The 72,089-nt window shown below is 34.4% G+C and overlaps 1 protein-coding gene and 1 long non-coding RNA gene across 2 annotated transcripts; both read left to right on the forward strand.

Moving 5' to 3' along the window:
• Positions 1–18,636: 18,636 nt before the first annotated feature.
• On the forward strand, positions 18,637–21,930 carry LOC113750600 (ETHYLENE INSENSITIVE 3-like 3 protein). The gene is made up of 4 exons (XM_027294562.1): positions 18,637–18,720; positions 18,849–18,910; positions 19,382–21,373; positions 21,466–21,930. Exons 1-3 carry the CDS (start codon positions 18,700–18,702, stop codon positions 21,339–21,341), a joined length of 2,043 nt encoding a protein of 680 aa, XP_027150363.1. The 5' UTR covers positions 18,637–18,699; the 3' UTR covers positions 21,342–21,373; positions 21,466–21,930.
• A 931-nt stretch (positions 21,931–22,861) lies between these two features.
• LOC113750606 lies at positions 22,862–24,362 on the forward strand. The gene is made up of 2 exons (XR_003464660.1): positions 22,862–23,538; positions 23,956–24,362. It is a non-coding gene; the product is annotated as an uncharacterized LOC113750606 (long non-coding RNA).
• Positions 24,363–72,089: the final 47,727 nt, after the last annotated feature.

The following is a 72,089-nucleotide window of genomic DNA, read 5'->3' on the forward strand; positions in this document are numbered from 1 at the left end:
ATTTAATTGCATTTTAATCCACAAACTTATCTTTTATTCCATTTTGACCCCTAACTTTTTTAAAATTATAAATTTGACCCCAAAAACTTTTCAATTTTCGCAATTAGGTCATTGATAGCTTTGATTCCTTCAGTATAATTTGTCTATCTCCTTTAATTGTTAATTATGCTTCATTTAAATGCATTTAATGAGTAAATTTTAGGAATTTTATGCTCATTCGTATTTCTTTGCAACAAATAAAGTGAATTTGCTATATTATTTACATTTTCTTTTAAATTGTTAATTAAATTAGTGTCTTGACTATTTTGTTGATTTTGGAGTATAAATAGAGAAAATTTCACCTCATTTAACCACTACTTCAAGGGAGGTATATTCTATTATTATTTTAAGTTTTTTTAAGTGCTCCTATGTGTTTTTTTATATGTGATTGCATGTTTTGAGTGCTTTTCTTTTTATTTATTTTTTATTATTCATTTTAAGTCTTCATTTATTTTATTTATTTATTTCATTTAATTTTTGATGATTATTTGAAAGGCATTCAAATGTCAAATTGTAATAGATAGATGCCTAAGAAATATATTTAGTTAGGCCATGTAATAGATAGATTTTATTTTTGCCAAAAATATAATTAGTTAGATAAATGTAATAGATAGGTTTATTATTTCCCAAAAATTCCCCTTCTAAATTGTAGTTAGGACTCTCAATGTAATAGTTTGGTCTTTATGTACGTTTATTTACTTGTGTAGTTGCATGTTTGTGTGCTTATGTGTTTATTCACTTTTTTTAGGATTTTTGAATCTAAATATGATGCTTATGAGTTACATGCTCTATGTGTTTTATATATTTACTTACTTTAATTATGTTTTATATGATTTATTTATTTATAATAAATGCATGACGTCACCGCACTAGTCCAACGTTAGTTGTGGCCTTTCTTCCCGTTTTCTCACTAGTCCAACGCTAGTGAGAACTTATAGATATCAGTTAGTCAAATGCTATACCCTTAGGGCCGCCTATGCGCTAGAAAGGCCACAATTTAGGGTCTTTTTTTCACCTTGCATGATCTTTCCTCTATATGTTATCTCCCTTATCCCAATGTATGCAAAACATGACATTTAGACTTGCATTCCATTTATGAAATTAAAAGTAGGTTAGTCCATTTGCTTAACTAGGTTAGGAAAGTTGCCCTTCGAATAAGGGAAATGAACGAGTATAATTTTTTAGCCTTAACACACCATCATCCCCTCTATAAAAAGGAAAATTGAGTCACGAATGTTAGTCCCCCACATCCATTATGTTGCATTCCCCTCTTTTATGTTACGCATGTTTATATATTATAATTTCTTTTGCATCTTTCGTGATCTCTTCAAAAAATCATTTTTGGACATCACAATTAATGTGATTTGCACCAATTATACTTTAAAGAGACATTTCGACCCTTCCGATATCCTTTAGATCTAGAAATGCATCCATATGGAAGCATCCAAATGTGATAAATTTTATAGGTTAGACTAAAAAAAATTTTGACTAAATCTTGCAACTAGTTTTGACTATATTGAAAGGGTGTTTTAGATCAAATTTTTGCCTTTCCTTTCTTCAAACGTGGCTCCCAAACTCTTTTCTCTCGTTTTTTAAAACCTCGAGTCATCTAAAAAAGGATTTAGTTATTTTTTATTTAAAATAAATTTTTATGTTACTTGGTATGCCTAAATTCGATACTAAGTGGCGACTTTTATTTTTTTTAAAAAAAACTCTTTTTAGACTAAATTTTGGGTCCAAACCGTCTCATTTTCTAAATCCCATTTTAGACCATTTTTCTTTATTTTCTAAAATCAAAAATTCATTTTTTTTAACTCCTAAATCTTATTTTCAAAAAATGGGCATAATAGCTGGCAACTCCATTGGAGGCCCTTAGTAAGTCCAAACACTTGGTTTAGTAGATATTTTTCTTTTTCTAACCTTTTTACATATCACATTAGGATATTTTAGGTTGCATTTTTCTTTTGCTTCTTCTTTTTTTCCTTTTTTTAGAATTTTTTGCATTTCACACACGTAATTGTTCCTCGTTATTCATGTATGCGATGAATGATTTATTTATTTACTTTCGTTTATTTGCTTATGTACTTATATCGCACTTTGCATCTTGATGGGAAAAATAGTTATCCTAGAGACTCCATATGTATTTAATGGTATTTAATTCCTCTTCTCGAAGGAAACACTTCATACGTGTATGCATTACTTTTATCTTATTTTTATTTTTTTGTGGGCACCATCCCACATTTCCTTATAGGATTAGGATTGATTTCCTTGGATATGCAGATGGTGTGCCTTGCGCCCATAATAGTACCAAGGGGATCACTCGAACCGCCAACTGAAGGCTTGGGATTGATGACCCTACGCCTTTTGGTCTGAAGGTTTGGGAACCTGAAACCTTGTTGAATCTAGATGCATTAGTGAGTCCAACCTGATGCATCCATGTTAGAAATCGTCTAGGATAGAGTCAACTTTACCCTATTAGGAACACTAGACACAAGAGAAGGGATTTTACCTCTCTTTCTTTACTTTGTATTTCTGTATTATTTTATTGTTTCAGTATGTTATGTGTTATTTATCAAATAAACTAACCATTGTTTTATTCTCTTATCTTGCGTTCACAAACTTTAGAAATAAGAGTCTTGGCATGGTACTCATTTAGGACAGACCCTCTTTTGTAAATAGTACATTTAAATTTTAGTTATTACATTAATACTATGTATATATTGCATGTTATTTTAGACTTACCCTGACATTTAAATGGGGCACCTTAAGGTCATATTCCAATTATCGTATTGCATATTTATTCGTTTTAATAAACTGTTATCATGCATCAACTATAGAGGAAATGCTGCATAGGGAATTCCATGTTAGGGATAAACTACCTTTTGTCATGAATATATAATCCATATAGACTTGCACGTTTATATTTTTTGTATCATCCAAAGGGGTAGTGCACAAGATAAGGTAGGATCCGATCCCTTCTATGATAATGGCATTGAAAATGATAGAGCAATTTTTGCACATTAGAACAGATAAATAGATTTAATATAACACTAACCATGGGTATGCAAATGTGTTATCTAACAAATTCTTATGAGACAAAGACAAAAAAAAAAACTATTTACATACCGTAACCAGTTTGATACAGTATGGATTTAGACTAGCTAAGCTTTGGCGAGCAAATTCCACATCCCTCATCCAACCAAATTTATCCCCTGAGAAAAGAAAACGTAAATTTATGCCTCTTATTTAAAAAATTGAAATCATTTGTTACTGCTATAAAAGAGTATCCAATTTTTTTCGCTCTTCCTTGATTTGATCCCATAATTTTTCACCTTTTCCTTAGTAACATTATAGTAATCATAATCATAATAATACTATTGCTAATTCTACTAATAATAATTATAACAACTAGTGATCAAATGCACACTCAGTGTGCAATGAATAAACTAATGAATCTAGAATCTTGAGATGAAAAAACTTAGCAAATCAACCACTCAAATTAATGTAATATCTAAAGAAGAAAAATGAAAAAAATGAAAAAACAAAGAGAGAAGAAAAGCATACCTTATCGTTGGCAATGGAAATCTACAATCAACCACAAGATTATTGTATTCAACAATAAAAGCATGAAAATTTTATAGAAAGAGAAGTTTTTATTGAAATGAAGGATATGAAGGAGAAAGAATATTATGCCTGTGTGCTATGTGGTCTATGTGATTCTATGTATTTATTTGCTTTAATTTGTGTTTGATATGTTTTATTATAAATGATGAATGCGTGACATTACCACACTAGTCTAACGCTAGTTGTGGCCTCTCCCTCCATTTTCTTACTAGTCCAACGCTAGTGAGAATTTATAAAAATGGTCTAGTCCAATACTAGACCTGTAGGCTCCGTCCACCTGTTAGATTTATCCATTGTGTGTCAATCACTGCATTTTCATGCATTTTTTCTATTTTAGATAGTTTTCTCATTTGTGTGATATTTTCTCTTATATTATTTCCTTAGTTCTATATGCATGAGCCATTACACGTAGAATTGCATTTCACTTAGGAATTAGGACATTAGTTAGTTCATTTGCTTGTTTAGACCAGAAGAGTCACCCTTTGAATATAAAAAATTGGTGATTATAGCTCTTTAGATTCAACATCCAATTAACCCCTCTTATAAGAAGAAAAATTGTATCACAAGTTTTGTCCCCCATACCTGTTATGTTGCATTCCACTCTCTTTAGTCATATATACTTATATATACATTATAAATTTTATTTCTTTTTGAGTCACATTTTTTTATACTCGTGATTCCTTCAAAGGGTTATTCTTGGGCCTTGCAATTAGTGCAATTGGTACTAATTAGACCTTGAACGAACATTTTGTCCCACTCGACATCTTCTTTAAGTTTAGTTTTGCACCCATATAGAAACGTCCAAATGCAATAAGTTTAAGGTTCAACTTAGGAAAATTTTAACTAAATCTCGCAACTAATTTGGGATAGGTTAAAAGGGTGCCTTAGGTTCGAATTGATCAAATCTTTGCTTTCTCTTTCTTCAACTATGACTCCCAAACCTTTTTGTGCTATTTTCAAAGATCTGGAGTCGTCGAAAAAGGGTTTTGTTTTATTTTATTTTGTATTTTATTTTATTTTCATTTTTCTAAAACTTTCTTTGGATGACTTAGTACACCTAAATTCAATACTAAGTGGTGACTCTCATTTTATTAAAAATCCTTTTTAGACTAAATTTTGGACCTAAACTATCACATTTTTTAAAGTCCCATTTTATACCCTTTTTCACTTATTTTCTAAAATGAAAAACACATTTTTGTAAATACCTTTTCATTGCAAAAAATTAGGCATGGCAATATATATGCTAAACTTATGGCTATTTTAGGATATTGGTGTACAACTTATTTCCTTACTTTGTTTTTTTCGTTTTAACTCTAAATTTGTTTGTGGCTACTGGCATCATGTTGGTTCTACGTACTTAATCAAACACATGTAACTTGATCAAATACACTATTTTAACACAAAATCTAGCATAAGAAACACATGAATCAAATTTTGAGGGTTGTAGAAGTTCATCATACCCTTGGCACCTTATTTTGCACATTTGACTATAATTCTTGAACCCTACCATAAAAACATAACAAACACATCAAAACACACTTGTTAAACATAAAATCACATCAAATTAACATAAGTTTAAACAAACATTGGATTGCCTTCCAACAAACGTTTCTTTACAGTCATTAGCTTGATTATTTCACCTCATTTTTCAAGGAGATTTTGTTAATGAATAATCCACCATTTTATGTCGTGGTGGATCCACGAAAGGTGCCTTGATAGCAAAAGCCATATAGTCAAATGGTATAAGAAATGGAAGAAACTTACATATTCCAAGTGTTTCATAGATATTATCTTGTAGTAACACCACTTGAGAATACTCTAAAGGAGTGTCCAGATAACTTTCTAGGGTGATAAGTTCTTTAGAATCTACTCCTTCAAAACACTTCTTAAGAGAGGTTAAATATGAATCATTGACGCTCATCTCTTGAGGTTCCAAATTAGTTCCCAAAACACAATCATATAAAATGGACATTTCCTCATTGAAACACAAATGAGATTCAACATTTTCACCAAAATAGAATCCACTTTCACATACAACATTCCCACCATTCATAATAGGGTCAACTTGCATATTGCTACAAGATAATTTCACACAAAGCATGCAATTGGTCTTGAATTTTATCAAAGTGAGAAGTTAATTCATCTAATTTATCATCAACCTTATCGAAACGGTTAGAAATTGCATTAGCTAACCTTTCAATTGCTAATTTCCAAGACAAAGATGCATTAGCTAACCTTTCAATTGCTAATTTCCAAGACAAAGATGCATTAGCTAACCTTTCAATGGCTAACTCCCAAGATGGTTTTGATTCAAGTTGGACATACTCAGGTTTATAATCAAAAAAATATGGAGAATCATTAAATGCATATTGATTATCCCAACCATAAGTATAAGAATTACCTCAATTAGGACCATTTTGACCAAAACAAGGATTGTAATGCCCCAATCCATCATAATAATGCACATTTTGTGCATGCCTACATGTATGGATAGTATGATAATCTCCACACAAGTCACAAATCACATGATAAGAATTGAAAATATTAACATTCCTCTTTTATTCAAGTATATTTGTAATAATATCCAATTGAACTTTTAATTTTATATAATCAATTTTAGCCTCTAAACACCTTAAGCCATCTTAGAAAGACATACCTTCGGACATCCTTTGGTTACCTTCATTGTTGTAGTTTTGAAAATTGTAGTCTATTGTCAAACTTCCTTCTCTCAAGTTTTTATCCTTTATGGTTTTCTATCCTCCTTAGAACCTAAAAATGCTTTCAAACATTCTTAAAAGCAAGGTTAATCATGAAGAACAATTTAAAAGACACAAATAAAAAACAAGACACTAAATACAAAATAAATGACTCAACAAGGCACTAATACAACAAACAAAACACTTGACACAACAATTACAAGAAAAGCAAGTAAAAATTCCAACATTAATAAAATTATTCTTAGCACTGATATTGAATCAAATCTTTCCTGGCAATGGCGCCAAAAAATTGACGAGATTCTACCATAACAAAAATTTTAATAAAATCTAAATACCTCATTTTCTACAAGTATACAGATCATTTATCAAGTACAGAAAAATTAGGTGTTAATCTCACAGAGAAGATTGTCAATTACCGTTGGTTTTCAAATTCCTTTATTATTTAAACTATCACAAATGCAAGAAGTTAAATCTACACTACGAACACAAAATAAAAGTAACAAAAATAGCAATAGAAAACTCCAAGAGTTATGAAATTCCTCACTACTTTTACAAATGAAATTATCGGTTAATTGAATGTTATTATCGTGGCTGTTGCCCACCATTTTTTAAAAAATAAAATTTATTTTTTTGTTTAGGAAAAATAAATTTTTTGATTAATTTTGAGTGAATTGAAAAAATGAGTTTTTGAAAAATAAAAGAAAAAAGAGCGTCTAAAATGGGATTTAAAATATGCGACGATTTTGACCCAAAACAATAGTCTAAAAGGGTTTTTTAAAAAAAATAGGAGTCACCACTTGGTATTGAGTTAAGGTGTACCAAATCACCCAAAAATATGTTTTTGAATAAAAAAAGAAATAAAACTCTTTCTAGACGACTCCAAGTCTTCGAAAAATAAAAGAAAAGTTTGAAAGTTACAGTTGAAGAAAGGGAAAGCAAAGATTTGATCTAAAGCACCCTTTCAATCTAACCAAAATTAGATGCGAGATTTAGTCAAAAATTTTCTTAATCTAACCTATAAAATTTATCACATTTAGATGTTTCTATATAGATACAAATCTAGATCTAATGAATATCGCGAGGGTCGAAATATCTCTTCAGATTTTAATTGGTGCGAATTACATTAATTGTGATGCCCAAAAATGATTTTTAGAAGAGGTCATGAATATGCAAAACATGAGGTTCAAAAAGAAATTATAATAGATAGATAAATATCTATGATCTAAAGAAGGGGGATGCAACATAACGGATACGAGAGATTAAAATTCGTGACATAATTTTTCCTTTTATAGAGGGGATATGAGCATGCTAAAACTAAGAAACCATACTCGTTCATTTTTTATATTTGAAAGGTGATTCTCCTAATCTAGTCAAGCAAATGAACTAACTTATTTCTAATTTTCTAAATGGAATGTAAGTCTAAATATCATGTTTCGTGCACATAGGGGTAAGGGAAATAATATATAGAGGAAATATCATGCAAGATGAGAAAAGGTCCTAAAATAAAAAACATGTATGAAATGCGATGAATGTCACGCAAAGAATGTGAATCTAATGCGAAAACGGTTTAAAGGGTCTAGCATTGGATTAACTCATTTCTACAAGTCTTCACTAGCGTTGGACTAGTGAGAAATCGGGGAGAAATGCCACAACTAACATTGGACTAATGTGGTAATGTCATACATTTATTATAACTAAATAAATCATATAAAGCATAATTAAAACAAATAAACATATAGAGCACATAATACATAAGCATAATTTTTAGATGCAAAACCCTAGTAAAAGCGAATAAACACATAAGCACACAAGCAAAAAACGTACATAAACACCTAATTATTATATTTGGGGCACTAACTACAATCTAAGGGGATGGGGAGATTAAAAAGAATAATAACCTAACTATTATATTTATCTAACTAATTACATTTTGACAAAATTAAAACCTATTTATTACACAGTCTAGCTAAATACATATCTTGAATATCTATCTAGTACAACTTGGCATTTAAATGCCTCTCAAATAATCATCAAAATTTAATAAAATAAATGAAACTTAAAATGAACAAAAATGAGTAATTAAAGAAAAAGCACTCAAACACATGCAATTACACATAAAATGAACATAGGAGCACATAAGAGGATTTAAAATGATAAAAGAAGATACCTCCCTTGAAATAGTGGTTGAATGAGGCTGGATTTGTCCTATTTGCACTCCAAAATCAGCAAAATGGTCAAAACACCAATTTATTAACAAATAAATTATAAAGAAGTGGAAATAACCATGAAATTTGCCAATTAAAACATTTAAATGAAGTATAATTAACAATTAAAGAAGATAAACAACTTATTTTATAGAAATCAAGGCTGTTAGGGATCTAATTGCAAAAATTGAGAAAGTTTTTGAGGTCATATGAGAATTATTACAAAAATTATGGGTCCAAAATTAAAAAAATAAAGTTTAGGGACCAAATTACAATTAAATTAGAGACTAATTAAAAGAAATCTAAAATTTTCAGGGCCATAATAAAATTATTTCAAAGTACAGGGACTGCAATACAATTTTGTCATCAGATTTCTTAAGGAATTAGGCCATTGGACCATTTACTTCTTCTTCGGCCCAAAATCATCTTAGCCCAACCAAAATCCAAAGGAAAAAGAGCGGGTCAGTCCATCATTTTTACCAATTAAGCCCAACTAAAATGCATGGGTTTTATCCCTTCAAATCCCTGTCAAACCCAACAAAATAAACCAAAACCCATTTGCAAACCCAACCAAACTAACCCTAAACCCAAAACATAAACTTTCTTACGAAATCCAACAAGATATTAAATTAACTAAAAATATTAAAGTCTAATTATACCCTAAATCACAGAAATAACTTACTGAAAAACATGCTTAAAACATGCAAAAGAAAATTAAAGCTTAAAAGGGTGAAATTGATTCGTTTGTAGAAGTTTTTGGGCTACAATGGGATTATTTTGGAGTTAGGGGGTTAAACTGCAAATTTTCTAGAATGTCATGCAAAGCTTTCGAAGTCATCTTCTGCAACTTTTCTGGGTTCATCAAAACACAACAAAATGACCCAAATATCTGCTAAGATTTCAAACACAAATCTACAAGACAATGGCCTAGGATGCAATGTAAACAAAACAATAAAAAAAAAAAGACACAAATTCCATGGCTCACATTCCATGACAAAAAGAAAGGTGATAACTTTTGTTCATAAGTTCCCAACAAGAAATCCAAAAACACAGCTTTGATTATAAGCTACAAGACTTTCAAAAACAACAAAGACAAACACTCACGGTGGATAACTTTCTAATCAACCTCTAAGCCTTGTCATTTTTAGTCAAACAAGTACATCAGACCCAGCAAACATCATAGAACCAGCATCATAATCTCGTGAAGCCATAATCTAAAAAGGTTCCTTTTTGATGAATTTAATTTTTGCATGTGAACTGGAATGAGAAAGGAAAAAGATTAAAAGTTACCTTTGATGTTTGATGATACCGGAAAAACACGGGAAATCCGAGGAGAGTGGGATTCAAAGCTGAAATCTGAAAGCTAAGATCTTTGCTGCAGAAATTTTAAGGGTGACGAAGGCAGCAAGTTCAAGCCCAAATTTGGAGATTCTGTAGCAGTTTTTTCCAAAAAGTTTTAACACAAAACTTCCTCCCCAACCAACGTAGTTTCTGCAGAAAACAAAATCTTCCCACGAGAAGCCCTAGGGAGATCAGAATCAAATGGGGAATGTGACTGAACCACCAACCCTGGCTCACGTTTTTGACAAAATTTTTCTGTACTTTTTCTCTCTCTTTTCTCTCTCTGTTTTCTCTCCTTTTCTCTCTTTTTTTTCTCTTTTCTCTTGTTCCACTGCCTCCATCCTCTTCTCTCCCTAATGGCTGCATTTTCTAGCCTTTTACAGGAAACCCCCCCCCCCCCCTCCAAAAAAACCTACGATCAATGGTGCAGAGGAGTTGAGTTTTTTTTTCAGGAGTTTTGAGCCATTAGATGGCCTCTATTCTAGATTTTTCTTGATGATTTGGATTAAGGCCAGGTGGCAAAAGGTTTGGGAAAAAGAAAAGCCAGAAAATTGATTGGAAATGGGGCGAAATTTTGCAGCTGTAATTTCTGGCACTATGGTCTCGTCCATGGCCATGTACGAAGAAGGTGATGAATAGCGCGCGTGCTCTTCTCTTTTTTTTTCTTCTTTTCTTTTTAGCTTTTTCCTACAAAAATAAAAATAAAAATAAAATTGATTGTTTAAATAATGATATAAACAAAAACATAATAAAAATTTACAAAATTTTTTGGAAAAAATTTTGTAAATTTTTATTATGTTTTTGTTTATATCATTATTTAAACAATCAATTTTATTTGTCTACATTGTCTAGTTATGGCGTAATTTACTAATGTATGTGAAACTTACTTTCGTAGTGAATCAATTATACTTGTAGCTAAGTCATACCTATTCTTGTGGATATGAAATTAACTATAATCTCATTTCTTCTGTGAAATTACATGGAACAAGCCATTAAAGCCACAAAGGTGCATCTCTACTCTAGTGAGTGTACTCCCTAGATTTAGTACTTCTTTGAACTAGTGTCAAATTCCAATTCTCATTGCAAATTTAACGCCTTAAGATTGTCACAATTAATGGTCAATTAATCATGATTAGAAAATCAAAAGTGATAAATAACTTGGTCAAAATAATATCATCAAATAACCAATTAAACATCACTAATCAGATGTAAAAAGTTCATCCATAACTTTAGATATAAACTTTAGCAAAACATGAAGAGAATGAAAAAAAATATCATACTTGCATTATAGTTATACATGAACTCAAATACAAAAGAAAAAGTGTAAGAGAGAAGTCACCTTGTCACATGAGTTTCAAACTCTCCGTCTTGCTCCTCAATTCTTGGTCCAAATCTACCTATAGGTGCAAGATGAATAAACTACACTAACTATATTATACTAATGAAGTAAGAAAAACTAGTGAAAACTATATATTTTTGGACGGAATATGTACCCTTAAGGTCACATATTGTGGGTGTGTATTGCCTCCCCTGCAGGTTTGCACTTTTCTTATTAGTTTTCAACTTTGTTCTGTTTTTGCACCAAATTCAAATCATATTTTCTCTACAATGGAGGCTGAACTAGCTCTTGTACAAAACATAAAAGTTGCTTTCCTTTGAATTAGTTTTCAATTCATTAAGAATCATCTAATTTGGAGTTCTGCAGACCATGAAATGATCAAAATACCTTTGAATGGTCAATCCCCTATTTCAACTTTTGACAACAAAAATGGCTAACTGTATTTCGACTTTTTGACTTGAAAAACTCATGAACTGGATTTAGATATCTCATAAGAAATGTAGAGCTATGTCTTAGCTTCAAAATGGCTTAAGAATCACCTTAATCTAGTACTTTTAGCTCAAGATATAGTCAAAATACCAAAAGGTGTGAAAGCTATCAAACATTTCTTCTTTTATATTTGATTGCACTTCATCTTTTGAACATTTCGTACTTCATATTCTTTTTAAATCATTTCAAATCATCAACAATGGTCCAAATATCTTCTCAATTCACTTTATTTGATGATTGAATCATTAAAACCTACAAAAACATGAAACTTTCACCATTTGAACACATAGAAATGCAATGTTTTACACTTTGAACCACAAAATGTATAATTCACTAGAAACCTTTTTTTTTTTTTTTTTTTTAGTGTAAGCAGAAGGAATCGAACCCGAAACCTCTTGCTTACATTCCCTCCCCTCATACCACCCAACCCATCCCCCCCACCCCACTAGAAACCTAGTTAATTAGCTATAAAAATTAATAAAATACACCAAAATTAAATAATTAAACACATTTAAAACACTCAAAATACACACTTATCAACAAGATTCAAAAAAAAATTTAGATCTAACAACCAGATCTAAAATAAATTCAAATTTAACAACAAATAAGAAAAAAAAACAAAATTTCCACTAAGAACTCTAGGAGAAACAGAAAATTCTTACTAGAAACCCTTAAGTAAACAATAAGAAAAACTTAGAAGAGACTTTATTAAAAAAAAAAAAAGTAAAATGAAATCTATGGGGAGTAGAGGTCTCCTTCCCAAAGAGGAAGATTCTCTAAAAATAGGAGAAGTACAGAGAAGTTGGAGGAAAGTTGAGATATATAAGAGTTCCTAATTTCTGCATTGATTAAGTAACGATTAAGTATATAATTAAATAATCACAAAATTATGATAATCTTTGCCTTGTGTATTTTAGATGTCCGTGTTATCTACGAAGACATATGATTATTGCTCAAGTGTTCCCATGTAGTTAGAAACTTCCTTACGCGATTATTGGTTCAATACAAAATGAGTCATCACAATTATAGTTCTATATTTCATAAATTTCATTCTACAGAAAAAAAATATTTCATAATTTTATTCCAGCAAAAAATGAGCAACAGTGTTACAAAATATACTTTATGAGAGACTCCAAATGAAATTTTAATCACACAAAAATAAAAAAGAAAATTAGAATGAACTCAAATAATTAATCACAAAAACTGAATACTGAATATGTAATCTTAGCTTTTTTGAAAATATAAACCGTAAATATTTTTTACACTAGAAGTGTTTAATATCTTCATGGCAATCAGTGTTTTTATTTGTAATGGTGTAAAAAGAAAGATTATTTTCCATACTTGTAGAATCACTGTCTCCGTGAGGTAAGGCATCACAGAGCTTCAGCAAAATTTCAATTCTTTGGTGCCCAAAGACAACAAAATAAAATGCAAAACATTATGAAAACAATAATAATAATAATAACAACAACAACAACAACAACGATAAATAATAACAACAACAACAATAAATTATAAATAATAATAATAATAATTTCATAATGAAATCATCTAACAATATCATAGAGTACCTAATAGATACTAATTACTATCACAGAGTACCAATTGCAAATCAAGCTTCTTAAATGGGGCTATTCCTTTTGGATTTGAAATACCAGAAAATAGTTTAATGACACAAAATTAAATTTGATCCTTATACATTTTTCCCCATGGTCAAATCAAGGATTCTTTCTAAACCTATTTGCCTCTTTCGAAAATAAGTCCAAATTAAATATGATCCTTATACATTTTTCTATTTTCGTTTAAGGACTTCATATATGCATAGGAATAGCAGAAAGGGGATAATTCCAAGGTCATCTTTTATGGAAACTAGTTGAAGTCCCTAAGCATTGGGTAGTAACATCCTATGTATTAATGACACAAAATTGTCATCAATCGATAAAAGAACTGATAAAAGTTAGAAATGCTTAGTAGAATTGATCAAATGACTTTTATCCAGTTGAACCCAACTGAACAAAAAGAAAAAAGAATTTTGTGCCTTCAAAATATTTATCGATTCATCTTTCATCTTTCCATATTTTTCCATTAATCTAATTATTTTGTACCCCAGTAAAATTTGGTGTATAAGAAAATTCTTATAATTGAATAAAAACAATAGACTTTATAGATAAAAACAAAGTTTTTATGCTCGCCAAAAAAAATAGTTACGTTTTTATTTTCCATCAATTTTTTTTTCAACTTTTGGTCTCAAAGATTTATTCTGGAACCTTTGGAACGTGGTCAATTTTGGTGTGGTAGAGAATATGCATGCATGCAGGCCATTGCATTCTTCCGGGACCCCAAATGCTTATTAGTGAGATACATTGAATCTAGACATTGGCATTTCCACTCGTACGCAAAAACACGAAAACGTTTGGGAAAGCCCAAAGTGGTGCCATCTGTTTCATAATTTATTAAGTCATCACGAGATGAACCAAACTGCCAAAAAGTTTCACATGCTAATTACTCTATGCCTTCTCGTTGGGTAATTGTTACTGGATGACTATTTAGGACACTTAAAATTATATTTAACTTATCATTATAATAATTATTATTTTACTTTATATTTATAATTTTTCTTATTTAATTTTACGTTTCCAAAATATTAACACCTAAACTATTGCCTTGTTTGGTAGACGAGTTTTTTGTCAAGTTTGTCTGTTACAAGTTTTTTAAAAACTTTAGTTACAATAATTTCAAAAAAATTTTCAAAGTTTTTAAACTATACATTTCAAAGTATTCAAAAAAAAATATACTTCAAAAATTTTTTTAAAAATTTCTACAGTAAGTTACAGTAGAGTTTTAGACAAACACGTAAAAAATTCACTTGCCAAACGGGCTTTATATAATTAAGCACTGTTAGACAGACCCTTCTTATCTGACCCAACATTTCTATTCACTACTTAGGATCTGAAATAACCTAACCATATTGTTGGTTTTGAAATGGGTTTGGTTACTTGGTTAATCAGTTTAATGCAGAACTTATCCAAATTTTAAATCAACTTGCATACTTCTTGAGGGAATTGCTTAAATGACTAATTCCAGTATTCCATTTTCACCACTCATATATTTATTGATTCTCTAATTGCGCCGTTGGTTTTAAATTTGGGTACTTTGAACATTAAAAGTTACAAATAATGCCATATTGCACCTAAAAACTTTTATAATAGGGGCACTTTCCACATGCCTTAGAATTATTGTTCCTACCTGCAATGCCACTCATATGTTTAATCTTCAAGGTAGGCATTAGCCTTTAAAGATTCCCCGAACAATGAGCTAATGCATATGCTTTAATCTACATTTATTACTAATATAAGTAATTATAGAAAGGAACAAGAACTATCCTCCAACCTCTATTAGAGTGGAAGAGATTTTTTTCTCTCTTTATTACATTAAATGACATACATATCAATTCCTTTCATGATTTTAGATTTTCTACAGGAATTTTCTATTGTTATCAGAATAGTGATATTCTGTTTAAGTAACAACATTTATGTAATACCTCTATATTCAATCAATAAGTTTGTACATCATAGTTTTATGCAATGTAGATGGATATTGTACAACATCCAAAATTATTTTGAAAAATACACAATATGAACAAATTATTACGGATTTACTCGAATTTGTGTAATAATTACCAAAAAAAGGGCACGTTGGATTTTGCTATTTTTCCCACCATCTAGATTTCATAGACAAATTTGGCATAAAACTGAGTCATTCTCGTTTAGGCAATTACCCAGCAAGGTTATTATTGCTTCAATTACAAGAGGTTTAGATGGTAAGTTTCACTCCTGTAATATGCATCTATAGCATAAAGGTCTTATCCACTTTCCCCATAGTCTCTAACTTTTTTCTGACTTTGGTTTTTGATAGGATGAACTAAAGTAGATACTCCATTATGGTTCTAAATATGCACAATTGAAGGTCCCCATTAATCTAAATTGTAGAAGTGGGATGAATGTAATTGTTCCATTAACTGCAATAATAGCAGTAACAATGCTAACTTCCAATACTAACTTGTTTTTGTGGTATTGTGGTAAAATAATGACACCAGTGCAAAATTTTAAATGAGGGGGAAGTGTGTACAAATTTTATTTTATTTTTCAAATTGTAACTCTTATTTTCCTTTTTAAGTTTTTTTAATCACGGATAATGTTCATTTCTGCAATAAAATTCCTAAATCTTACCTAATGTCTATATACTCCAAAAAAGAGAAAATTGTAGTTTTGATACCCAAAATTTGACACATGAGCAGTTTTAATCCCCAAACTTTGGACAAAAACGAATCTGGTATTTGAACTTTTAATATTTGAGCACATTTAGTACCTTTGACAATTTTTTTCCAAAATGCTATCGAAAAGAATCACGTGATAGTTGCATATCCGACAACCATTGCATAAAAAAAATGTCAAAGAAACACAAAATATCCTTCTGACACTATGTACCAAGAAAGATATTTTTAAAACTTTAATCACTTGTCCAACTCTGCTCATCTTATTCATTTTCTCCTTCTTTTGCTGTATTTCATCTTTACCTTAGTGTCAGAAAGATATTTTACGTTTTTGTGGCATTTTTTTATACAATATTTGTCGAACATATGATTGTCTCACGACTCTTTCAAGTAGCAATTTGGGAAAAAACCACTAAGGGGACTAAACATGCTCAAATATGAAAGTTTGGATACCATGTTTGTTTTTGGCCAAAGTTTGGGAATTGAAATTATTCATGTGTCAAAATTTGGGTATCATGTTTTTCTCCTCCAAAAAATATAGTAACGAAATTCACTTGATGATACAATAATGACAAATTTGCTGCATTCTTCAAAACACCGTTCATTTTAGTTGTCTCTTAAGCACCATGCTCATCCAACCAAGGCAAACCTTTCATATTGTGAGAACAGGCAATCATTAAGTTAATAATTTTGAACATCATTCAATGGATGCAGTGTCTACTTTTAGTGGATAATCCCATTCATTGGATATCACCACTATTTTTTTTTTAATTTTACCCTACTGCTAAATTATTAACCCCCCCCCCCCCCCCTCTTTTCTATTTTTACGTGCACTGCTTCAATGTACTGCAATTTACTCAGGTGGAGTTAGGTCTATCAATTAGGTTATGTGAATTGGATTTTGACATACTCAAACTCAGTTCGCATAAAGTATTATTCTTTTGAATCTAAATTCAGCTCCATTATGCTCATAATTTTATTACTCATGCTCAACTCACAAAAAAAGTCAAGTATTGGGTCTAATTTGAGTAGGTTCTAATGCATTCACAAAATCTGGTTAAATTATATAACCACCTAATCCATAAACGTTCTACAATATCTTAAAAAAAGTTTGAATTTCACAACAAAAAATAATATAGTTTAGCATAACATTCATAAACCAATCAACTAGACATTGAAAAAGAACAATTTATCATAAAATTAGCCATCTAACTTTCAATTATTTGCCTGGATTTAGATAAAAAATAATTCCCAAATGTGAGCTATGGTGTATATATTATTTGGGTTGAGTATTAAGTGGATTGAGTTTAGTGCAAATCAAACTCAACTCACATTTAAATCGGATAAAATATTTTATCTCATTTTTAGCTCAACACACATTGCATAAGCACAACCCGCTACATTTAGGGCCGATCAGGTTAAGCTCGGACCAACCCAACCTAATTGATAGGTCTAGTACAAACTTTCATCATACTTGGTTGCAAAAAAAAAAAAAAAGGCAAGAACATTTTCCCCACTCCTTCATGGCTCCATTCCCTTGTATGACTTGATGTCTCCTCGTATAAAAAAGAAGGTAAAATTCAAAAAAGAATTAATGATACTGATATTCAGCTAAAAAATATTTAATCATCTTACCATAACAAAAATTTTGAAAGACATTCAACTTTGGGGCGAAGAATTTCCTACTGTCCATATATCGCCACTTCGTACCAAATTTCGGTAAAATAGAAAATAATTAGGGATATGGATTTGGAATAAAAAATATTCAATTACCTCTTACCGTAATAAAAGTTTCCAAAGATGTTCAACTTTGGAGGGGAAAAAAGGTTTTTCCAATGGGTGTTCTTTACATTTCACCCAATCTACCGTATATATTCACACTTTTCCTAATTAATTCTCTTGCATTTATATACTTTTTCTAATTAATCTTATATATTTTTTAAAAATGTAGCACTTACTATCATATCATCTTTTCGTACCAAAATTAGGAAACATAGGAAAGGAAAATTAGTCACACTAAAATTTGTACCAAACTTTACTTTTAGTTACCTCTTATTGTAATAGAAATTTCCAAAAATATACAAACTTTGAAGGGAAGAATGTTCTACAAACAAACTATTCAAGGCTAATAGATCACCCCAATTCGTTTGAATTGGACTGTTTTTCAAAAACAAGTTTTATAAATACAATACTATAGTAATATATAAACAAAAATAAATTAAAAAATCTTAAATTTTTTTTTATATAACTATTAATCGTAATATATTTTAAAAACACATAAAAATAGCAAATCCAAATGAATGGCAAGTCAAATGTGTCTTTTCAAACAAAAAACAAAAAGAGAAAGAAAAAAGACATCTCAAAGTACAATCCAAATTCCCAAATCCCCAACCCTATATTTTCGGTTAGAATATTACACCTATTATTTTATTCAATATTCACCTTCCTTTTTTTTATATTTTCTTTCTTTTTTAAATTTCTTTTCCACCTTTGGCTATGTTCTAACTTTTAGCCGCCCCCTTTCTCTCAACGCACTCACGCACTCTCATTCAATATTTATTTATAATTTTCATTATTTTTTGTCTTTTTCTCATCAATTTTGACCCGTCATCCTCTGATTCTGCGCCATCCTTCTTCCTCCCCCGTCCGTCTCTTTCTCTCTCGAACCCGCACATGAATAAAGAGAGGAGTTTTGTACGATAGTATTATTTATACTTAATAATTTTCTTTTATTCCCTGCCAATTGTTACTGCTATTATCGTATATCTGGCTTTTTTTTCAGGAATAAAGTAGAAAATTGACAAAAACTCAGAAATTTTCAGGGTTTTTCTGGTGAGCATTCATTATTTATAGGCGTTATGGAAGATATTGGAGTTGATATCAGGTCAGATTCCCACCATCTTTTTGTTTAAATTTTTTATCTTTTGTTTTTTTATTCATTGAAAGTTGTATTTGATTGGGAGAATTGGGGATTTTGGTCGCTCGATAACTTTACTTGATGTAAATTCTAATTTTCTTGATGTTTTAGCCCTTTAATTCTGATGGGTTTTCTAGATTTTGTTAAGTTTTGATTTATGTTTGCGAGATTGAGAGTAAATGATTACCCTGTAATTATTTAATTTTTTTCTCCAATCATTTCTGGAAGCGTTTAGTTTCTTAAATCAGAGCCTTTATGCTTTGTTCGTGGGTTTGGTGATAGAGTTTTCACGGAGGTGTTGTTTGTAATTTTTTAAAATGTTTTCGTGATAAAGATACGAAGGGCTGGGAGTGTATTGATATTTGTTGGATTTCCTTTTCTTCATTTTTCTTGGGTTGATGTTGATGGTGAGAATGTATGATTTGCTGTTGAAAACAGTTCGGATATTGAAGTGGATGATATAAGGTGTGAGAATATGGCAGAAAAAGATGTCAGCGATGAGGAGATTGAACCAGAAGAATTGGAAAGGCGGATGTGGAAGGACCGAATTAAGCTTAAGAGGCTCAAAGAGAGGCAGAAGATAGCAGCACAGCAGGCTGCGGAGAAGCAAAAGTCAAAGCAAACGACTGATCAAGCTAGGCGGAAGAAGATGTCTAGAGCTCAAGATGGGATTTTGAAGTACATGTTGAAGCTGATGGAAGTTTGCCAGGCTCGTGGATTCGTGTATGGGATTATTCCTGAAAAGGGTAAGCCAGTTAGTGGTGCTTCAGATAATATTAGGGCTTGGTGGAAGGAGAAGGTGAAATTTGATAAGAATGGGCCTGCTGCGATAGATAAATATGAAGCTGAGTGTCGTGTCAAGGTAGAGGGAGTTGGTAATCAGAATGGAAACTCACAAAGCATTCTGCAAGATTTGCAGGATGCAACTCTAGGATCACTATTGTCATCTTTAATGCAGCATTGTGACCCACCACAGCGGAAATATCCTTTGGAGAAGGGTGTTCCACCGCCTTGGTGGCCATCAGGAAATGAGGAATGGTGGATAAGATTAGGGCTACCAAAGGGTCATACCCCTCCTTATAAGAAGCCACATGATTTGAAGAAGATGTGGAAAGTTGGTGTTCTTACTGCAGTTATAAAGCATATGTCACCTGATATAGCCAAAATCAGGAGGCTTGTACGACAATCAAAGTGCTTGCAGGATAAGATGACTGCTAAGGAAAGCTTGATTTGGTTGAATGTTCTTAGCAGAGAGGAAGCCCTCATGCAGCAGCCAAGCAGTGAGAATGGTTCATCTAGTATTAGTGAGGCACCTTGGAGAGGTCGTGGTCAAAGAAAGAAACCTTCAGTTAGCAGTGACAGTGACTATGATGTAGATGGCACTGATGGAACTGATTGTGTCTCATCTAAAGATAACAGGAGAAACCAGCAATTAGATATGGCACCATTAAAGGTTGTTCCTCAGTCTGTTCAAGAAAAAGAACAAAGAGAGGTGCGGCCTAAAAAAAAGAAACGTACAAGATCAAACAATGAAAATATGCTGGTTTCCCAATCTGTAAATGAGCACCGTCACGATGTGCCAAAAGATATGGTGCCTGACATCAACCACACAGGTGTAGAGTACCCTGGCTACAAGTCAGAAAATAATAGAACAACAGCAATGAGCCCTATAGAGAATGATGCAGAGAGTCAATCTCATTTACCTGTAGCTGAACTTAATCACATCTCCACTCTTCCATCTGCCAATGACATAGGTGGAGAAAATACTTTTGCAAGCAACAAGTCCTTACTTCACCAATCAGCTCAAAATCTCGAACTTGTACCTTATGATTCTGGATCGCATCAGGAGGCTCAAGATTTTCAACTACATAATATACCTGAATTTTCTGAGTTGCATGATGGAGTCCCAAATTCAGGAGTGCACTATGGACCTCAAGATCCTAGTTTTCAGAATAGGCCCCAAAATGCTCTTTTGCAACATGGTCCTCATCCTTTGCAGCATGATCCTCATCCTCAGAGCACTCCTTTACTACCAGGGGTTCATAATTCTGGTATGCCTCAGGCCCATCAATATCATTTTTACACCCCACATGTGGATATTGGTCTAAATCGTGATGGGCATCAATCTGTGGTGGCATTCAACGAATTACAGCCTAGGATAGAGAATCGTGAAGTTAATGTACCAATTATACAAAGAATTGGGAATGAAGTAACAGGTGGAGATTTTGATCACTATTTGAAAGACAGATTTGAAAATGAGCAAAATGCACCTGTTCAGAATCATTTCATACCTCCACTGAATAGCCTGTCACCTGATTATCCTTTCTTATCAATGGATGGTCCACCATATGATGACTACTTGCTTGATGATGACTTGATTGAATACCTAGCCTCCTAAGCAAGAAACTCTCTTGATTCAGCTATTAAAGTGTAAGTGATCCTTTTTTGTTTCACATATAGTTTTTTCCATGTTTTATTTTTTGTTATTTTGATAGTTTTGTGATTTTTCTCTTTTATTGCAGATGACTTTTGGTCTAGAAGTTGGACTTGCTACGAGTAGTACTGTATGACTGAGTTTAAAGTATGTAAGTTATTAATGTAGTTTCTCCAACTCAGCCAGAAATCATACCCCCAACTCAGAGCCAGAAATCCTACCCCCAATGACCACCTCCCCAATTTCCCCTCTCAAAAAAAACTGTGTAGACTCATCAAAATGCAAAGACATTGAATTGAATCTTGAATTTTTTTGGGACTAAATTTGTTCCAGTTTGTTAGTTTCCATTGTTTGACTTTTACAAAATGTTAAAGGTTTCTTTGTTGATTTTTGTATAGTATGACAAAGAGAGGAGTTAAACAGCTCATTGGTATTATTCTTGTGAGTTGTGAATTCTGGGTACTTTTGTATAGCTAATTGTTACTTTGAGTTTAAGATGGACGTTGTACATTAAGTGGAATATGGAATTTGAAGGGTATGAATTTGTTGGAAACTGGATATAGATGGTTAAACTCATTATTAGATGTGCTTGCTTGCTTTGCGGTTCAACACTTGGTGCATGTTTAGATGTTCTAAATGCTCATAGTTTCCTTAATCCTAAAAGAAGAAATCTAGCCAATAAGGCTATATCTGTAATCGATAGGCAGGTGCATTGGAGTGCAGTGTTTGGGTTCTACTGAATATGTGCAATGTTGCTGCTGTTGAATAGTGATTCACTTCTTATGACAAGGCCCTCTTTGACTATTCAATAGTTGTTAGGCATAAATTATGCTGCTGTTGTGTAAAAAACATCCTTGGGTTTGTTAGAAATCTCCTTAAGCAAGGTGATTATCTGGAACTCAATCAAAGTGAGAGAGATAGCACAACATATCTATGTTGACCAGTCATAACTGATGCTTGAAGAGATTTATTTAGTTATAATGTTCTGAGAAGAGATTTATCTCACAAATATTTTGGTAGGCTTGTATTTGGCCTGATTGTTAACAATACAGTGTTCATTTAACATGTAGATAATAGGGACCTTTGAAATGTTCTATGTCAAGCTGTTCGGTGAATAGCTTATCTTTATTCATAAACATGAACTACACATTATAGAACATTTTATTTGTGAAATATTTGTTCCTATCTAATGATTATTGGTCATCAAATTGAACTTAAAGAATGGATCAAGGTTTATTTATTTATTATGTTGGTAAGTTGATTGAGATGAGATTAATTTATTTTTTACAATTCAAGTGGAGCTGGCTGGTGTTCACAGATATGAGGTCTTGATGAGTGTAATGCTTGTTCAAGCTCTCGCTGATATACAACCAGCTATTATGATGTGATCTATCTTCAGCTTCTTTGTAACCAACTCATTGCCATTTTAATGTCAAATATTTCTTGCAATAGTTAGTTCTATAATATTTTTGTTTCTTACATTATTTATTTATTTGTGGTTCTTTTGTTTCTCGGAGCCCTGATGTAGAAAACTGTCAATATTGAGAGAACTTTGCTTTCGAGAATCTTTTCTGTCTGAGCTAAACTGCTATACTGGGATTTTGATAGAGTGTGGTGCATGGGTTCAAACATTGCATCATCTTTTCAAAAGTGTGACTGCTAGAAGTCTTAATGAACAGACACTCACATGTCTGTGTGTGTGTGCGCATGAATGTCTGTATATCATTGTGTAGCTGTCACCCGGGATTTTGGGAGCAGCTTCAAGAGCTCACTCCATGATATGTTGGGTATCAAAGGGGCATAACCTTAAGTTGCTGGGTGCTTCCAGGCACAGGCATCCATTCGCAATACCTCTGAACCAAACTAGTTCAGTTTATGCTATATTACTGGCCTCAAGAATGTGTTCATTGGTAGGCTAGAAATATGGGCTTTATGCTTTTATGCAATTTATTACTTGATCACCTAACCCCCTGTTGAGCATTGCTGATCTAAGATTCTTGTTTACTGGGTGAGAATGGGAGGCTGCGAGCTATTATTTTCCTGTAGCATCATGAGGGACTGCTTCTAGTGTCTCAAGTTTGAGCAACACTGACAAACTTCTTCATAGCCCAAATACAACAATTGCAAGGCCTTCATTTGATGGTTTGCAATTACTGGAGAGGTTTGTCACTCAACGATTTTCTATGAATGCATGTAGAGTTTGCCTTCGAGGGTGCCAAAAGTTTAGTTTTGATTTCTATGATCTTGATGACTTTTTCTTCCGTTAGGCATTCCTCTTAATAGATTATATTGAATTAGTTGTTAAAAGCCTTCTTTTGCTGTGAGATATATGATGTTTGAATTGGGAGAGATTTATGATCATTGACATGGATAATTGCTTTTTGCTAGAGGAGAGGTCAGGGAAGAGGGAGCTTAAAATTGGGATCTCTTTTAAGTTTGCAGTTTCACTTTCAGAGGCTATTCTTGTTCAAGCTTTTCCATGAGTGCCCTCTCTCTTTTTAACCTTGTTTTTTTGTTGTAAACATAAACTACATATTATATTACACTGAAGTGAAAATTATGTGTGTTTTGCTTGAAGGATTACTGGTCATCAAGTTGAAATGATAAGGGACCTCAGGGCTTATAAGATTATATTGGGAAGCTGAATAAGCGGAGATTGGTTTAGCTTGTGCTATTGCAAGTCGAACTGGGGTTCTTCACAGATATGACTTCTTGATGATCGTAATGCATGTTCAACTTCTTGCTCAATCACAAACCAGCTAACATATTTCGATCTATGTTGGCTTCTTTATCACCAACTGAAAAATTGCAGACATCTAATGTAATTTAGTTTTAGATATATTTTTTTTTGTCATTTTTTTTAACTTCTTTCTTCGATCAAGAAAGAGATTGAACAGGGTATGCTGCTAGGGTGCAAAGCCAGCATCCGCTTTTCGGACTTTGTGGCCGATGCAAGGCTTATTGATCAAATGCAAAGGTTGTTAATCTGGTGCATCTTTCTTTCTTATTTTTAGTTGATTTAGGTATCAATGGGCAAGATGGTTCAAAGAATTTGCTCTTGGTAGGGTGAATCGTAGTTTATATTAGGCATGTCAACGGATCTGTGTATTATTCAGACTCAATCCATATCAATCATGTCTTTTGTTGAGTTTGGATCAAAATTTTTAAATATAGACCCTATTCAAATTTGGACTTTACGAAAGAATTATTGATTGGGAAATTTGAACTTAATATTCTCTCCTGCCTTCAAACTCAAATGAATTTGAAAACTTCTTAACCATGAAATGAAATATACTGTAATATTTTGATAGATACAGGTGCTAATGAGAATTATATATCGCATAAATTGGTTGAACACTTGCTCCACCGAATCAGGAGATCATATTGTATTGAATTTCGAATAGTCCACTGAATTAAAGATGATTGAATTTTGAATAGCCTACTGAATTAAAGATGATTATATCAAAGTTTCCTTCAGCAAATGGTCTTCATCTCTCATGCCCCAACCAAACAATAACAGAACTCTGAAGAAGACTTTTTGTTTTATCTATCTTTTATCTTTTAGTTGTTCATCTTGAACTTTAGAAAGAAAAGATTGAATTTGAGAGTTGTAGAGTTCTTGTCTCCTTTACAAGCGTTAAGTAGTGATATGAAGGTAATGCAACTTTTGTTGCTCTTATCTTAAAAGTTACAACAGAATTGATTATAAATGATATTGTTCAAGGTCAAAAAATATTTGGAATGTTGTGTTCTTTGTTGCTTTTTCTTTCCAACTGTGGTTGGTACTTACTTTAAGATTGTGAAATTTACAACCAAATTATTGATAACCACAACATGATTGATTAAATGCCCAAGCCATAATAGGTTTTAAACTTCTTTCTACTGCTCGTTTTCTCCAACTTCTCTCTGTTGCTCATTTTCTCTAAATTTCTTTCTCTTCGGGAGGCCCTCCCATAGGTTTTCTATTTGTTCTTTTCCTAATAAAGTCTCCCTTAAATTTTCTTAGTGAGAGAACTCTGTTTCTCCTATCCTAGTGAAAATTTTTGTTCTCTTAGGAGTTTTTAGTGAGATTTTATGTTATTTTTCCTTGTTTTATTGTTTAAATTTTAATTTACTTCAAATCTGGTTGTCAGATCTGTATTTATTTCAGATTTGGGTCTATGTCAATAGATCTCATCATCTTTATTGGAACTTACAACTGTTGATTAGCATATCTGATGATTGCAACATGTATAGAGTAGGCTGCAATGATTTATTCTATGAGGATATGATTTTAAAATCAATAGTACTTTTTAAATCTATTTTTAATTTCTCAGGTCTTTTGTATCTGTTAAATTGCAGATCTTGAATTTTAGTGCATATTTTATCTGCTATTAGGGCAGTGATGTATATCAATGATGCTGGACGATTTCCAGCAATCCGTTAACAAAATATGTTTTGTTATCAAAAAAAAAAAAAGCCCAAGCCATAATAGTGGTACCCGTTTGTGACCTTTCAAGCGATTTATGGTTAGATCAATTGATCAAACACTCAAATTGTTTCGTAAGAAGACTAGTAATGAACCCTTAAAAAGAAATCCTAAAATAATGAAGTATGGAATTGCCTTAGACTAACAATACAATAAGATTTCCTTTGACTATTAAAATTGTGTTCAGAATTCTTTTGGTATGCAACACTGCAAGTTCATTAGAAGCAAAAATGGCAAGTTCCATGGGAAAAAGTCGCTTTGATTGTTAACTTGTGATAACACGTCTTTAAAAAAAATTGTTATAATATAATTCACACCCTCATGATCTGTAAGAAAGGATGTTGTGGATGGAGAAGCAAATTCAAAATGTCTTAAAAGGATCGCTGTTTCAATGTGATCAATGTCATTTTGACAAATGTACCTGTACTGCTAAAGAATACACCATTCAAACAAGGGAGTGTTTTATAGTACCAGCAAACTTATCCATTAAATTAGTAAACCACCAACTACGAAGCTTCATAAAACCACAAACTTGCGTACAATAAAATTAGACAGATCTATCAACTAAGGGGAATAATTTCAAGAAGACAAGAATTCAAGCTTCCAATTGTATCTAGATAACGGTAGATCTCTTGCTTCCTATCCATTTGGGTTTGACTCAATTGAGACTTGAAACCTGCCAAGTTGACAATCATGCAAGCTACATTTAGGAATTTTAAAAGATTGATTGAAGAGAATTAGCAATCATATGCAGGCTAAACATTCTAAAAAGTTACAAATAGAATTGTGATTGGGAAGTATCTTCCACAATGTACACTAGTGCCACGATTTATGAATACTCCAAAGACCTCAAAAAAGGATGCAAAAAATTCTCAAGATGAACTCTAGTACTGCATAAAAACTGCTTCCTCATTCATGTGCTAAAAGACACCAGTCCATGAACAAAAGGGGCTAATTCCTTGTAATATTGCTCCAAAAAAAATTTGATAAATACGGCTCGACACCATTCTTTTCTTAAATTATGCCTGCCGTGCTAACTGTGTACGATAGGTAACAACTTTTTTTTTTAAGTGCTAGGCTGCCATACTAGGGAATAAATTCAATGACACTTATTGCACTGGATGATGCATTTTTCACTTACTAGGCAACGTTTGAAGGTCCTTTCGATCGGCTGAGAAACTCTTAAGTATTGGGAATAATGGATTTGAGATTGAATATTATAGGTGATCGGTTGAAACAAAAGACACTAGGACCATCGAAAATCACTAGAATCAGAAATGGGATGGATTGAAAATGTCCGTGTTGATCTTAGTCCCTAGCTTTTGATGTTTACAAAACAAATGGATGATACTAATATCTCTTCAAGATATACTTTCAGTTATGAAGCAAATCAGATTCAAAGATCAAGTGCAATTGAAAGAAACAAAGGTTGCTGAAAGCTGTCGGACGCTTGTGAAGACAGGATCGAACGTCCGATAATCATTGTGCACTTCAAACGCATGAAGAACTCCATCACCGAACGTCCGAAGGAAATAAGACATTCCCCCTATCTCACTGACCTCGATCGGACGCAAGCATCGGACGTCCGATAGGATCCTTTAAACTCGACGAAAGCTGTCGGACGCTCACAAAAATAATACCGGACGTCCGATAGAATTGAGATATTCCTTCTAACTCATTGTGTGCTTTTGGACGCAAGTACCAGACGTCCAATAGAATTGAAGAAGATTTTTCAAATTCACTGCATGTTGTCGGACGCATGCTTTGGATGTACCTGACGTCCGATACTCCTAACGGCTAGTTGACTCTTCAACTACTTTCTATCCGTTGGAAGCATTAATGAAGCACTTTCTTGGTCTCCTATAAATAGAGCATGGTCAGAATTTTCAAATAACTTTTGCACACTGAAGATACAAAAGATCAAGAGTAGTTTTAGTGAGAAAACACTCTCTAAGGAAGATTTGTAGTCTTGGTGGTGTGAAGTTCATTGTAAGCTTTTCATTTGTAAGTGAATACTTCAATAATGTAGCTTTGTGAGGGTTGTCTTGAGGAATAGTAAAACTTCCTAACTTGACCAAGTGGAGATTGGGGCAAGGAGGAAGTGAGCCTTCCTTTGTACACAAGATTGGTTGTATTTCATCAATTTGAAGAAGCTTGTTTGAATTGATCTTCAAGTTCAAGAGAAGCTTGGTAGTCAATTGGTTTGCAATTCCTTTCTTCTCATTTACTTATTGTTATGTTGTGATCCTTAAATTGCTTATCTCTTCTACTTCTCTCAAGTGATATTATTCATTCATTGTGTGATCACTTAGAAAAGAGGGTAAATTTCATATTGAGCAAAAAATGCCCATAACTTGATTAGTTTCTTAATCAACCTAATTCACCCATCTCTTAGGTTGTCTTCGATCCTTACAGTCTGAATATATCATGTCGTTTTATTAACAGTTTATAGCTAGACCACAATGCCTCGAATTGCACTTATTTCTATTATTTTCATAGATAGGGTGTTAGAAAAAATGTGATTAAGATGTACTTGACTCATGCTATCTGTTTATGTAGTAACTCTATTTTGGCTACTTTCATTCCATTTGTTATGCTTATAATAAACATAGATAATTTCTGTATTCACAGTTATTTGTACTTTTTTGACTAATTTTTGTCACTTATATATATATAACTAAATACACCTGCATTTTATTTGTTGTAATTAATTAATCATATAACATCCATTTTTTGTGTATTTTTTTGTTAATAGAACTTGATATGGAACATTATAATTTGAGTACATCACCCTCATATCTCAGTTCGATTGAGCATGCCGTTTTATATCTATAGTAGCAACATAGGTCCACTACTATATTCTACGGTGCGAGCTTAGACCTTAATGTAAGATGTTGTAATAAGTGATTTTTTAACCACTATATCAACGCAACTAGATCTAGTGACATTTACTTGGTCAGTTATCTTATAGTAGACCATGAACTTATCACTGCATTTGTGGAGCGCTGGAGATAGGAGACGCATACCTTCCACCTTTTTGTTATGGTTGAGGTGATGGTTACTCTGTAAGATATCGAGACACTCTGAAGTCTACGCGTGAATAACCAAACTATTACTCGGATCCATAGTAAATGTTGTCCACTACAATGTAAATAGATGATGCAGGGGATTTTAAGCTTCTAGCCAGAAGATAGCAGTTTGAACCACGGTCAATTGAAACTATCATCCATGTATGGTCGATTGAATACTATTTGAACCACGGTCGATTGAAACTATCATCTATGTATGGTCGATTGAGTACTATCCCCGAATGTTCCCGATGAGACTGTTCATCAAATATACCTGGATGTAAATCATGATATTTTTGGATGGGTTATTATTTGTGGATTCATACCAGAATCTTATTAGTTTTAGTTGTTTCAATTATGTACGTTATTTAGATGCAATGAGCCAGAACAGTTGGGTGTTTGCTACATTGATATGTTTATACTTACGTATGTGTCATGCATCCATGCTACTACTTTGACGACAGGTGGATCGTACTCGTTACTATAGTTTTGGGCATGGGAATAAATTCACTGATTTGTCCTGAGACATTGCCTTCTGTAGAGGTTGATTATTTTATTAAAGATGAGAGATGGATGGCCGAATGTACTGGAGTTGACCTCTTAGCCATGCTATGTCGTATTATCATGAGCAGCTTGCGTTGCTACAAATGGACTAGGTATTATACTATTTCTACTTAACTAGTTTTTTCTGCATTGTAAGTCATAAGTGTCATCCATGCATGTTTAATTTGTACTTTTAGCCGTTCATTTGGATGTTGTACAGGGGTGATTACTGGCATCTCTATCTGGATACAAGAGATTGGGAGAATATGTATAGCAGGCAAATGTCCCATTTATACTCGGGCACATTGTCGAGATTCATTGTGCATACCGTGTTATGCATCAATTTGGGATGGGACAAGACATCCATGAACCCATTAACACTGTTTGGCATGGGCTGCATCGGCTAGATCTGGTCAAATATTTAGGGAGGAATTGGTTTGAATTTCATAGGGGTTGGATAAGATTTTGGAATGCGTGTGCCAATGCTAAGATTTTGGAAGAGTCTATAAATATATTCAAGCTCTCACACAAGCATATGAGGTGGTACATATTTGCCTTATGTTACTCCTCCTATTTATCAGCATTTGCAACTCAAACATATGCTTCTTAGGGATTCTAGCTAGCTGGAGTATCTGAAACTTTTCTATTAAATATTTGATTTATTTATGATTAACTCAAATTACTAATAGTTTATGCAGTTTTGTAAAATTAGATGGGTACTGTACAAAGCATTGGGCACTAGTCACATGATGCACTCGACCTTGATAATCCACAAGATCGTTTTCATCTACATCTATTGACTAATGTGGATGTGATATTTGAATATATACAATATCTCTAATGTTTTGACTGAATGGTTATTGGTAATTGACAATGGTTCAAAACAGGTCCCCCTTACATTACAAAATATCATGTTCCAAAAACTAGTTACTTAGTATTTCTAACCAGACAGAGGCATCATCTAGCAGAAAAGATAGCACAGGCACGGCTTGCATGACGAACTCAAAGACGGACCAAGGAAGTAATGCATAGCAATAGACTCTCACCATCGACACATGTTGGCTAGTTAGCATTTCACTCTATCTATACACATACACATGATAGATGCACATATCATACCATCCGCCCAGGAGTTATCTCCTTTTTGGGGCACAAGTCATGCCAACACCACACTTACTAACTTTTGGTGCACAGGTCACGCCGTGTCACACTTTTCAATTTTTGGTGCATAGCCCACACCCTTGCCACACATTCCTATATCTAGTGCACAGTTCTCACCCTCGCCATATTTATCTCTATTTGGGTATGATACCATTGCATCCATGGTTCGCCATCGCAGGTCATGGTCGCTATTGGTCCACGTTCATATCGGCATATCAGTTGGATATTGGGTGATATGCATATTATAGCACATAAAAATTTGAAAAAAATTTTGAAAAATTACAAAAAATAGAAAATACCATAAACTATACAATTATCAAATTAAATTTACTAATTATCTATTATCATATATAGTTACTAATTATTTAAATAAATAATGCTGTCATTACTTATAAACCTATTAAGAGATCTTGTACTCTAAACAATTATAAGGTATACTCGAGCTGCTACTCCCTGCAATGTAGCACATAAAAGATTGTAATATTTTTTTATTAAACAAGTCTTGTACTCTAAAAATGGTATATTAATTCTTAGATATTTCTATATACATACTAGACATAAAATCCATAGTTAACTGACCTCCAGATATAGAATGCCTACATTACTCTTCCATAAATCCCATGTATCTACTTTCTTCCATAGCTCCCTTGTATTGCTTTCTTTCCAAAACTTTCATTTATTCTTCATTAAGTTCAAAGATATCATCATCGTCATCATCCTCATTTTCATCCAGTAGATTGATAGATTGGCGCAATGATTCTTTTTTCCTTTGTATTACAACTCTTGCACTCTTACCTTGAATCAAGTGTTTCTCTAAAAACTCTCTTATTTCTTTTGGAGTTGCAGGACATGCCTCTACTTGTCCTGCTACATATTCAATATGTTGTTTCATCCTTATAATTTCTCCGTGTATAATTTTACCACAATAATTGCACTTTGCAACCTTTCTGCAATTACCAACTGGAGTAGCATGATCCCAACCAATGTTTTGATTTAGAGTTATTTTACACTGTCCCTACATTAGTTAAATAATTATAGTTGTGATGTTAAACACTTTAATATGCATTATTTAGATAACAATAAATTTATTTTTTATTATCTAAATATATTAAATTTTTTCGATGAAGTTTAATTATACAAGATAATTTATACTCTCACAATTTGACCACTTCAATTTTTTTGTTTAACTAAGTGGAACTTGTAAGTAAACCTTTTTTTTGCCTTTTCTAATTAATTTACCTAAAATCATTTTAACCAACATAATTGAGATACATGGAATAAATTAATTACATTTTTTATCATTAAAATGTATCCAAATAATTACTATATATTTTCAAACTAAAACTTAGATAAGTGACTAGTAATACAAAGTAATCATATACTTAATAATATAAAAAAATGCCACAATGCATTACATAAATTTACAAATATCTAAATATCACATCTGAATACTAAATTAAAAAAAAATAAAATTGAGAAAATACTTTGAAAGAAGATGCGGACCTTTTGGCCTGATACTTTTTTTTTTTTTTTAACTGCCAATCATATCTGGCAGACGGGCACTACGCCCTTTTATTAAGAAACAACCAAAGAACAAGGAGCTAAAGCACAAAAACAAAAAGCCAACGAGCAAAACCTATCTTCGAAGCGAGAAACGGAAATTGGGAACCTGCTCCCTATCTAAAACAAAGAGGGACCTAGACAAGCGTGGAAGAGAAGACAAAGTGGGATAATCCAAGTGCCCGCTACAAGCAACGCCCACAGCAGCCAGAGAGTCAGCCACCGTATTCGCCTCCCGGAAACAGTGGGAAAGACGAACCCCCAACGGCAAATTTGCTCGAATCACTCTAATCAGCGGCCGTACCGCCCACGGAATCGAAAAACTCCCTGCCACCACACGAACCAAAACCTGCGAGTCAGACTCAACTTGGACCATGGAGAAACCCATCTGCTGGCACAGTTGGAGTCCATGAAGCATTGCATACGCCTCCGCCTGCAAAGAGTCCACCAGCGGTAACTTGGCCGCAAACGCTCCAAGGAACGATCCATCGGACCGTCGGAGAATCCCACCAATACCACTAGCACCGGCCGTAGATGAGGAGGACCCGTCAGTATTAAGCTTGACAAACCCATTCTGCGGGAATTCCTAACTAACCAAAGTAGAACTTAAGGGGCGCTGGATCCCCGAGATGACGGACACAAGTCCCCCAAATTCAGGCGGAAGTGAACGCCCAGGAAACTTGACAGAACAAATAAGCCAAAGCTCATGAGATATAGAGTAGCACAAGGTTTGGACAGACCACTTAATGCCATCGAAGCGCCATTTATTCGAAGCCTTCCACAAAAACCAAAGAATGATCAATGACAAAATCCTGTACAACCACCGAATCGACATCTTACTCACAGGTTGAGACCACCAGGTCATACATCTAGTCCGATAGCCGCAAGAAGCCATCAGAATCCCCAACCGACACTCAAAAAATGACCAGACAGCCTGGGCCACCAGGCAGGAGGAAAACAAATGATCAGCCGTCTCTTGAGCAGCCAAGCACAACGGGCACTGGGAGGGCCCCGCAAACCGGCACCGAGTACGTAACACATCATCCAAAGGCAACCTACCGGAAAACAAACGCCATGCAAAACAAGAAACCTTAAGTGGAATGGAGGAATCCCACAGCGACTGGAAGACCAGAGACTTCACTCCAGCCCGACGGACCAGCTGGTAAGCCGAGGCCGTGGAGAAAGAGCCCGAGGATGCCAACTGCCAACAGGGCTGATCTGGCAGATCCCCAAACCACATAAAAGTCTCCCCCATCACCTCCAAAATCTCCGTATGAAGGAAAGACGAGAGACGAACCCAGTCCCAACTCCTCTGAACACAAAAGTCACTAACCTTCTGGTCGGAAGAAAGGTCTGGAAACCGCCAGCCAAGGGGGCCCAAACCACTCCAATTATCCCACCAGAAATAACAATCTCCCAGAGAAACGTCCCAACGGATCTGTAATTCCATCTGCTCACGAACTTGGAACAACCGCCGACAGATCGCCGAACGCGACGGACCAACCACTACCTGATTAGGATGACCTCCCCGAAGGTACAAACTAGACATAAACCTCGCCCACAGAGAGTCCTGTTGACGAAAGCGCCACCACAATTTACAAGAGAAGGCCTTAGAAATAGACTGCAAAGATCTAACCCCTAGGCCCCCCTCCTCCACAGGGAAACACACCTTAGACCAACCACACCAGTGAAAATGGTTATCCCCCCAAAAAAACTGCGCAAACATCCTCTCAATCTCCCAAATTGCCCCTCGAGTGGGCTCCAAGACTGCAAGCAAGTGAACTGGAATGGACGTAAGCACATGCCGAATAAGAATCAGCCGCGCCCCCATGGAAAGCCACCGATTCTGCCAGGACAGCAAACGAGCCTGAACTTTATCTATGATCCCAGCAAACAAGGACTTAGATCGCCGACCCTCATACAAGGGGCACCCCAAATACGTGATAGGCAAAGACTTACGAGCAAAACCCGTTTCCTCCGCAACCCTCCGACTGCGAAGACCAGAAACCTTCTTAGAGAGTAAACAACAACTCTTCGAGGCATTAACCAGCTGACCAGACACTCGCTGATAATCAGTTAAAACACCTATGACCTTCCGCACCGAAGCCCGCCCCCCATTGCAAAAGACTATAACGTCGTCCGCATACCCCAGATGCACAGGGGGGGATCCTCCCGAAGGAACCGAATAAGGGATGAAACCACTAGAGAGCGGAAGAGACTCCAGACCGCGGGACAGGAACTCCGCCATAATGATGAAAAGCGCTGGAGACAGCGGATCACCCTGCCGCAAACCCCTAGTGGACCTGAAAAACCCGACCGGACCACCATTGATCAACACTGAAAATGACAGGAGGAAACCAAACGCCAAACCATGTCCAACCAAACCTCACCAAACCCGAATTTCCACATAACAGATAGCAGAAACATCCACGATACCCTGTCATAGGCCTTGGCCATGTCCAGTTTCAAAACCACATTAGAACCCCGGGCCTTTCTCCCAATCCTAGAAATCATCTCCTGAGCAAGCAGAATGTTATCAGAAATGGCCCTTCCCTTAACAAAACCACTTTGCTGAGGGGAAATGAGTCGGGGTAGAACTTTTTCCAGCCGAGCCGCAAGAATCTTGGAAATAATCTTGTTCGAGAAATTACAGAGACTAATCGGCCTAAAATCGGCAAAGGTCTTAGGGGCCGACTGTTTAGGAATCAAGGCCAACAAAGTGGCCGAAATTCCACACGGGAGATCAGCACCAACAAAGAAATCCGCGACTGCATCTGAGAGGTCCCCTCCTATAATATCCCAACAAGCCTGATAAAAGGACCCTGGGAACCCGTCCGGGCCTGAGCAACTGTCCCTATCCAAAGAGAAGACCGCCCCTCGAACCTCCTCAGCAGTAGGAAGCCGTTCCAAATCCAGAATATCATCCTCCGACAAAATTGTCGGGATTCGAGACAATTCATCCCCCGTCACCTGATCCAGTGGCCCCTGGGTAAACAAGTCAGAGAAGAAAGTCTCCGCCATCGCATGAATAGAACCTACATCATCAGTCCACGCACCAGAGGAAGTCTGAAGCCGATGAATACGAACCTTCACCCTGCGTTGACGCACATAAGAGTGAAAAAACTTAGAATTGGCATCTCCCTCCTTCAGCCAACGTAACCTCGATTTCTGCCGCCAGAAGATGGCCTGACGCAACAAAGCTTCCTTCAAGACCGACGAAGCCTGCACCAGCCGCAAGTCCACCTCCGGGGATGGTCGGGCCGCAGCCTCAGCCTCCAACTGAGCAACCTCCTCCTCGGCCTGTTTTACGGCATCGAACACGTTACCGAAAACATTTTTGTTCCAAACAGTCAAAGCCGCCTTAACCGCCTTCAACTTATGCAAGAAGCGTCGCATCGGTCGGCCAGTGCTACCAGAGAGCCAGGCCTCCTGAACAACGCCCTTAAAATTAGCATGCCGAAGCCAAACATCTTGGAACCGGAAGCTTCTCGGAGATGACGAGCTTGAAATCAAGTAAGAAACCAGCAACGGAGAATAATCAGAAGCAGTGCGCGCCAAATGATGAACCGAAGGCACCACACCACTACCCAACCAGCCGCGATCAACCAGGACTCGATCCAACCGCTTCCAGACCCGCGCCCTACCCTGACGATTATTACACCACGTAAACTGGTTCCCAGAGAATCCCACATCTGTTAAGTCCAAATCCTGAATGAAAGCATGGAAGTCCTCCGACTCAGCCCTGCGAAAAGGCCGACCTCCTCTCTTCTCCTCCGCATACAAGATTACATTAAAGTCACCATGAAAGAGAAGAGGAAGACCCAACACCTGCAAAGCACGTAAGTCCGCCCAAAGCTCGCGGCGGTCACTGACTGAGCAGGCCGCATGCACAAAGACCCCAACCACCTCAGTACTCATCTGAGAGTGCGTCACGCGGAGGGCCAAATACTGAGAAGATTGACCCACAATAGAGCAAGAAAATTCACTAGAGTGTAAAACAACAAGGCGGCCATCATTGGTAGGACAACAACCATCAAAGCCCAACCTCTGGGTTCACAGACCCCTAACAAGGAAAATTTATGCAATAGACGCAACTTACGTAAACGAGCTATAGTGATGGAGTTATCTAAACCCCGAACATTCCAAAACAATGACTTAAACATCACGTAAAGGAAAAGAAGAAGAGTGAGGGGGAAAACCTGGCGGGGCCGCGACCACCCCAGGCTGTCTCTGTTTCAAGTCGCCACGCCGGCGTTTAAGCGCCTCCATGGCCGCCAAGGGAGGAGCAGCTTTGCGTGGAGAAAGATTCAATTCTAATATTGCAACCTGCTCCTGCTGCATGCGCACCGACAAAGCGGTCTCGTCATCAACCGCCTCCGCAGCCACCTTGTCAGCAAGGTCATCAAAGATCGCCTCCGCAGCCGAGGCAATAGCGTCTTCCACCAGCTGCTCCACCACTGCACCAGGCTCCTGCTGCCCTGCGGTAGCAAGCAGCGACAAAGGGACCGCTGCCTCCTCCACCCCATCCTGGTGTTCGTCATCCGAAGCCTCCTCCACAACTACATCATCCAGGTCTAACGGAGTCCCCTTGTGAGTGGCCTGCATCCCCAGAAGGGTCGAGACTCCCTGCCCATCCCCCGCAGTCGGGGATGCTGCCGCCACTGGCTCAGCAGCCTGGGCACTCGACCCAGGCCCAGGCTCCGCATCAGGCCCGAGAACCACCCCCGACACTCTGTGCTTCTCGCCCACAAGCGCAGGCGCAACCAATTCCCCCGTCGCCGCAACCTTCTCACCCGCCACAGCCGCAGCCGGCGGCCGTCCCTTGCGTCGTCCCTGAGGCTGCGCCTCCCCAGTGGGCCGAGCCTGGGCCTTCAACTCCGGATGAAGCATCACGCAGTCATCCTTGCCATGCCCCTGTCGAAAGCACCCAGAACAGTAGGCCGGTAGATGCTCAATATCAAGATTCTGCCAGAACCCCTCCTGTCCGCCATTCCCAATCCAAACCCGGGACACTAACGGCTTCAGGAGATCAACCTCTACGCAAACCCTAGCCACGCTGGGACGGGACAAGGCTGCGGTAGCAGCATCAACGTAGAGCGGCACGCCCAACATAGCAACAATCTGAAACAAGCACTCTCGATTGAAAAGATGAATGGGAAGTTTGGGCAAAGACACCCACACCGGAACCACAGACGGCTCCCGGTCCACATGAAACGGAGGCGTCCACTTGAACAGCTTCATTGGCCGCCCCTGAACATACCAGACCCCACGAAGCCATAAACGATGATAATCCCTCTCATCTGCAACCCTGATGAGAATGTGACGGGGATCGAGCAGCCCAACAGAGATAGGCTGCTTGAGATCAAGCGTGACGAAAAATTTACGAACCAGCTCCAGCGAAGGTTGACCCCGAGCAAACTTCCCAACCAGCGCATATCGAAAGGGGTCGGACAGCTTGTGTATCACCTCCTGTGAAAAGATCAAAGCAGGCTCTCCACGGTGTGTGGAGGCCGTCGCTTGAACCGAGAAGGCTGGCGCAGTAGGACTCGTGAACATATCCGAAAAGGACTGCGGGATCTTCGCAAGTAGAGGCTGGCCCCCAACACCCGGGTGGGGGGCCTCCGAGGAAGCCATGCAAACCCTAAAAAAAACCCTAGCGAGGAGACTAAAGAAGAGAGAGAATGCGGGATCTCTATGGATCGAAAAACGACTGGCCTGATACTTGAACTTAAAATTAGGAGTCCAATCTCTTAATTACTTGGGCCAAATTTGGACTTTAAGATATTTTAATTTTTCCTTCTATTTTTTTCCGTCCTCTCCAGTACAAAAGCCCAACTTGTCCAATTTTAGCGTTGTTCCTCTCACTCCAGATTTAGCTGTACCTTTCGTTCTTTCTTTTCCCTTTCCTTTTCGCTCTTTTTTCTCCTTTCCTATTTGCAAATCGATGTTTCCTCTCTGTAAACATGAAGATGCTCCCTCTCTGCAAATCGATGAAAAAATTGACGGTACGTTTCTCCAAATAATGATCCTGTGCTTTACTTTCTACACCTTATCTTCCCCTTTCCCCTATCTTTGTGACTGAAAAGAAAGAAGAAAGCATGAGGGGAAGGATGGCCTTTTGTTGGTGCAAAACTTTGTAGTTGTATGGCAATAATTGAGTTGGTGCAGCTCTTTTTGTGTGATCTTTTGTTTTCCGTTCATGTTTTGTTTGGTTTCAATTACTAGGGGTTCAATTTTTGGTAACAGTTAAAAAAGAAGAAATGAATTATTAGGTGTTCAGTTATTAGGAGTTTTGATTTCTGTTCATGATTTGGCCGATTTGACTCCAGGTCAACTCTGAGATTTTGGCTGACATCCTACTACATAGTTTTGACTCGACCAATATTGGCCAAATCAAAATGACTCGCATCCGATATGGAATAATCGACAATTCGGGGATTGATATCGTACCTATCCTCTCCATTCTGGTTACGACTCGGCCGAATAGCTAACCCTAACTGTATCGACCTCTTCTTCAGATACTAAACTGCACTCGATATTTAGTTTCTATAGTGGCATCGAAGGTACTCCCTCCGTCCCATTTATTTAGTCATGCTCGGGGAATCAAACTTTTTAAAAATAGTGTTTGGTTGTGATGCTTGTGCTTCTCTTTTCAATTTTATCCCCACAAATTTAAAATTTAAATTTGAATGGCAACATGCATATGATTAGAAAGAAGAGCTATATTGGAAAGAGAGACTAAAATGTGTTTTGACTTTTCTAACACGACAATTGCTTTGGGACATTCCAAAATGAAAAGTATGACACTTTCAATGAAACGGATGGAATATATCTTTTGCTTTAGAACTTCCTAATTATTAAAATCTTGGACAGCCTATGTCGTGCCTACCACGAACTAGCCTCCATCGAGTTCGAAACAGGGTCAGCGAGGAGATTTTTAGCACCTATCATTCTGGAAATGACAATGATAGCAATGCGACTGCAAAATCTGTCAGCGAGAATAATGTAGTGTCGATGACGCATTAAAAAATGATGCATCCTCGATTACTGCTTCGATAGCGTTTAGTATCTTTGTAAATGTTAGGGTCGGCAATGTAATAGATTTTAACACCATCCACAATGGCTCGTGATAAGGGCAAGCGCAAAAGATGCGCTAATCGTTGACACTGTTATTTCTTGTCCATATTTTTAAATTTCATCATTTGAATGACACTCTTTGATTATCTAGCAATTAGCGTTATTTTTAATTTTTTTATTGAACATTATTGTTTTAAAGTAAAATAATGTTATATATATAAGAATACAAATGAATAAGTGATTAGATGAATTATTTCAATTACATAACTCAATATAATATAATGTTATGTAATTTAATAATTCGAGATCTATTTTTTAATTTTTACTTGATTTTAAACATATAACTTATAATATTTAATGTTACACAATTTGAACTCTAAAAAATTTTAATAGTACTAATTGGTCCATTAATTTGTATGCCAAATAATTTTTTTCAACTTTTGATGCATTTCAGAACTAAAACATATTAGACTTTAGAAAATATTTGGAATGCTATCATGCTAACAGCTCTTTTTTTAATTAAAAAAGTTGAGCTGTCATGCTAATTTAACACAGCAGGTTCACAATTTTTTATTTTAAAAAAATTCAGTCGAGCTACCAGTACAGCTTGACGTTTTTTGTTTTAAAAAAATTATTACTTTTTTTTCGCAAAATATCTCATTCTCATATCGGATATGCAAATCATATCTCCACTGTGAGAAAGCCAAGTATCTATCATCAGTTTACAAAAAAAAAAAAACACTACAAAAGTTCCTAGATCAGGAAACTTAGTTCAGCACCGCTATCACCAATATTCGCTGACTCGCACACTTCTTCAACCTATAAGACAAAAAGAGATAGTATTATCGCTCATAATTTACCTACTTGAAAATTCCAATTTTCCCGTCTACCTTCGATGACACGATGGGAGAATAACCCTTTGATTGCCAATCTTTGACACATTTCTTTATCACATTCATCAACTCAACTGTCCCTTTCGCAACCACAATCAAAAATCCAACTTCAATCGTGCGACATGCTCCATTTCCCAGTGCACCTATCCACCAATTGCGGCGGTTTCTATCCCGATTCCGGCGCACTCCGTCTTTCAAATCTTTGATATCTTTCTGCATCTCCAATTGTTTCTCCAACCCTTTCAATATATCTTTTTGCATCTCCGATTGTTTCTTCTGCATCTCGTCCGATTGTTTCTTAATCGCTTCCAATTGTTCCGATTGTGCACCTATCCACCAATTGTTTCTAAAAATATTATTACTTGATATGCATAATCAACATAGCAGGTATAGATTAAAAAAAGAAAGGTGTTAAAATCACATTTATCAAATTTTTTGGAGCAATATTCTACGGAATTAGCCAACAAAATATGATAAGAGTGGAACTCCAAATATCAACCAACAAAATATTCAAAACAATTCAATGGGTCATACTTAAATATCATGCTTATCACAATCTATTTAGAATTGACAAGTGCATCCACATCATCTCTAATGCAATTGGGTGATCACTGTGAGAGGAAAAAAAGAAATAGAAAAAAGGTCAATAAAATTGGTGAGATAAACAATAAAAATGATTTAACTGCTCATTCTTAATATTTTGATATATGTAGATAGATCTTAAATTGACTTCAAGGGTTTCTATTATGCATTTGTTAAGATGCCCAAGGTATTCCAAACTGCTACAACATAAGATACTTACAACATATTAAATTTTTTGAAAAAATATACCTGACCATCTAATCCAAAATAACCATTTGATCCAACCAACAAAATAGGTAGTGAGAGAAAGTAGAGAGATGATGTCTGGACAACATCACAGAAGTCAAATTAGGCTAAAATCAATCAAATTCATGACATGATTTTGTAAAGATTAAGAACAAGTACCTCTTAATAGTTTGGACATATCTGAGACCAAGACAGCGATACAAACTTCGCTGAAACTAATGAAACTCGATATCTAGATACGTGATCATTTTATGTACAAGTTTGGGTCGTAAAAACCTTTAGACCCCTCTAATCCCTGTAATTGCAAATCTATTGATATAATCTCAATTCACAACTGAACAAATTTGTAAACTTTTGGTTGTTGGTAGTGTATGTTATAATCAAGCATGGTCCTTGATTGATAAGTCAAATTGAATATGTTAAAACACACTCAAGATGAATTCAAGAATAGTTCACAAGGATCCAAGAAAAAACTCTCAACCTCAATTGTCAAAATCTGCTGTCACTATAACTGATAATAAGGCCTATTTATAAGTTAGAAAATCTAAACTAACTCAAATCTAAATTGGATTGAGATCTATTTAATTTATTTATGCCATATTTGAATTTGACATGAATTACATCACTTATTCTAACTATTGACTAAACAAGTGACCCAAAACTGATAAAGATTACAGATTTATTGAAAATGACATGCCAACTAACAAAACTAACAATCAAATAACTAAAACATATCAAAGAAGAGATAGAAAAATATAAAAAACACTCTAAATTGATTTGATGAAATTTGGTATCGAAGTTAAAACCAGAGGTTACGCTGGATATCAACTAGAATGGGATCCATGTGGTGATCAACGAGGCGGAGGATCACGGATTAGGCCACAGATCTGACAATGATGTTTTAAATAACATTTTCTTCACTTCATTGAGCATCTTATTTGAACATTGACGCATACATCTTTATGTACCTAAATGAATGTTTGGATGATATTTTATGCATTTATGCTCCTTGATTCTCCTCCTGATACACAATTCTTTCTATTAAACTTAGGTAATTCAATGCACTATTGCACAGCCCCATTCTATCCTCCATTTATATGAATTAATGTATTATACATATTTAAAGGTCCATTTGAACAAGCTGCCAAAACGAATGTTGCCAAAATCACAATCCGAATCAGCAAAATCACAATCCGAATCACAATCCAAAATCACAATCCGAATCAGAAACCCTCGCATTCATATGAAGCTGCTGTCTGTCAAATATGAAGTTTAATATCTCTCAAGCGTGAAAGGTTGTAGCTTTGGTGAATTTTGTAATTTTTCCGTCCCACTGTAATGTCGATTATTCACCGGTGGAGGCAGTCTAAGCTAGACTAAGAAGGCTTGATCTGTTCAAGGTAAACATGAATTTTTCAGCATGAATTTTTTTAAAAAAAATATTTTTATTCGGAATTAGAGGATTTGATGTGTTGATTGTTTGAAAGAGGAACCAGCAGGTCGTTTTATAATGTAGACTAATGTAGGATATTTCTACGAGTGCTCTGTTGTTATTTGCTCGAGTCACTTAATGAAATGTTGTTCAAAATTCTGCTATTGATGAAATTTTCATTATGAAGTGGCGTTTTACAAGAGTGTATTACTTATTTGGCATTATTACTTTTAGTAGTCCATTCAGGGTATGATATGTCTAGTTCCAGTCCTATTTGATCATCTAAGTTTGCAATTACACTTGTGTATTTGTTTTTTCCCTTGAATGGTTTGTACATCTAAACAAAGTAGAAAATAATGTTGCATTGGAATCTTTGAGATCTTGCTGTATATATATTTTTTCTTGCTGTATATATATAATCCCTTGCTGTATATATATAATCTTAGCAAGGGAACTTGAACATCAAGTTCAGTTCCATCCACTAAGATGCTCTACACTGACTATCGGATGTCATCCTTCAGTGAGTATACTATCTAGAAGAGGACCAGTAAATTTGGTGCTGACCACTTGAACCATGTATAACTCCACCACCTGCAGCTATATGATATAATGTGAGGCATGCCAGTGCCAGTCCTCCTATTTGATCATCTAAGCTTGCAATTAGACTTGTGTATTTATTTTTTATTTTTTTCCTTGAATGGATTGCACTGCTTAACATAGTAGACAATAGTGTTTTGCATTTGGAATCCTTGAGATCTTGTTGTATCTATATCTTTTCTCAGCAAGGTAACTAACATCCTTCAAATCTTTGCTACTCTACAGCTCTTGATCTTCCTAACAACTCTAAACTTTTTAGATCCCCTAATTTCCTCCTCCCAGGCTTTCTTAATAACTTCCCCTGTATCCATCTTTTATCAAAGAAGAATTTATTCTTCTTCCTGTTGTCCCCAGGCCTAGTGTCTAGTACTAACATACTGTGGTCAGAAGTTAGACTGTTTAGATGAGTGCACTTAGGATGTTCAAACAGGTTATTCTACCCTCCACTACATAATCCTCTATCCAATCTTTGCTTGATTTCTCCATTTTGTCACTGATTATCCCAAATCCATGGGTTCCTTCAAAGCCAATATCGATCATTCCATTCTCCTGTATGAAGTTTCTAAATTCATAGAAGCTCCACTCCTCTCTATGTCTGCCCCCCCACTTCTCCTCATTAGAACACGAGTCATTAAAATCCCCCATAATGATCGAATTTTCCCCCCACAACTCTTTCCTTCAACTAATACCTTTCCACTGTCTTTTCCTCATCTGGCTTTGACAGCTAGCATATATTCCTATCAGCCGCCATTCCTGTTTCACTTCATCATCCTCAATCAGCACTTCAATGGTGAATGTTGAGTTTCTTATGTCTTTGACTTTGATCTCCACATTCCATAGTAAAGTCATCCCTCCAGCTCTATTCATGGCATCAACCACAAAACAGTTATCAAAGTGCCGGATTCTTTTAATCTTCTCCATGTATTTAGTCCTATTCTTAGTTTCACTTAAAAAAACTAGATTCAGGGAGAGAAGGTTGTTCACCTCCTTCATGTGGGGAATTATCAAGGGGCTCCCTGCTCCTTGGCAATTCCACACCATAGCTCTCATTGGTCCTTTGGGGACCAGTGATGGCTGATCCCTTCCCCTTTGTTTAACTCCATACAGGCCTCAACTACCTGTTCTCCTTCGTATTTTTTCCCTGTCTGACCCTGCCCTTCAGCTTCTTCTATCACTTCATCTCTATGCTGGAAATCACTTCATCACTTCTTCCATCATTTCATCGATTTAGTTGCACCTTTCGTTCTTTCTTTTCGCTCTTTTTTCTCCTTTTCTATCTGCAAATCGATGTTCCCTCTCTGTAAACATGAAGATGCTCCCTCTCTGCAAATCGATGTAAAAATTGACGGTACGTTTCTCCAAATAATGATTCTGTGCTCTACTTTCTACACTTTATCTTTCCCTTTCCCCTATCTTTGTGGCTGAAAAGAAAGAAGAAAGCATGAGGGGAATGATGGCCTTTTGTTGGTGCAAGACTTTGTAGTTGTATGGCAATAATTGAGTTGGTGCAGCTCTTTTTGTGTGATCTTTTGTTTTCCGTTCATGTTTTGTTTGGTTTCAATTACTAGGGGTTCAATTTTTTGGTAACAGTTAAAAAAGAAGAAGTGAATTATTAGGTGTTCAATTATTAAGGATTTTGTTTTCTGTTCATGATTTGGCCGATTTGGCTCCAGGTCAACTTTGAGATTTTGGCTGACATCCTACTACATAGTTTTGACTCGACCAATATTGGCCAAATCAAAGCGACTCGAATCCGATATGGAATAATCGACAATTCGGGGATTGATATCGTACCTATCCTCTCCATTCTGGTTACGACTCGGCCGAATAGCTAACCCTAACTGTATCGACCTCTTCTTCAGATACTAAACTGCACTCGATATTTAGTTTCTATAGTGGCATCGAAGGTACTCCCTCCGTCCCATTTATTTAGTCATGCTCGGGGAATCAAACTTTTTAAAAATAGTGTTTGGTTGTGATGCTTGTGCTTCTCTTTTCAATTTTATCCCCACAAATTTAAAATTTAAATTTGAATGGCAACATGCATATGATTAGAAAGAAGAGCTATATTGGAAAGAGAGACTAAAATGTGTTTTGACTTTTCTAACACGACAATTGCTTTGGGACATTCCAAAATGAAAAGTATGACACTTTCAATGAAACGGATGGAGTATATCTTTTGCTTTAGAACTTCCTAATTATTACAATCTTGGACAGTCTATGTCGTGCCTACCACGAACTAGCCTCCATCTAGTTCAGAACAGGGTCAGTGAGGAGATTTTTAGCACCTATCATTCTGGAAATGACAATTATAGCAATGCGACTGCAAAATCTGTCAGCGAGAATGATGTAGTGTCGATGACGCTTTCAAAAATGATGCATCCCCGATTACTGTTTGGATAGGGTTTAGTATCTTTGTAAATGTTAGGGTCGGCAATGTAATAGATTTTAACACCATCCACAATGGCTCGTGATAAGGGCAAGCGCAAAAGATGCGCTAATCGTTGACACTGTTATTTCTTGTCCATATTTTTAAATTTCATCATTTGAATGATACTCTTTGATTATCTAGCAATTAGCGTTATTTTTAATTTTTTTATTGAACATTATTGTTTTAAAGTAAAATAATGTTATATATATAAGAATACAAATGAATAAGTGATTAGATGAATTATTTCAATTACATAACTCAATATAATATAATGTTATGTAATTTAATAATTCGAGATCTATTTTTTAATTTTTACTTGATTTTAAACATATAACTTATAATATATAATGTTACACAATTTGAACTCTAAAAAATTTTAATAGTACTAATTGGTCCATTAATTTGTATGCCAAATAATTTTTTCAACTTTTGATGCATTTCAGAACTAAAACATATTAGACTTTAGAAAATATTTGGAATGCTATCATGCTAACAGCTCTTTTTTTAATTAAAAAAGTTGAGCTATCATGCTAATTTAACACAGCAGGTTCACAATTTTTTATTTTAAAAAAATTCAGTCGAGCTACCAGTACAGCTTGACGTTTTTTGTTTTAAAAAAATTATTACTTTTTTTTCGCAAAATATCTCATTCTCATATCGGATATGCAAATCATATCTCCACTGTGAGAAAGCCAAGTATCTATCATCAGTTTACAAAAAAAAAAAAACACTACAAAAGTTCCTAGATCAGGAAACTTAGTTCAGCACCGCTATCACCAATATTCGCTGACTCGCACACTTCTTCAACCTATAAGACAAAAAGAGATAGTATTATCGCTCATAATTTACCTACTTGAAAATCCCAATTTTCCCGTCTACCTTCGATGACACGATGGGAGAATAACCCTTTGATTGCCAATCTTTGACACATTTCTTTATCACATTCATCAACTCAACTGTCCCTTTCGCAACCACAATCAAAAATCCAACTTCAATCGTGCGACATGCTCCATTTCCCAGTGCACCTATCCACCAATTGCGGCGGTTTCTATCCCGATTCCGGCGCACTCCGTCTTTCAAATCTTTGATATCTTTCTGCATCTCCAATTGTTTCTCCAACCCTTTCAAGATATCTTTTTGCATCTCCGATTGTTTCTTCTGCATCTCGTCCGATTGTTTCTTAATCGCTTCCAATTGTTCCGATTGTGCACCTATCCACCAATTGTTTCTAAAAATATTATTACTTGATATGCATAATCAACATAGCAGGTATAGATTAAAAAAAGAAAGGTGTTAAAATCACATTTATCAAATTTTTTGGAGCAATATTCTACGGAATTAGCCAACAAAATATGATAAGAGTGGAACTCCAAATATCAACCAACAAAATATTCAAAACAATTCAATGGGTCATACTTAAATATCATGCTTATCACAATCTATTTAGAATTGACAAGTGCATCCACATCATCTCTAATGCAATTGGGTGATCACTGTGAGAGGAAAAAAAGAAATAGAAAAAAGGTCAATAAAATTGGTGAGATAAACAATAAAAATGATTTAACTGCTCATTCTTAATATTTTGATATATGTAGATAGATCTTAAATTGACTTCAAGGGTTTCTATTATGCATTTGTTAAGATGCCCAAGGTATTCCAAACTGCTACAACATAAGATACTTACAACATATTAAATTTTTTGAAAAAATATACCTGACCATCTAATCCAAAATAACCATTTGATCCAACCAACAAAATAGGTAGTGAGAGAAAGTAGAGAGATGATGTCTGGACAACATCACAGAAGTCAAATTAGGCTAAAATCAATCAAATTCATGACATGATTTTGTAAAGATTAAGAACAAGTACCTCTTAATAGTTTGGACATATCTGAGACCAAGACAGCGATACAAACTTCGCTGAAACTAATGAAACTCGATATCTAGATACGTGATCATTTTATGTACAAGTTTGGGTCGTAAAAACCTTTAGACCCCTCTAATCCCTGTAATTGCAAATCTATTGATATAATCTCAATTCACAACTGAACAAATTTGTAAACTTTTGGTTGTTGGTAGTGTATGTTATAATCAAGCATGGTCCTTGATTGATAAGTCAAATTGAATATGTTAAAACTCAAGATGAATTCAAGTTCACAAGGAAAAAACTCTCAACCTCAATTGTCAAAATCTGCTGTCACTATATGATAATAAGGCCTATTTATAAGTTAGAAAATCTAAACTAACTCAAATCTAAATTGGATTGAGATCTATTTAATTTATTTATGCCATCTAAATTGGATTTGATCTATTTAATTTATTTATGCCATATTTGAATTTTATTACATCACTTATTCTAACTATTGACTAAACAAGTGACCCAAAACTGATAAAGATTACAGATTTATTGAAAATGACATGCCAACTAACAAAACTAACAATCAAATAACTAAAACATATCAAAGAAGAGATAGAAAAATATAAAAAACACTCTAAATTGATTTGATGAAATTTGGTATCGAAGTTAAAACCAGAGGTTACGCTGGATATCAACTAGAATGGGATCCATGTGGTGATCAACGAGGCGGAGGATCACGGATTAGGCCACAGATCTGACAATGATGTTTTAAATAACATTTTCTTCACTTCATTGAGCATCTTATTTGAACATTGACGCATACATCTTTATGTACCTAAATGAATGTTTGGATGATATTTTATGCATTTATGCTCCTTGATTCTCCTCCTGATACACAATTCTTTCTATTAAACTTAGGTAATTCAATGCACTATTGCACAGCCCCATTCTATCCTCCATTTATATGAATTAATGTATTATACATATTTAAAGGTCCATTTGAACAAGCTGCCAAAACGAATGTTGCCAAAATCACAATCCGAATCAGCAAAATCACAATCCGCATCCGAATCCGAATCACAATCCAAAATCACAATCCGAATCAGAAACCCTCGCATTCATATGAAGCTGCTGTCTGTCAAATATGAAGTTTAATATCTCTCAAGCGTGAAAGGTTGTAGCTTTGGTGAATTTTGTAATTTTTCCGTCCCACTGTAATGTCGATTATTCACCGGTGGAGGCAGTCTAAGCTAGACTAAGAAGGCTTGATCTGTTCAAGGTAAACATGAATTTTTCAGCATGAATTTTTTTAAAAAAAATATTTTTATTCGGAATTAGAGGATTTGATGTGTTGATTGTTTGAAAGAGGAACCAGCAGGTCGTTTTATAATGTAGACTAATGTAGGATATTTCTACGAGTGCTCTGTTGTTATTTGCTCGAGTCACTTAATGAAATGTTGTTCAAAATTCTGCTATTGATGAAATTTTCATTATGAAGTGGCGTTTTACAAGAGTGTATTACTTATTTGGCATTATTACTTTTAGTAGTCCATTCAGGGTATGATATGTCTAGTTCCAGTCCTATTTGATCATCTAAGTTTGCAATTACACTTGTGTATTTGTTTTTTCCCTTGAATGGTTTGTACATCTAAACAAAGTAGAAAATAATGTTGCATTGGAATCTTTGAGATCTTGCTGTATATATATTTTTTCTTGCTGTATATATATAATCCCTTGCTGTATATATATAATCTTAGCAAGGGAACTTGAACATCAAGTTCAGTTCCATCCACTAATTCTATCTAGATAATTTGGTGCTGAGATGTATATCCATATAGAATCCTTGTTGTATCTATATCTTTTCTCAGCAAGGTAACTAACATCCTTCAAATCTTTGCTACTCTATAGCTCTTGATCTTCCTAACAACTCTAAACTTTTTAGATCCCCTAATTTCCTCCTCCCAGGCTTTCTTAATAACTTCCCCTGTATCCATCTTTTATCAAAGAAGAATTTCTTCTTCTTCCTGTTGTCCCCAGGCCTAGTGTCTAGTACTAACATACTGTGGTCAGAAGTTAGACTGTTTAGATGAGTGCACTTAGGATGTTCAAACAGTTATTCTACCCTCCACTACATAATCCTCTATCCAATCTTTGCTTGATTTCTCCATTTTGTCACTGATTATCCCAAATCCATGGGTTCCTTCAAAGCCAATATCGATCATTCCATTCTCCTGTATGAAGTTTCTAAATTCATAGAAGCTCCACCCCTCTCTATGTCTGCCCCCCCACTTCTCCTCATTAGAACACGAGTCATTAAAATCCCCCATAATGATCGAATTTTCCCCCCACAACTCTTTCCTTCAACTAATACCTTCCCACTGTCTTTTCCTCATCTGGCTTTGACAGCTAGCATATATTCCTATCAGCCGCCATTCCTGTTTCACTTCATCATCCTCAATCAGCACTTCAATGGTGAATGTTGAGTTTCTTATGTCTTTGACTTTGATCTCCACATTCCATAGTAAAGTCATCCCTCCAGCTCTATTCATGGCATCAACCACAAAACAGTTATCAAAGTGCCGGATTCTTTTAATCTTCTCCATGTATTTAGTCCTATTCTTAGTTTCACTTAAAAAAACTAGATTCAGGGAGAGAAGGTTGTTCACCTCCTTCATGTGGGGAATTATCAAGGGGCTCCCTGCTCCTTGGCAATTCCACACCATAGCTCTCATTGGTCCTTTGGGGACCAGTGATGGCTGATCCCTTCCCCTTTGTTTAACTCCATACAGGCCTCAACTACCTGTTCTCCTTCGTATTTTTTCCCTGTCTGACCCTGCCCTTCAGCTTCTTCTATCACTTCATCTCTATGCTGGAAATCACTTCATCACTTCTTCCATCATTTCATCGATTTAGTTGCACCTTTCGTTCTTTCTTTTCGCTCTTTTTTCTCCTTTTCTATCTGCAAATCGATGTTCCCTCTCTGTAAACATGAAGATGCTCCCTCTCTGCAAATCGATGTAAAAATTGACGGTACGTTTCTCCAAATAATGATTCTGTGCTCTACTTTCTACACTTTATCTTTCCCTTTCCCCTATCTTTGTGGCTGAAAAGAAAGAAGAAAGCATGAGGGGAAGGATGACCTTTTGTTGGTGCAAGACTTTGTAGTTGCATGGCAATAATTGAGTTGGTGCAGCTCTTTTTGTGTGATCTTTTGTTTTCCGTTCATGTTTTGTTTGGTTTCAATTACTAGGGGTTCAATTTTTTTGGTAACAGTTAAAAAAGAAGAAGTGAATTATTAGGTATTCAATTATTAGGGATTTTATTTTCTGTTCATGATTTGGCCGATTTGGCTCCAGGTCAACTTTGAGATTTTGGCTGACATTCTACTACATAGTTTTGACTCGACCAAAATTGGCCAAATCAAAGCGACTCGCATCCGATATGGAATAATCGACAATTCGGGGATTGATATCGTACCTATCCTCTCCATTCTAGTTACGACTCGGCCGAATAGCTAACCCTAACTGTATCGACCTCTTCTTCAGATACTAAACTGCACTCGATATTTAGTTTCTATAGTGGCATCGAAGGTACTCCCTCCGTCCCATTTATTTAGTCATGCTCGGAGAATCCAATTTTTAAAAATAGTGTTTGGTTGTGATGCTTGTGCTTCTCTTTTCAATTTTATCCCCACAAATTTAAAATTTAAATTTGAATGGCAACATGCATATGATTAGAAAGAAGAGCTATATTGGAAAGAGAGACTAAAATGTGTTTTGACTTTTCTAACACGACAATTGGTTTGGGACATTCTAAAATGAAAAGTATGACACTTTCAATGAAACGGATGGAGTATATCTTTTGCTTTAGAACTTCCTAATTATTACAATCTTGGACAGTCTATGTCGTGCCTACCACGAACTAGCCTCCATCTAGTTCAGAACAGGGTCAGTGAGGAGATTTTTAGCACCTATCATTCTGGAAATGACAATTATAGCAATGCGACTGCAAAATCTGTCAGCGAGAATGATGTAGTGTCGATGACGCTTTCAAAAATGATGCATCCCCGATTACTGTTTGGATAGGGTTTAGTATCTTTGTAAATGTTAGGGTCGGCAATGAAATAGATTTTGACACCATCCACAATGGCTCGTGATAAGGGCAAGCGCAAAAGATGCGCTAATCGTTGACACTGTTATTTCTTGTCCATATTTTTAAATTTCATCATTTGAATGATACTCTTTGATTATCTAACAATTAGCGTTATTTTTAATTTTTTTATTGAACATTATTGTTTTAAATTAAAATTATGTTATATATATAGGAATACAAATGAATAAGTGATTAGATGAATTATTTCAATTACATAACTCAATATAATATAATGTTATGTAATTTAATAATTCGAGATTTATTTTTTAATTTTTACTTGATTTCAAACATATAACTTATAATATATAATGTTACACAATTTGAACTCTAAAAAATTTTAATAGTACTAATTGGTCCATTAATTTGTATGCCAAATAATTTTTTTCAACTTTTGTTGCATTTCAGAACTAAAACATATTAGACTTTAGAAAATATTTGGATTGCTATCATGCTAACAGCTCTTTTTTTAATTAAAAAAGTTGAGCTATCATACTAATTTAACACAGCAGGTTCACAATTTTTTATTTTAAAAAAATTCAGTCAAGCTACCAGTACAGCTTGACATTTTTTGTTTTAAAAAAATTATTACTTTTTTTTTCGCAAAATATCTCATTCTCATATCAGATATGCAAATCATATATTCACTGTGGGAAAGCCAAGTATCTACCATCAGTTTACAAAAAAAAAAAAAAACACTACAAAAGTTCCTAGATCAGGAAACTTAGTTCAGCACCGCTATCACCAATATTAGCTGACTCGCACACTTCTTCAACCTATAAGACAAAAAGAGATAGTATTATCGCTCATAGTTTACCTATTTAAAAATCTCAATTTTCCCGTCCACCTTCGATGACACGATGAGAGAATAACCCTTTGATTGCCAATCTTTGACACATTTCTTCATCACATTCATCAACTCAACTGTCCCTTTCGCAACCACAATAAAAAATCCAACTTCAATCGTGCGACATACTCCATTCCCCAGTGCACCTATCCACCAATTGCGGCGGTTTCTATCCCGATTCCGAGCACTTCGTCTTTCAAATCTTTGATATCTTTCTGCATGTCCAATTGTTTCTCCAACCCTGTCAAGATATCTTTTTGCATCTCCGATTGTTTCTTCTGTATCTCGTCCGATTGTTTCTTAATCGCTTTCAATTGTTCCGATTGTGCACCTATCCACCAATTGTTTCTAAAAAAATTATTACTTGATATGCATAATCAACATAGCAGGTATAGATTAAGAAAATAAAGGTGTTAAAATCACATTTATCAAATTTTTTGGAGCACTATTCTAAGGAATTAGCCAACAAAATATGGCAAGAGTGGAACTCCAAATATCAACCAACAAAATATTCAAAACAATTCAATGGGTGATACTTAAATAGCATGCTTATCACAATCTATTTAGAATTGACAAGTGCATCCACATCATCTCTAACGCAATTGGGTGATCACTGTGAGAGGAAAAAAAGAAATAGAAAAAAGGTCATCAAAATTGGTGAGATAAACAATAAAAATGATTTAACTGCTCATTTTTAATATTTTTGATATATGTAGATAGATCTTAAATTGACTTCAAAGGTTTCTATTATGCAATTGTTAAGATGCCCAAGGTATTCCAAACTGCTACAACATAAGATACTTGCAACATATTAAATTTTTTGAAAAAATATACCTGACCATCTAATCCAAAATAACCATTTGATCCAACCAACAAAATAGGTAGTGAGAGAAAGTAAAGGGATGATGTCTGGACAACATCACAGAAGTCAAATTAGGCTAAAATCAATCAAATTCATGACCTGATTTTGTAAAGATTAAGAACAAGTACCTCTTAATAGTTTGGACATATCTGAGACTAAATTTTTTATTATTTTTGTTGATTTGTCAACTAATTCTTTTTCATTCTTTTCTGTCTCAAGACAGCGATACGGATTTCGTTGAAACTAACGAAACTCGATATCTAGACAAGTCGCGTGATCATTTTATGTACAAGTTTGGGTCGTAAAAACCTTTAGACCCCTCTAATCCCTGTAATTGCAAATCTATTGATATAATCTCAATTCACAACTGAACAAATTAGTGAACTTTTGGTTGTTGGTAGTGTATGTTATAATCAAGCATGGTCCTTGATTGATCAGTCAAATTGAATATGTTAAAACACACTCAAGATGAATTCAAGAATAGTTCATAAGGATACAAGAAAAAACTCTCAATCTCAATTGTCAAAATCTACTGTCACTATAACTGATAATAAGGCCTATTTATAAGTTAGAAAATCTAAACTAACTCAAATCTAAATTGGATTGGGATCTATTTAATTTATTTATGCCATATTTGAATTTGACATGAATTACATCACTTATTCTAACTATTGATTAAACAAGTGACCCAAAACTGATAAAGATTGCAGATTTATTGAAAATGACATGCCAACTAACAAAACTAACAATCAAATAACTAAAACATATCAAAGAAGAGATAGAAAAATATAAAAAACACTCTAAATTGATTTGATGAAATTTGGTATCGGAGTTAAAACCAGAGGTTACGCTAGATATCAACTAGAATGGGATCCATGTGGTGATCAACGAGGCGGAGGATCACGGATTAGGCCACAGATCTGACAATGATATTTTAAATAACATTTTCTTCATTTCATTTGAACATTCACGCATACATCTTTATGTACCTAAATGAATGTTTGGATGATATTTTATGCATTTATGCTCCTTGATTCTCCTCCTGATATACAATTCTTTCTATTAAACTTAGGTAATTCAATGCACTATTGCACAGCCTCATTCTATCCTCCATTTGTATGAATTAATGTATTATGCATATTTAAAGGTCCACTTGAACAAGCTGCTAAAACGAATGTTGCCAAAATCACAATCCGAATCAGCAAAATTGATACGAATCATGCTCAAAATCCAAAGTGGCCTTAATATACATTGGATCATTAGAATCGTTCGTGGGATCATAGGATTGTATGATTCGTATTGCGATCCTATGAATTTTTGAAAATCTTATAAATATGGGGCTAAATTATGAAACTAAATGAAAACCTTTGAAGCACGTTTATAACTTATTAAAGAATTGGATCCTTTAATTACAATTTTTCAATAAATTTTGTCTCAAAAACAAAAACTACAACAAAAAAAGGATTCAGGAACAAATGAATCAAACGAACAAAGACAAAATTACAAAGGATGAAGAGAGAGAATATTTCTTCAGTTCTTTTCCATATCCATTCCAAACTTCTTTCTCATCTCGATTCCAAAAAAAATTCACAAAATTTTGCTAATCTCTCATCTTTGATTCTCTATTCTCTATGTATCCTTGTCCAAACTCACGAAATTTCTAGTAGAAGAAGTCGCCAAATGAAAATAACCGCAAGTACCCATAAGCCCTAATTTGATTGTTTCTTTTAATTATGCCTATCAGCTGTATATGTGTATTAAATACTTTTTCTATCAAGTGTTAAAATGGGTTGTATTCTTATTTCTGATTAAGTAGGTTGCCAAGACCTTTTCTTTTCATTTTGGAGTTTCATTGTTTTTCTTCTTTTTTTTGTGGTTATTTTGGGACATTAACACATAAAGCCGTGGACTTCATTGGGGTTCTGTTTCTTTTCTCTTTTTTTCTAGTTATTTTATGACATTGAAATATATAGCTATGGATTTCATTCTAGTGCTTATTTATAATATTTGTAGTTTTTGTAGTATTTTGTTATTCTTGTGAATTGCATTTGAAATTCTGTTTTATTTTTCAACTGAAAACAAAATTCATGAGTACTAATAATCTGTCAATGGTAGTATAAGGAAGGAAATAGAGATGATGAAAATTAAAATACTTACAAGAAATGTGCAGATGGCTTGTAAGTTTCTTTCTTTGATCCAATTAAGTATAAGTTTTATCATTTTATTTTCAATTTGTATAGTTTTATTTTGCAAATTCTCTTATTTTTGATAACTTTTATTCTTATTGTTTGTTTATTTAGATGATCATGAAAATTGTGAAACTCATGCCCGTGAATGATAAGTTAATAAAATGAAAGAGATTCATACTATTGATGAGGATGACGGGCTTTCAGGGGAATTCAACCGTTAAGATAATGATTACCTTGATATGGTTCCTGAAAATGATACTCAAATAGGAGCTAATGATTTGGATACTAATTTGGATGGTGATGAAAATAATGTCAAAGGTGGATCCCAAGAGAATTGGGATGGTGAAAATGATTGGGGAGATAATGATTTTGAAAATATGGATTATGAAAATGATAAATATGATGAAAATGGTGAAAATGATTTGTTGTAAATTAATGTATTTCTGAATTATTATCATGCTTGATTTAGAAATGCACTATCTTACTTTTTATTTTTTCCATATTTTTTAAACTTAATCGATGACATTTTACTAGTTAATTTAATGTTGAAAATCTTGGATTTGGAAGTTATGACCATTTAATATTGGTTGAGATTGATGATTATTATAGATTTGGAATTATAATTGTATAAATTATAAAACATTTGGTTTTAAATCTTGTAATTATAATTTCTAACTATTTATATTCCTTTTCTTATTGCTTGTCAAACTATAGATAAAAAAAATGCTATATATTTATAGATAACTCACTTATTTGATATGTGTTTGGTTGTGAAAAACAACATTTTCAAAATCGAGATTCTACCTAGGATCATTTTTTGGTTGGCAGGATCGGATCGTAGAATCAGTAGATCCTATAAAAAAATGTAATAAATTGTCATATTATATTTTTTAAGTTTGCAATTCATAAATATAGTAACAAATAATGTAATTCATGTGCAATCAATATAATTATATTGTTAATTAAGGTTAAAATTGTGCTATATAAAGTATTTTGGACAATTTGAAAAATATAGAGAAATTTGGGACTACTTATAATATATTCAAAATGTATTTTGATTAAACTAAACAACTTGTTCTTTCTTGTTGTAAATCCAAATTCAATTATGGAACAATATACATGGATTTAGTGATTGATTACAAGTTAACAATATACAAGTTAACTATGATTTAGTGATTGATTATTACATCATTTTTTATATAATAGGATAATTAAATATTACATATATAATAAAATGTTTCAAACATATTTTAATTGATAGAAAAATTGGTATACAATAAACAAATAATTAAAGAAAATTTTGAGAATAGAATTTTGTGCTAAAAAACGTGTATTTTGGGTTCAGACTTATAACCCACCATTATCCACTTAGAATTAGCAAAAGTATTAATTCATTTCTAAAGACTTTAAACCATATTAATTTATTATAATAAAGACACAAAACACTAGCTCCATGTGATAACCTATAACAAAGATCATCTATTCACTTTAGGGAATTATATGAGTCAAATTTAAAGATTCATCAAATGGAGTGCCTCTATTGTTGTTCAATTAGATCCACATAAATGGATTCTTTAAGAGACCTCCGTAATAGAAAATGCAAGATATATTCAACAGGATTGCACTTCTTGAAATTCAATGTGATTAAAGTATTTAAAAGGAAATTCATACTTTAAGTGACATGGAATTTATATGACAGGAACAAACTAAATAATGACCCATCATCTTGATTTTAAGAATCTCCATGTTCATATCTATTGTTTAGACATGTCATGATTTTCAGTCATTTTTTGTGCGTGAATTCAATTTAAAAATATGCACTAGTACACTAGCGTAGTGGGAAGGAGTCTTAAAATTTCGATATTAGATAGACATATTGAATATGATTTGGCCTAATAACTCTAGCAATGAGCTCGTTAAAAAATGGTGTAAATTGTGACAGCCCCATTTTCCCCAAAGGCGAATCAGAGGGGTTAGCGGACCGTCTGCCAAACTCTTGCCAAGACTCACTACAATCCATAGTAAGAATTATTTGAAATTTCTAAACTAACCAAAATAATATTTATTACACCCCAAATAACATTTACATATATCCAAAAGCTATTACATAGGTTCGCGTACAAAAGATTCATTATTGGGCATCAATCTTAACTACAACCCAAAAATATATACACTACAGTCATTTCCACTAAAATAAAAAAAAAACTTAAAATCTCTCAAAACATTCCAACAGTATTCTTGAGTACTCTCAGATCCGAATCCTGTTAAGGAAAACAAAACGTGGGATGAGCTTACACCCAGTGAGCATTCCAGGTAAACAGGCAAAATAAGATAATAACACAATTTAACATGTAAGCACGTTTTCTCAAATAATATAGGTTCAAGTAAATCGATACTCAACTTTAGAAACCGGTAGTAGAGCAATTAATTGTAATAGGAATCTTTCAATGTAAAATACTTGATAAACAATAACATTCATGCGTGTATTCAATCATTCATTCAAGTAAATGCAAGGATGAACAATAATTTAAACATGAAAAGGATACGGGGCTCACAGGGAGCAACATTCACCTTATAACTGCCAATAAACAATCCCTTACATTTTATCACCTTATAACCCCCGAACTCCCACCTTATGTCCTCCGAAAGATCAACAATCCCCTTATTTAACATTCACCTTAGGCCCTCCGAAAAATCAACAATCCCCTCATTTAACATTAAACATTAAATATTGTATTCAAACCCTTTCGACAAAGAGTTTTGAGTTTTGCACTTAACATTGACAAGTTATAAACCCAAAGCTGTCCAGCTGATCCGATCTCGCAAATGGCGGGTCTTGGATAGGGTGCCAGTATAGGGTTAAACTCAGTTCAGTCGATGCGATAAAATACACATCGGCCTACATTCTTGCACATTTATCACGCATTCATGCAATGTGAACATGCGCTCATAGCAAATTAATAAGACAAGAAAATCACAACAGTCATTCACTTATTAGCATGTCATTCAAAGAAGAGCACTTAAGTAAATAATAACATTTTCTCAAATCATGCATAATCAAATAACATGCCTTGGAACACTCACCAATCAATTGCAACCCTTCACTTTAACCCTGATTCGTCCTCTTGAACTCTCTCGAGTCTTGTGATCATATACTATATTAAAAAACTAGCAAAACAAGGCCAAAATACATGAAGAAATTGAGGTTTTAAAACTTCATTTAAAAAATGCATCAATTTACAAGTTTTATACCCATATAACCTATCAAAATATATAATATTTTCTTGTTGCAATCGAGGAGAAAAATCAACGTTGCAAAAGTCATTTGGAGCACAAGAGCATCAATTATAGTCAAACATTTGAAGAAATTAGAACAAGAGTTTCAAACTACAAAGTTGAAAATTATTCGACCTAAAATAATTTGAAGAAACTCATTTCCTTTTATTAAACCTTAATTCCACTCATAAAACCAAGTTCAAAATGGTTTAACAATTCCAACTTAAAGTTGGTAATAGAAGCAAGAACAAGTTTAGAAAACAAAATTTTCTCCAGTTTTGCGCGACACTATTTGAAAATTCGCATCGCAAGATTTTTAAATCCAAAATTTATAAACTTTATACCATTGAAAAATAGACTCAAAGGACTATAATTTTTCAGAATATATATTTGTAAGATTCTGTTCATAAATCAGTCAACTTCCAATCTCAAATTGCTGCTTCATCAAGTAGAAAAATAGAGCAGGTGTGAAAATTCAGTCAATTTTGAAAAATCATAAATATTCATAATAATTGAGAAAATTTTGAAATTTTCAGATAGAATGCACTCTGAATCTAGTTTCAAACGTAATAAGCAAAATTCAATTTGAATTTTTTTACACCAAGATATAACAGATTTTCCAAGACTGCTTAGAGTCTCCTGCGGAACAAAATTTTCAGCAACACTTGACTCAACCTTCCCACTTAAACTCATGATTTTGGTTCAAATCCAACTCACAGTCAAAGTTTAAAGTCCAACATAGTTTGTGGAGCAAGATTTCCCCTAAAATTTCTTGAAAATAAGGGCTAATAGCACTCAAAAGTTTCGGCCATCAAGAAGCTTTCAAAACAGAATTTTTCACCAAAATTTGCAACAAAATCCAACCAAGATTCAAGCTTTCCAAGAAATATACACACAAGCTACAACATCAAGCTTTAAAACACCAAAATCTACCATAAACATTCATCATAAAAGCACAAAAATGAACCTCAAGTCATCTACCTAGCTTGCCATGAAAATATAAGAAATTTTCCTCAAATCATTTACCTAAATCAAGGTTTCAAGGAAACCCACCAAAGATTCAATTTTTCTAACTACAAATCTACTAGAAATTTGAAGGAAAAAGATGGTTTCAAGCCAATACCTCTCCTAGCAATTTCAATCAAGCAACAAGTCTAAGTTTCCTCCAAGAGTTGCCCCCAAGCAAGACTTTCTTGTGAGAACTCACAAAAATTTATTATTTTAAAATCCATTTCGAGCTTATTTAAATACTTAATTGCCCATTTATTCCGAATATTATTTTCTAACCTCTTTAGACTTAAATACATAGATTTATTGCTTCGTTATATTTTTAAAGTGACTCGTTTCAAAATTTAATTTTTGGAAGCTCGTTAATTGAAAATAGTGAATATGCGTTTGGAGTCAATAATTGATTCGAGAATACAATAAGTTTGGAAAATTAGAGATTTGAAAGATGGACTTAAAATAGGTATTTTTATGTTTAAATACTCAAGTGATAGTTAATAGTACCATCGTTATAAGAATTTCTTGGAAGTTTCACTTTAACGCGCTTAATTGGGAGATACGCGTTTTTACACGCGCGATTTAATTGAGGGACTTTAGACCCTTATTTTGGGACAATTAAGAGTAAATAATATTAATATGATTATGAGTGCATTAAAGGTTTAGTGCACTAGTGAAATGAACGCGAGAGGAATCGAGCACAAAAAGCGCGCGTACGCGTACTATTAAAGAGTTGACTTTTGCACCAACTTGGACCACACATTAAAGGTTCTTAAGAAAGCTTTATTTGAACAAACACTCTCTCTCCTCACTCCAAGAACAGCCGGCCAAGGAAAAGAAAAGATCCAGCCTTGCTCCATCACTTTCTACTCCAAATTCTTGCACCAAATCTCAACCAAATCAAACCAAAATTGAACTACACCTAGTTGAACACTTGGGGATTGTATCTAGCTAAAAAGGGGGAACTTTTCATGGTTCATTTTGAAGCAAGGAAGGCCAAAAATTCTGTCTTGTTCACCAACACAAGTAAGTGACGATCAATTCTCAAATTCTTGGCCTATGGAAGTTGATTTACACTTATGAGCTTAGATATTCATGTGGGTGGCTTGTTATTGTTGGAAAATTTTGAATGTGGGCTCTATGAACTCCCACTCTTGGATTGATGGCTGATGTGATGATTGATGATGGATTTAATGTTGGTTTAGTGCCCAAATTGGTAGATTAATGGTGCATAGCTGGTATAAACTTCAAAGAGTGCATAGATGTAAAGTTTCCAATTCTGCCCCTGTTATGATCGTGCCTCTTTTTGAGGAATTTTGAGATTTTAATGGCTTGTATATGATGTTTATATGTTGTATAGATTGTGTATAAAGTTTCATAAAAAAATATTGAGGTTTGGTTGGTCAAATGGATTAATCTCACAAAGCTAGCAAACCTGGAAAAATTTTCCCATAATGCTCAGACAGCCTTCTTGTTTCGTCCATAACTTTGTGCGCCAACGTTGAAATCAAGTGCCATCAGTGGCATTTAAAACTAGACATTCCCAGCTTTCCAACAGTATAAAATACAACCCCTAATTCCACCCGAATACCCTGTACCAACCGTTTAAAGATGACTGTCATGTTTCTCTATTTTCCAGTAACGAAGTTCAGAAGCTACAACTTGAGACTCGAATTTGAGCTAGTTGTGTGCTGAATTTCAAAATGATTTCTTCTGTGAAATTATATTTTTATGAATTTATTTTCCAACGCCACTAACCATGCTCAATTCCGAGTTGAATTGAGTGATTTGTGATCAAAATACGAAACCTGCCATGTTCTTGAAAACCCTAAATTTTGGGCAGAATTAATGCTAGACTTGGTGTGGACTTGCCAATTGAATTTCTTGGAGTTAAAACACTTACCAAATGTACCATGAGTGTTCCTTAGGTTTATCCTACACAAATGAACCATGTTTGAAGGATTTTCCTTGGCCAAATGTTTGGAATGGAAAACATAAAGCTCAAGGCAGTTTTGCCTTAGGATTTTTCGAAACTTTGGTTGTTTGGTTGACTACCTTTCCGAAGTTATTTCTCCATGAAATTTGGCAGAGGGACAACCCTTATATGGTAGTATTATACTACTAATTATGGTATTATTCTGAGGCCGTTTCATGGCTCAAATAAATTACCAAAGTTCATGACTCGAGTTTGGAAAACCCATGTTTCATAAGGGAATTTTTGTCACTTTGAGTTGCCATATCTTAGTACTCAAAACTCCGTTTCTTGTTCCGCTTGTTTTGTTGTAAACTTGAATTGTGACTCTAAAAGAGTTCCAAATTTCAAAAGGTAGTTCCAATCGAGTGAATTTTCCCGAATTTTCAAAGTTGGCCAAAAACCAACCTAAATCTGCCTTATGAACCAGAACAGCGACTTTGAGCTCATTTTTGAATGTTTTCCATTTGGAATATTAGAAAAGTATATTCTAGGAACTTTTAGTACTTTGGAAGAGATTTCCAACGGTACTAAGTTTTCCAATTTTCGACATATGGAACGTGAGATACGATTTTTCTAATGTATCGTATCAAAACTGAAATTTTCCGAATTCCAAGGAAATGGAGTTTTTCAAGTACTCCTTATTCCTTCGATATTGCTTGAACGTTTTATACTTGATTTCCAAGATGAAAACTAAATTTCTCTTGTACTTTGAAACCCCACTTGAGAGTCTCGATTTAGGATAATTTAGACTCGTTTCACGAGGCTTTCTAAGATTTGTACTATGGTACGATCTTCTTTAATAGTAGGGGTTTGTGAATGATAGTCTATTATTATTTGCTCAGGCGCACACGAGGACCTTCAAGAGGATCCCACAGTGAACGCCTAAAGCTCCAAGGGACATTTCTTCATCATTACTTATATTGGTGAGTGTCAAGTGTATGAATACTTGATACAAATTTAATTGTTATGATTGTTCGGAGATTTTGAAAATAGAGGCAAGTGTGTACTTTACCGCACTCGTCCTTATTTGAAATGAATGACTCATGATCCAAATGAAATGAATGAATTATGAATGACTTAATTGAATGAAATGAGATGGTTGAATGATTGAATGAAATGAAATGGTATGCTATGGCTGCATACGTCATTGGAGTGAATCTCCTCGACTCTCAAATGAAAATGGGGGACGCCCAAACTCATAGGCCGACCTTGGACTCGAGCAGGCATGGGCTTGGTCGGGAACCTTGGCGAGCCATGAGATAAATAAGCTCGACCTAATGAGAGGTCTTGCTTGGCATACTCGTGGAGTATCGCCTTATAAATATCTTGCGGGCCCAAGAGGTGAACGGTGGACGGAGGGAAGTAAGTAGTGATCTACGGAACGGAAATACCGACCCGGTTGACGGAGTGTCATCGCGGGAAGGTATACGAATGACATTGGCAAAGCAAATGGAAATTAGCTCCTGAGAGTTCCGATATCCTTGAATTGTTTCTGTTTATTTTTCCACTCGGATTGTTATTTATTGCAATATTATTGCTCAATTTGTTAAATTGGGAATGTTACTTGAACAATGTGCTTGCATGTGTGCTCTTGGCCTCACGAGCGTTTTGCCCACCCTGTAGATTTGTTTTCCTTAACAGGATTTGGGCTGGGAGTGAGATTCGGAGGAATTTCTCTTTTGTGTACTCATGTAATAGGGTTCCAACTCTTTTATCTAGACTTTTGGGATATTGTATATTTTGGGCTGTATTATGGAAACCCGATGTAAGGATTGGATGATTATTATATTTCATTAAGCTTGAACGCTTCCGCACTAATTGTATTTATCTTTTATAGTTGTTGACTTCTAGCACCGCTATAAGTTTGAATGGTGATTGCTTGAGTCCTGGCGAGAATTGGGCAGGCGTCCCGCGGATACCCTTTGATTCGCCTTAGGGAGAAGTGGGGGCGTCACATTTCTTCCAAACTCAAGCAAGATTCCAAGAATCATCCAGAGTTAGGGAAGATTTGAAGCAAAAATGGAGGAAGAAAGTTGAGCTTTTCTTCTCTTTTTTTTTCCCTAGCTCTCGGCCCTCTCTCTCTCATTTCCTCTTGATTTTGATTGTTTTATTTATTTATTTTTTAAGGCAAGAAAGGAAAGATTAAATGATAAGAAAACTTAGTCAAAGGTCTCACTTGATTCCTATGGTGATACTTGTCACCTTCTAGAGTTCTTTAGCTCCAAGTGTCCCAACACTTGTCACATTCTAGAACTCTATAGCTCCAAGTGTCCCAATTCTCTCTCTTATTGCACTAAAGTCCTCCCTTTTTTTTTCAAAAGTTCCTTTTTACACCCCACTACAAAGAAAATTTTCATTTTACCCCACATATTAACTTTCACAGGTAAAATTTAACAAAAGCATTAAGGCAAAATCATCATCAAATCAATAAATAATCAAATAGATGACTTAATAAATAAAGTACCATGTAGTTAAACTAGATAAATTAGCAAATTTCTAGGTTCTCACATAAATCATGGAGCAAACTAAGCAATTAAATTCAACTATAGTAAATGTTATAGTTTGCAACGAAATTCGATTGCATGGTGTAAATGTTACAGTTTGCAACGAAATTCAATTGCATGGTGTAAATGTTATAGTTTGAAATAGATAATTACGTATTAAACTTTTGTTGGAACAATTACATACTACTAAATTTAGTTATGTAGCCTAAAAAATTGAATATTTTATTTTAGAGCTTTACTATGATGTGAAATTATATTTCTAAAGAGTGAAATCAGGCTACAGCATGTATTTTTTGTAGATATAGCTTCTATGAAAAGCTACATATCAAATAACGTGAACTAATATATGTTTCTTCTATTTTCTGACCCTTTCTTATCGGTTTTGTATGTATTAGGTCTTGTTATAATTGCACATTTGAGAACTTGTTCCAACCATGACCTCTTCTCATGCATCCCTTGGAATGAACAGGATTATGACCATAGTTATAAAACTCAGCTTGGTTCAACAGTTTAGCCGGTCAACTTGATAAAATGGCCACCCAAACAAGTTAGGTCAGTAGTTTGACTAGATAAGCAAAAGAACTATTGATCAGTCAACCCACTATTGAGCCACTGGCCATTTGGTCCAGTGGTCATCACCTTAATGGTGATGCTGGAGGTCAGGGTTTCAATCCCCGCCTCCCACAAAAATTTGCCACAATATGTGGTTGGTTTTAGTTGACCATTCCCCTTACCCCTTCCCTTAGATTAGATTAGAGTATGTTATAGGACATCTATCGTTGCGAAAAAAAAAAGAAAAAAGTCAATCCACTATTGAACCAATAATTTTTTGAACCAACCACCTTTTCGAGCAGCTGAACATATAAGCCGTTGAATTGGCCACCTCTTCAAGTTGGTGTTCAGACCCTTTTTTATAACCACGATTAAACCTAGTTCAAGTATAGAGCTTTCCCTTCTCAGGTAAGTCTTTCCACGCTTGACTACTTGTACACATGATTCTCAATTGACTACTCGTCCTTTCAATTTTTCATATCAAGAATCATAAAAAATTTTATGTCAGTTTGATATTAAGGTGATTCCAGTTACACAAAAAGTAGATTGATTACTTTTCTAAGATCAAACGTTGAGCACCGTCAGACCTCAAATAAGCTAGCGATTTTCTCATTCTTCATTTCCTCTCAACCTTCGCTAGGATTAGGCTATGCTCTACCATTGAGCTATTAGACATAGAAGTAAGATCTTTAGTTTAGACTTATAAATTATAAACAATAAATTCAAGACATACCTTATAACTGTTGTAACTAATTAACTTTGAATCCACTAATTACGTAGGGACCAGGAGTCTACCAGGAGCCCTTCCTATTTATAGAGTCTATATTCCTTCCCTTCATCATATTCCCATCATCATAGGATAAGATATAAGATAGACCTCAATTATCGTTGATAAATAGGGTTAAGTCTATCAAATAGGCTTCAAGAAATATCAAATAAAGTACCAGAATAATTATTAGATTACGAATATGGAATTCCCTATTTTCTCTTATTATCTATTTTCATTAGGATTCTATAATTAGTTATTCATATAGTTATTTATCCTTCTATTAACGAAAGATTATCTTAATAATATTATATGTGGTCACGTAGGCGACATAAATATTTCAACATGAGCATCTTGCCTCACTTTGCACCAGGAATTTGAATCTTGCCCAACACTTACAAGAAAAGTGTAATATTTTTTTCTACAAAAAATGCAGAGAGTGCTAGAGTTCATCTACGTAACTTAAAGGTGGATCTTTGTCTCAAACTCCCATATGACTCAATTGGATTTCCTCGAGTGGATTAGTACTAACAATATTTGTAATAAAAAGAAAAAAAATTTCTTCATTAAGATAAATGGCCACAAATTGGTTAGTTCTTGAAAAAGAAAGAAAAAAGTGAACATCTAATTTGTAATGGCTTCCCACTGGTGGATTATTACATACAACATTTGTAATTAAAAAAATTCCTTCATCCAGATAAAATTGCTGCAAATTGGTTAGCTCTTGAAAGATTTTTTTTAAAAAGGTGAACATCTAATTTGGTATAGGGAAAATCATATCAATAGTCCTTCACATATTGGTTTTGTATCTTCTACGTCCCTCACATATAACCTCATATATTGGTTTTGTACCTTTTATATCCATTAGATGTGAAATAATAATTTTTCATCCCTTACAATTTAAAAAAATACATATTTTTAGCCCATTAACCTATTTCTACTCATATTTTTATTGGAAAAAATCACGTGCACCTCATGTCACACAAACTTTAAGGACACAATCAGAAAGTTGAAAGGAACAAGGAAAAAAATTCCTTACATTTCTTTCTTTTTCATCTTATTTTCTTGACCACGCATGTGGTAGCAACCATGATTGCCTCCAGCCGTAGCTGTCATGCCAGGGGTGTTGCTATCAGCTACCACTACTTTCTGTCAGAAAATTTTACGAAAATTTAACTCCTCAATCAATCTTTTGCATAAAATTGCTCGTTTGGGCCGGTGTGTTCGGTGTTACCTCTGCGTTCGTGTTAAATTAAGTGTGCGTGTGTTTATTCTGTCTATGCAAAAAACAAACCATTCCTGGTGAGGCTCGCGTGAGGGGGGGATGGGAGATTTCTATCCCACATCGAAAGATTGTGGGATCTTTATCCTGAATTTAAGGTCCATGGGGGCATCTTCCTGTCACCAATTGGCTGGATGGATGTTCCTCGTGGGTCCCACCTTAGATTGCTCGTTTGGGCCGGTGTATTCGGTGTTACCTCTGCGTTCGTGTTAAATTAAGTGTGCGTGTGTTTATTCTGTCTATGGAAAAAATCAATCTTTTGCATAAAATCTAATTTTGACATTAATTTTTGTAAAAAACGAACAAAATTGGGCGAAAATAAAAAAAAATGGCAAGTAGAATCTGATATAGCTAAATTGAAAAAAATGCCATGATTTTGGAAAAAAAAATGAAACTAATATCGAAATCAGATTCTACTTGCTAGAGTTTTTTTTGTGCTTCTATTTTCACCAACACTCGTCTTTTTTTTGTAAGGAAAAATCATTTGAAATATTTCTCACATTTTATGAAATGAATTTTTTTGACTTTCACTTTTGAAATGTTAACTTTACATCCCTTGCAAATTTAAATTAACAAAATTTGGTCCCAACTTTAGGTGTTGACCACTTTTTAGCTTAAAATCATTATGCAACCTACATGTTGTTATTTTCTATGTACAAAAGATCAAATCCCATTTTTTTTTACTAGCACAAATGAATATGGATTGGGTCACATCTCTCTTTTTAGGAAAAATATGAATATTGTTTGGGTCAGATCTTACTTTTTAGGGACAAAAATGAATATGGATCACGATATTTATTTAACAACAAATAAGATGTAACCTTTTTGCCCCTAAAAAATGATCTTATTTGGGTCACATAATGAATTCAAAGTAAAAATTGTTCAAAAACTTAGGTTGGAACTAAATTTTACCGATTTCATTTTGTAAGGAATGTAAAGCTATCATTTTAAAAGTAAATGATAAAAAAATTCATTTGACGAAACGTGAGGGACATTTTCAACAATTTTTCCTTTTTGTAAAAATCAATATTAAAATCAAATTCTACAAAAAAAAAATAAAATTGAGTGAGCAGTTGAATACTTGAAAACTAAAAGTGGTAAAGTCTAACAGCGACACTGCCAGCATGATGGTTAGAGGCAGCCATGCCTGTTGCCTTATTTTTGTTAGGAAAGTAGAATGAAGAAGAAAGAAATATGAGGAACATTTTTTTCTTTTTTTTCCTGCGATCTTTTGATTTTTCCTCTAAAGTTTGTAAGGCATGAACTACATCTGATTTTTCTCCAATAAGAATAATATTAAAAATGAGTCAAAAAATGTACATTTTTCTTATAGGAAGGATGTAAAAGGTACAAATTAATACGTAAGTAACTATTTGTATGATTTTCATTTGGCATAAAAATGTTAATGACTCGACCCAAATGATTGTACTAAGTTTTTTTCTGTAAAAAATGATCATACTAAACCGTTGTCATCCTCACTTTTTTGCCGCCAAGGAACTGTACCATGTCCGCTAACAAACTCCATGTGTCACATCCTAAAGGCATGTTGCCACCTACAAAAATAGACAAAAGACATCTCCCCTACTTTCATGGATGAATGAGGTATTCGTACAATTCCAAAAGACAAATTCCTCCTCATAAAACACTGTAATAATCATTAAACTCTCCTCAAACGATGAGTGTTTCTGGTAATTCATATAAATTACTTTTGTTTTAAATGTAGTAAATCACATAAATTACGGAGACAATTAAACTGACATTTGGATTTGTCTTTTGTCTTATGTTTTCATCTTTATTTTTTTCTTTTTCTGCTTGCTAAGTAGAATAGCTTTTCTTTTCTCTAGATCGAATGCGACACCTGAAGGACTCGCAGAAAAGTGCTTTAGCAATGAACTCTCGTCGTGAGCAGTGTCTCCGCTGGCAATTTCGAAATATTCTTTGCTTTCGATTCTCCCCTCAAAGTTCAAAACCTTCCACTCTAATTCAGTGTGCTTCTTTTTCAAAGTGTATTACTATGAGAAAAGAAAAGGGTTGACAAATTCCATCTCGGCTGAAAAGAAAAATGGTAGTTTACAGAGCAGTCAGTTCCTTTCTCATCCTTGGACTAATTTTCTTGGTGATTTCTACACCTCTTGCTCATAGCTTCCATCTAAAACCAAAAGCCGTTCCACAAGAACGGGAAAATTTTGTCAAAGCTTCAACACAATGGTACAATCTTTTTTTCTTGCCTTTCCCAATTTCTTATTTTTTTTTTGGGATGTAGGAAGATTTTTAAAAGGGATTCTTTTCCATGATATATCCGGTGTAGAATGCAGTCAAAGATTTGATTTTTGTTTTTGGGAATTTTGTTTGAATGTGTAAAAAGGGTTGTTAAGAGCAACAATAGCCAGATGCAATAGTAGAAAAGCAAAATGATGAGTGAAAGTTTTGGTAATGTGGACAACTCTACAAGAGAAGTTCCAAAAGGACCTAACCCTCTACACTAAAGGAAGGGCCCCATTGGCCCATGAAAAATATCTCTTCTTTTTCACACTATGACGTCAAATTTTTCAACCATCCCAACCATCATTTTCCTCAGGGAAGCCATTCAAGAGTTGGCCTTTTTTCTTTCTTTCTTTTATGGTATGTAGTTCATCATGAGTATGGCAGTTTATAGAGTATAGAAGGTTATATGAATTCTTTTCTATTTGTTCTTCGTATACTATCAGTTGATGATTGAATTTTATAACAATATATCTATGTATATATAGAGGAATCAGCATGCTATTATTGAAACATGTATGAGTTTTTTGTGTATCATAATTTACTCTTTTGCTAGCATAGCTTTGAAATTTTACATTGAAATTGAGAATGGTATTGGATTTATCGAAATTGTGGTCCAAGGGTGTTTTGATCAAATAAGCCTTTGATTCTTTTTTTTTAAACTCTTTTTGTCTTTTCTGAATAGAGGAAGTTGAATATGATTATATATATGTATATATATATATATATATATGCCATTTGTATTCTGGAAGTATGTTGAGAAGGGATGTGAGTCATTTATACGAAATAAAATTTTTAAGAAAAAGAGAGAGAAGGGTTAATAACTCCAGCATCCCTTGAGATTTGGCCAAACTATCAATCATACCCTATATTTTGAGTGTCTTATATCTACCAACTCTCTGTGTTGGCGCCTAAACCGAAATAATAAATGTACCAAAATGAGGAAGTGCTTGATTTAAAATATATGAAAATAGAATCTTTCGAGCTAGAAACTCTCTCTCTCTCTCTCTCTCTCTCTCTCTCTCTCTCTCTTCTTGACATTTGTATAGTTTTATTGTTTTGCAACCTAACTAGGGCTAGAAACATCTTTTTATTTTATGAGGTTTTTATAATAATTGAGCCATAATTGTAGGTAGTAGTTTTTGTAGGTTCTCACTGTTTGGCTATGCTATGGCTGCGAGGGTTCTAGACTTCCAGTGTTTAAATGATGGATCAAAAGGGGAAGAAAAAGAAAGAGGAAGAGAAAAGGGAGATAAAGGTTCAATCATCAACGGGGAGTTTAGGGGTTATCATCACTTATGTGGTGTACATGTCAAATTTTTCTTTGAAGGTGTTATTACATCCTCGTTTAAAATTGTACTAGATATTTGATGGCATATCAAGCCAAATTTTTGGCATTCTATGTAACTTGTTATAAAAACCATAAAGAAGGATGAATGAGGTTGAGGGATAAAAAAGACAAAGAAAGTGAAACTTAATAGGATGGGAGTGTTCAGCTTTCTCAGAATTTTAGCCACTTCTTTATTTGTATGAGCAAGGTATTTATGGAATGAAAACTAATGGGATTTAATTCACATATCGACCCAATTGAACTCAGCCACTTCAATAATCATTCTTCCAACTCTCGTTGCAGTAAAATTTCAATCAAAGTTATTCCAATTATTAGATAACAATTTTGAAGAAACTAGAAAGAATAATGGTTGTTTACATGCATATCCTATTAAAGATAAATTTGCACAACAATAAGTACTTCATAAACGTTTATAGTGATAAAGTTATATTCTTGCTTTAAAAAAAATAGAAAGGGGTCCCAAGTAGTAACTTGTTATGTTCAAATAGTACAATTTCTCCGAGTCTTTAGATTTGACTTTCATATTTTTCTCCATGCATATAACAAGTTTAGGATACAAGTTTTTCTCTCTTTTTTTAATATTCAAGGGGAGATTCTAAGCCTAAAAGCGGTTCGAAAGTCAAACCAAAAACCTTTTGATCACTAGACTAATATTCCTACCAATTAAATGAAGTCTAGGGGTTTGACAAAAAAAAAAATGAAGTCTAGGGAACAGCAGACACAATTTAAATTGAATTGAATCACATTTTAGAGCTTTCCTGGATTGCAACACCCCAAAGATGCAGCAAAAGCCCAATACTTGTATCTTCAGCTTTTCATTTTGGATCCCAGATGTCCTTAGAATATAAACCTACGAGTTGGGCCTCTAAAATATCTATAAAAATTGGATTAATATCAAGAATTATTGGGCCTAAGAACCTGATTATCCATTATGATATCTTTACAAGTAACTAGTTGGTGTGCCATTTTCTAGATTTTCCTTTCTACCCCTCACTTCCCCCTTTTCTGCTACCCACTCCCACCTTTTGCTCACAATGACTAACATTATTAGTGTAACCAATTTTCTTTAAAATTAATTTTGAACTTATCTAATTACATGTTTCCAATACAACAACCCATAAATAGTATATTTATCAAACCAACCATAATCTTATAGGGGAATTTGTCAAAATTTATATATAAATAAAAATAATTTATACATAAATATATATTTTTAAATTGTGCACATGTCGAATGTTCCTTAACACTAGCTATAATTATATACATGCCATAAAAACTACAGTTATAGTTTATCTATCATAATAATAAGCCGGCCAGATGTTATTTATTTTCACAGAAGGGTAAATTTGTATTTTTTGATGAAAGTGTTACAACTTAGGGGTGATTATTCTGAAGTTTTAATAGTGATCCCATATTCTTTTTTAATGTGTTTATCTTATGTACTCTAAATGGAAAAAACTGAAAAGTGCTTTTTGTATGTATTAACTGAGATGAAAATTTTTATTTGAGATTGTTAAGTCACTTTTCATCTCATAAAAAGTAATGTTGAAGGACAAATAAAAATAGAATGATTTGCACCAAACCTTGCCAATCAGTTGCTTCCATTAGATGCGTACCAATTTTTCTTTTCTTTTTTAGGGGGCTAAATTCTGTACCAATTACTATACATTGTAAAACTAATTTGATAATCATGACTAAATCCTATGACTTAAGAAAAAGGGAAAATGATTAATTTCATCCCTGAACATTTTTACTAAAGTCAATTTAGTCCCTAAACTTT

This window comes from Coffea eugenioides, chromosome 1 (assembly GCF_003713205.1).
Source record: "Coffea eugenioides isolate CCC68of chromosome 1, Ceug_1.0, whole genome shotgun sequence".
Lineage (NCBI taxonomy): Eukaryota > Viridiplantae > Streptophyta > Magnoliopsida > Gentianales > Rubiaceae > Coffea > Coffea eugenioides.

Bases quoted from the DNA above. Each gene is read 5' to 3' on its own strand.
- LOC113750600 (XM_027294562.1), top strand. From the start codon at position 18,700: ATGAATAAAGAGAGGAGTTTT. The intron at 18,721-18,848 runs GTACGATAGTAT...AGAAATTTTCAG, and splicing joins TGAATAAAGAGAGGAGTTTT to GGTTTTTCTGGTGAGCATTC. The intron at 18,911-19,381 runs GTCAGATTCCCA...TGTTGAAAACAG, and splicing joins GATATTGGAGTTGATATCAG to TTCGGATATTGAAGTGGATG.